This window comes from Pinus tabuliformis, chromosome 2_2 (assembly GCF_031772625.1).
Source record: "Pinus tabuliformis cultivar Carrire ecotype Pingquan chromosome 2_2, CPIR1, whole genome shotgun sequence".
NCBI classification, from domain to species: Eukaryota; Viridiplantae; Streptophyta; class Pinopsida; order Pinales; family Pinaceae; genus Pinus; species Pinus tabuliformis.
The window spans coordinates 1,292,242,079-1,292,314,167 of NC_142300.1; the positions used below are offsets into that span (position 1 = coordinate 1,292,242,079).

The window sequence follows — 72,089 nt, forward strand, 5'->3', positions numbered from 1 at the left end:
AGATATTGCACGATGCTTATAGACACTGAGAAAAACACAAGTTGTGCTCATAGTATGAGACTCACTACATCAACTATGGATCTTTAGGCATGTTGGAATTGCCTTTGTTCTAACTCACATCATGCAATCCCACACCATACACGTTGAAACTTAAACTTTGAAGCTTGCAGGTTGAAACTCATGCTCTCACCCATGGGCCATTTGTATCCTAGATAAAGCACTAACCTATGCAGATAGAGTAACTAGATTGAAGGGTTTTTTAGCTGTTCAATAGAAATAATAAATGTGACATAACAATGTTTTGTTTGATTTTGAGAGTATTTATGCAATTTGTTTAGTTAGTACGCTCATGATAGATCCCATTTTTCGTAAAATGGATCTATTTCATGGTTGGAAATACAAATATCAAATGTGAAGTTATCATGGATCATATGCATTCAATAAATTCATAATTGAATTTGAGCACGACTAGGTTTGGGTCTTTGGCAAATCTTGAGATGCTGGCTAGAGAGATTTGTCCTTAATTGTTAAACAATGATGAATTTCTTTAGAACACATAGGTTGTATATTATTATTTCTTTAAATATTAGAATCCTCTCAAATCCCTATTGAAAGTAAAAGTTAGTTCAAATTTGTTTTATTATTTCTTGTTCTTTCAATCCAAATCATCACATTGAAAGTTGAGGTCAATTGCTCCTCTTCAAAATACATTACAAATAATGGACGGTATGTTGATTGAGAACTTCTGTAGAAGAATTCAATAAATTGCAAAAGCTGCAGAATTACATAAACAACTACTATACATAATTTTCCTAAAACATTGACTAGTTTTACAGTTACCAACATGATTCAATATGTAAACAACGACTATACATAATTTCCCTAAATATTGGCTAGTTTCGCAAAAAATGAACATGATTCAATATGATTTTTATTTAACACATATATCTATGAGTTTACTTGGTTTCATTTTTCTTTATAGTCAAGGTAGAATTGATAAGATAAACCACAAAATTTATATCAACATAACTTTTTCTCTATAAAAAACTAATAAAACAAATATAATAATAACATTTGAATGATGGGCATCAATAAATATAAAATTTCATGTGAAGTGCACATTTAAAAAAAGACCTGTCATAAAAAAATTACTTGACCAGTAGGAGTGCCCATCAGATTTATACAATGTAGGCTTGAAGATTTGGACTGTTTCTTCTCTTTTTTTGGTTAGAGGACATCTTAGTAAATAAGGGAATTTAATACAACATCTCCCTTAGCCATCAAACATGTGATTCTTTGATATTTCATCATTGCATTCCTCTAAGCTCTAAGGATTTTTTCCTTCTCTAGTACTTGGGGAAAATTGTGTAGAGTTTGGTCATTAGTTTATGTCTCCCCTTGGTTTGGATGTTTCACTGTTTTCAATTTAGTGTTAGTGCGAACAATTGTTAGAGACACAAGGGAGGATCCTCATTATGTAAATGGTAATTCAATGGAATTGAGAGGTATGAAGACCATCCTAACAACATTAATTGAGAAAAGAGAGATCCAAAGATCCTAATTCAAGTCTATGCATGGTGACATCCATATAGGTAATGACCTCTGTTATGTTGAAGTTTTTAAATACATTCTAACTCTTCATGAATGGTAATTAACTCTAACAATTCTCTCACCATATTAGGAGGGAATGTGAATGAATTAAATGTCTCTCTTTAGACTATTGTTTGGGCCCTGCTCACCTGCCTTGCAAATCATGTGAAGCTCCCTCCACTGGAAGCACTCCTTAAAGACTCTACTGACCTTGGGTTATATATCATATATTAGGAGGAGGTTGAAACCACCAATGAGGAGACCATAGTCATTAAGTCAAAATCATGTAAGTTTCTAGTCAATTTATATTTATATCTTTTTTCCCTTACAAAGATTTTTATAAGAAGTTAAACTTGAAAATTTTGGAGTAAAAGAACTGCAATATTTCTAGCTTACACTATTTTGAAAATGTTATGATTCTTATTCTCTATACTTATAGCTCTATAAGAAAATGGAATTTATCAACACTACATAACAATATCACAATTATTTTTCTGATTCATACAAATACTCCTCTATAGATATATAAATAGATAGATAGATAGCCCCAAGGTTTAGTTCATGTTGTTTCTCTTGTCACGTCAAAGTTGTCATTGTCAAAGGTCAAATCTACCTGAGTCCCTTAGGGTGAGTACATATTATATGATGATGATATTTACCCTATGCGCATTCACATAATGTGAGAAAGTGCATAAATGGTTTCACTTAATAATTTTTTTAATTTTGGCCATTGAGATTCTATCCATTGAGAATAAGGTTATCGTTAGTGTTTATTTTACAAGTACAAGTTAATCAACATGAATAATGAGATGCTTCCTAGCATTTCTTGAAATACTAGTAATAATAATCTAATCCATATCAAAATGTCAACTAGAAAAATTTTGGTTTTTGGCTTAAACATTAAAGTTAGATAAATGAAGAGGTCTCCCTTAAAATTATTGATATACCATTAAAAGCATTATCATAAAGTAAATTTAAATTGAAATAATAAATTAAGACTAAGAGATAGATAAAATGTTATAAGAAAACCGTAAATAATTGATCTAGATCTTCGGGGCTAAGATACAAGAGGCTTGAATGCCGAGAGAGAGGAGAGAAATCACAAAATATAAAAACAATGGCAATGTGTGTATTGTTCCATGTACTATTGTCAATAATAATAATTTTGTTTCCCATTGTTGCGATTTAATATCTATAGTCCCATCATGAGTTTATCTTCACATCAAGAGGGTTATTTTTGTATATCCATAAGTATGCGTCACTCTTGTCATTAAAGATAACCCTTTCACCGTGGGTACCCCTAACAACAAGACTAATAAAGGGAGATGAATATGCCTTTGATGTCACCTAGGTGCAGTGCCTGACATATCTCGTAAGTAAGTAAGGTACACCTAAGAATATGGTTCTTGTACCCTTTCTCTATATTGACAATCCTTGATTTGTAGAAACCTTCGCAGGTGCCTTTAAATTACTTGAGCCTTTATGGGTAGTCGTAGATGCAGAATTAAGCTTACTGTGAACCAAAGTGGCCAAGTGTTTCCTCCGTTTTTCATAGGTGAAAATATTACTATAGCATTAATAAGACACATAAATGTAGCTACAACAAGGATTAGATGAACCATCAATCCTACAAAATATAAACTAGTAAGACCATATAGTACAACAAAAATAGCATCATCTGTCAATATTCTGAAACAAAAGTAGAGCCTTGTTGGGAAGAAGAAAAGCAAGATGTCAAACTCAAACATAAATGATGATCAAGCTATTGGGTAATGCTCTTAGACAGAGGAAATGATTGGTATATAATATTTTACATATGTTGGATCAATAAGGGAGTCGAAAGACCCAATCCAAGGAGATATATGATGTCATTCCAAGTCCAAGTGTTAAGTGCCCTACTCCTACTGTGTTACTCAGAGTTATCTTCAAAAAGGCTTGAAAGAGTTTTGGGTCATCTAGGTGATGTTTAACCTAGTATACAAAGTAAAATACTTACAACAAGAAGAATAATCCCATGGCATCCATGTGTTCGCCATACTAAACATGTTTATTAAATCCTACAAATTAGATCTTCATCGCACAAAGCATTCCCGAGATGTACATGCAATTATATGCGATGTATAATCGTAATGAATATCTCTTGGTCGTGAGAAGAGCCACAACATAGATAGGAATTAATTGATGATGAAAATATAACCTCCCCACATAGATCATATAAAATTAAGTGAAATATGAGACTACTGACTAGGCCAGGGATCTACTGTTGACAACCTTCACAAACAAGTAGAAAGTTAAAAGTAGGGAAAATATCACCACCCCTTCATTATCATACATCCAAAAAAAGACTAAGAAATATATTAGGGACTAATGGAAATCAAAGTTGCTGCTGCTGAAAGTTTGGTACCAGAATCCAAAATCTCCTTACCGAAAAAAAAAACAAACCAGAGTGGTATTTGACGAAAAAAAGGGTGCCATCAACACAAAAACTTTTCTTATGTTCATTGCAAAGCAAAGAAATATGAGAGTCCAATAAATAAGAGGAAGTCACCATAATATCAGGGTAAAGGGTTCATCCAATGATTCCACCCAAGGGATACCATCTCTCAAATCAAACCAATTCTAGATTTCATAGAAACCTTTTTCCATCAAGTACAAAGTGGTTATGTAGTTGAAATAGGAATCGAACTCGTGGATCATTCTTTTGTAGAGAAGCACACTGAATAATATCATTATAAATGTGATGAAATTTACCAAATAAAGAATCCCCATCTACAATAATAACTCCTTGTTTTTTGTTTTGAGCCTAAAATTCCTCAAGAAGAGTTACAGGGTTTCAATCTTTAGGCTTTGAGGTGCCATTACAGAGTTCAATTCTATTGTAAATTTCCTAGTCATTACATTACTACATTAATCACAACTATTCTTGAGTTTGCTAGGGTTTTTACTAAATGAATCTCGTGTGCATGGTTTCATATGTGAAACTTTGGTTCTGTAAGTTTGGAGGCAAGCCATGTGATGGCAAGAAGCAACTGAGAGTATTCTTGACAAAGGGTATCCAAAAAGCTATAGATGGGACAATTTATGGCAAGAAGCTAGCAGGTGCACCCTAGAAACCCTTATAAAACCCCAATTTCCATAGAGTCGTGATCTACTCTAAAACCAATCATCCTGAGCTTAGTGTTTAAGTTTTGGGAAGCTAGAAACCCTTATTAAACCCGAACTACCACAAAGTCGTAACCTGCTCTGAAACCACTCATCTAGATCTCGGGGTTTAATTTTTGGGATGCTTGAATGATGAGAGAGAGGAGAGATCACAAAATATTTCTTGAAACGATTATTCAAAACCATTAATAAAAAAATACAGACATTGAATTCATCACAACCCATGAAAAGAAATATATTCTTTTATTAATTGAGAAAAATCGTTACAACTACATCATGGTGGATGAATCCATCTTTTTTAAAGGTGAAGGCCATTATTTATTGTATTTTTGGTGTCTTTTTGAGCTACATCATTCAATATAATTGGTGATTACCACTTTCCATTTGGATCAACAATAAGCTAACACATTAAAATGACCTATCTACTATATGAAATAGAAGAAATTTGATAGTGCTAAAAAAAGAGAAAATTGTCATGAGATTCATATTGAAATTGGATGGAAGACTAGGCATACTAACTATAAACAAAGAAGAATGAATGAAACAATCTTGAAGAAGATATTCAATATTAGCTCAAGTTCGCTTAATACAATAGTGTGTCTTTCCTTAATAGATATTGGAGTTTGTTGTAAGATATAACTACTACTTATTCATTCAAGAGGAAGTGGTTGAAGGATTATCTCAACAATTATCCAACAATTAAAAAATGCCTAACGATTTGATATCATTACTTAGCTTGGTATTATTGCATATTTAAGCCATAAATCTATGACAAACTCTTAAGGCCTACACCATTGAAAGAAACACACATTGACACAACTAGACATTCTTCGAATGATTTGCCTTTGAAAACCATGTTTGGACCAATGAGACTCCTTCACGCTATTCCCTATTCCACCAAAAGGTAGCCTTCTAGGTGTGATAGAAGTTTCCTAACATCATTGGAGGTCGATAGCACTTGAAATGACTTGTAAACCTTGTAAAGGTATGATGATGAACTTCCAAATCATAGATACAATGTGCACATGTATGTCTCATAACCTCAATAAAATATAGTTTCTTTGTCCCATCAATAAAACTCTAATTTTTTGTATTATCGAATGTTAACAACTAATTATAAATTTATTATAAAATCAAATAACTTCACATCTTTTATAATATAAAATAAAATAATTACTCTTCCATTAAGAAAATATTTATAAATGATAATTCTTTTTCATCCATTAAATTAAAATAACATCTTTATTGCGTTATATAGCCAAGTATGGGGTGGATGTCAATGTAAATGTTTAACATTTAACAAATTTAATCTAATGTCAATGTCACCTAAATTATTAAAAAATTAAAATTAATTAAAAAAAGTAATATAAAACCAAAGCATGTAAATATTTAAAAGTTGGCTCAATTAAAATAAAAAGTCAAAGTCAAAGTCAATTTGTTATATTTTTATTTTGTTATTAACTTGTGAATGACTTTTGTTACCATACCATGACTTATTAATACCACATGCCCAAAAACCATAACTTATTTCACAATCAAAATATTTTATAACAATATGACACGATTTTTAACCACGAATGTTCCCCCAACTTTACCATGGATATTGTTAACATGTAAATGGGATTTTTTAAAATACCATAGGCCAATACCATGACTTATAAAAAACACACAACTTATTTCACAATCAAAATATTTTATAAAAAAAAACTAATTAAATCTAAAGGAAAAGGGTTATCATTACTTTTGAGATATATCTAAACCCTCTATCCTCACAACTACTAAAAATATTCCCATAAAAATTAAATCAATGTTTTAGTAAAATTAAAATGAGAATATTTTTATATATAAAGATATGAAATATATATAATATAAATAATATTACTAAGAACTAACATAGATCCATCTTAACTAAAGACCCAAGTTGAGGAGAGAAAACAAAATGACTAGAGGAAAGGTAGTGCATGATTGTTTTAAGTTTGTCACTATTGTATTTTATTTGACATGATTGATCCAAAATATTATTTGACATGGTCGAGTGTCAAGTGTGACCAATGTGACCTATGTGACCTTGCCACTTGTTGGTCGCAAGGTCGCAAGGGTCACTTGGTCTTAACGGGAATTGCTTCCGACCCTTGCGACCTTTGCGACTTAGTGACTTGTGGGTTGCACGGGTCGCAATAGTCGCAAGGTTCGTAAATGTTTGACAGAGTCACATTTTGAAGATGCAACTGACTTGCTTAAACATGTTTTTGCAACTTAGCTTCACTTAGCAGGAAAAATTAGGTTCTTGTGAGGCTCTTCTGGTCTGGCGAGATTTTGAACAGATCCCAAAGGTGTAGGAAATATTGCATGATACAGGGGCTCCGAAAAATTTAAGGATTTAGGAATTTTTGGAGGGGTTGTGTTGACTGATAAAAGGTGCCTTTTAGAACCCCTAATTATCCCACATTAATCATCAACCCAGGCAAGTCCTTTTATTTCAAGAGTGTACACAGTATGTGGCTGCTATTAATTCATAGAGTAATGTTTCCTATATTGCAGTATAGATCTTTAAATACAAGAGTTAACGGATGCATATAATAAACTCCAATTGCAATTAAAGAAAAACTCAATCCTCTAACAAAATCAAATCTTATAGCAATTCAGGTAACAACAGCATCAGTTGAGAGCACAGTAGTAATAACTCATCTCTTCTTAACTGATTTAATCTAAGTCAAACTCAATCTTCATTAAATAATCCAAATAGAAATGATATCAATCTGAGAGTCCAATAACAATAATTAAACTCTTTACAGTTGATTAAATCAATTCGCAAGGAACTCAATCTGCAATGGAGGTAAACTGAATCAAACGACAGCGTTGTAAATCATATAAAGCAAAGAAGTACTGTCAATACAATAAAACAATAACCAGCAAAGGAGATAAAATCACATAAAGCAATAAAACTATCAAACCATCGCACTTGCGTGAATCAGAAATGTATGGCACAAAGAAAGTAGTAAATCCATCAGAGGTTGGGCCCTTAGCCACCAGCAAACACTGCTAAGTTACTTCAAATAACGTGAGGGAATAGCAACTTCAATTATGTATTAATCATCGAATGTAAGTAACATTACAATATAACTGTGTTCTCTCAATAGCGAGAGTCTGTAATTAAAATTACAATTTCAATAACAACAGAGATTCCCCTTCTTCTTACAATCGTCTCCTTTTATAATCAGAAAGGGTAAAAGATAAATGGTAAATGCGATCCCTCAAGATCTCCCGATCTTGAGGGATTCGCAACTGATTTCTAACTTCAAACATCCTTTCCTTTCTCGCGCTGATCCTTCTGATTTGCCTTTAGCCTTGTCCGCAACCGCCGCATTCCTTCCTTTGCTTGTTGGTTTTTGCTGTTCCTTTGTTAGGGAACAACAATTGTCCCTTTTGTTGTTTTCATGCATAAAGAAGGGTAAAAGTTAGCTAAATTGTAATTGCAAATAATTCCTTCATTTCTTACCATAATTCCTCAATAGATTAATGCATTAATATATAGAAAAGATAATAATAAAGGAAAAAGGATGATGAGATTAATAGTAACTGCATACCCCTTTCGTGACTCAACAGGTTGTTGCAACAGCTAAAACACAGTGATAATTCCTTCAAGCTCAGCATCTCATCGTTCCTTGGTCTACACCCAATGTTCAATGTAGATTGCCTTTGGCCATACTTTCCACCATTGTTGGACACATCTAACATTGCAGAACAACTAACACCAACAGAGCTCAAATCGAACTACATGGAATAGGCCACAACTGATTAGATCATGGACACACAGATCAAGAACACTCGCCAACAGAGGATACATCTATATCGAGTTGTCAAAGCAGGCCAACTCCTTCACCAGGGAAAATGGTTCACGAGGGACCAGGTTTAACAAAAATTTCCTCACCTCATGGAGATTCTGCACGCAATGGGGACCATTTCTTCCTAAGGGGGAAGGAATGATCTAGGTGGATATTGGTGGCTACCTTCCTATTCCACCTAGACCCCCGAGTCAGTTTCATATGTTTCCTTGTTCATTTCAAGATTTACTATTTTTAGTAGTTTTTCGGGTCCTGAACTTCCAGAGAATTTTTGACTTGACAAATGCATAACAAGATCTTAAATTCCTTATGTCAAGATATTAATTTTATCTTATTTTATTTATGCCTATTTCATGATTTTTCTTGTAATGATTTGCTTTATTTTAGTTTGGTTTGCATTTCTCTTTGCTCTTTCTTTTCGATTTGATTCCACGACATCACATTTTGTTTCCTTTTGAAAATCCCCTTGTGTGTGATTTTGGCGATATTACCAACCTTTTAGTTGGATGGAATTTTCCACCCATCTTCGGTTTGATACATGGGAAATATTTACTCGTATTTAATGAAATTCATTGGTAAAAGGAAGAACATCAAAATAATGATCAAAATTCTATTTTTTAAGATTCATATTTGAAACTCTTATTATGTTGTTTTTCTTTATCATTTTGATGATCTCTAACTTTATTATATAATAGATAATTATGTTTTTGCAACAAATTAGATTATAAACATCTTGTTGGGTTGTGTTATGCTCTTTCCACGACTAGCCCACGTAGTTAACTAGGGGGGTAGAAGGGGGGCGGAGCCCCCCCTTCGTTGCGCCGATTGCGTAGCGAAGGGGATCACAGGGGGTTTGAGGGGTGCAGGTAACCCCACTCTATGGGGTCCGGGGCAGCGCCTTGGAAAATTTTGATTTTGGACGCTATATTAGGTTGGGTGGACCTACCTATGGTTTTATGCATGATTTCGCACATGGTTTTGGACGTGATGGTTTTCGGTCCATGGTATTGGATGCTTCGGCATGTATAAATATGTATTGTAACATTGAAAGGATCATAATGAAAAATCAATCTGGTAGTCCCGGTTTCGGGATCCAGGGGAAAATCTCTGTGTATATGTGTTTTATGTGTTATGCTCTTGCATTGTTTATTTTCTGTGTTTTAGAATTCGTATACAGGTAATTTCTGTACGGGGTTAAAACCTACATTTGGTATCAAAGCTATTTTGGCTTCAAGGGGATGCCTTTGTTGCTGAGGGGTTTCACTCGGGCCTGTGGTAGACCCTGTTCAGTGGGAGATCTGTGGGATCGATTCTGGTGGTGAAAGAAGATGGTGAGCAGTGGAAAGATAGAGATTGAGAAATTTAATGGTCAGAGTTTTGAGTTATGGAAACTCAAGATGGAGGATCTGTTGGTGGATAAATATCAGTGGGTCACAGTAGATCCAGGTACTAAACCAACGGGAGTGTCCGATGAAGAATGGAAGAAGTTGGATCGGAAGGCTAAGAGCACAATACAATTGTGTGTCTCAAATTTAGTATTGTTGAATGTATCAGGGGAAGCTATGGCGAAGGCTTTGTGGGACAAGTTAGGGACTTTGTACCAATCTAAGTCTTTGGTGAATAAATTGTTCCTACAGAAAAAGTTGTATAACCTGAGGATGAAAGATGGAGACTCGGTGACAAAACATCTGAACGCATTTAACATTGTGGTAAGTCAGTTATTATCTGTTGACATTATCTAGTCAATTTAACGTCTTAAATTGCTCTACATAAATTAACAATCCATGTATCATAAACTGATGAAGTGTGGTGCACCATATGTGCTTAGTTAACCCTTTTTCTTACTTCGTTGTTTTATAGTTTATGTTGTTTTTGGGGGTTTTGTTTCTTATGCTTAAGGAAATTAATCTAAGAAAGAAAAGATATGCTTCTAGGTGAAATCTCTAAATGTTAATGGACAATTAAATCTAATGACTTCTAATGTTAGAATCTAATTTCTAAAGAAAGGAGAAAATGAAACAAATCAAAACTTTGAACAATTAGATTAATCTAAGCCGGCAAAATGTCTATGAAATGAAAGCAAAAATGATAACAGCTAAATGAAGTCCAAGAAAGCAAAAATAAAACTACTGCAATTAATCTAAAGGCAAAAATAAAACTGAAACTGACTTTAAACTAATGATCAACAAGTAATCTCATCTATAAACATAACACTTCGCCAATTAGCTTGAAGATCAGTCATCAACTAAAGGCTCCGGAAATATTAGCTTATAACACGAGAAAATGACATTAAACTATCTAACTCTAAACTAATGAACAACAAGTAAACTCATTTATAAACATAACACTTCGCCAATTAGCTTGAAGATCAGTCATCAACTAAAGGCTCCAGAAATATTTGCTTATAACATGAGTGACTATATTAAGAAAGAAAAGGTACTAAACAGCAAGAAAATCTCATTCATAAACTCAATATTTCGCCAATTAGCTTGAAGATCAGTCATCAACTAAAGGCTCCGGAAATATTTGTTTATGTAATGAGTGACTATTCTAATGAAATTGAAATGGAAAGCAAATACAAAACATGTAAAGGAAAACTAATCTACTGTGTGCTCTAATGCTCCAATCACCAATTGGGAAATACTTCCTTGGACTATTTTCTTAAGCATAGATTACACAGTTAGATAAATCTACAATCAACCAGTTGAACACACTTGCATGAATGGAAAATCTAAACTATTAAACTTGAAAACAATAAAATGACATACTTGAATGAAATCAAATCAAAACTACAAAATAAAATCTACTCTACCTTACATTCTAATATGTTCCATGACATCTACTTCACATCTCCTTCCATGTTGAGAACATCAAAGCTGTATTCAAATTCTTCAAAATTACAAAGTACAACAAAGCTCTCCAAAGATTTCCAAAACTTCCAAGACTAAAAAGCTACCAAATGAAGGAGAGAGATCTCCTATTTATACAAAAAGATGAGAAGTCATCTCATTAATGAGAGTCCATGAATCTCTCCCTCTACCTCTAGAGTCCTAATCAAAATAGGAAATGATAAGACACATGTCTTCTTAGAGTTTCAATACAAATAGGAAATGTCACACATATCCTCATGATCCCATTATCCTCTCCACTCAAATTCGAATTTGGTCATAGGGTGCCACATAAAGGTCTTCTAGAAGCCTCCTTTTGACCTACACATGTCAACAATCTCAACCCACTTGTTAGGTATAAGCATGTGCACATTATTTTCTAATTTTTAAACGCAAATTCACTTTAAAAGGCTAAGAATTAATAAAGTTTGGAAAAACATAAATGTGACCCAATGATAATGAAAGTGAGATGAATGTAGTGACATGGTAGTGAAATGGAGGTGATATAATGGACATAATAGTGAAAGTGTAATGGAAATGAATGACAATTTCAAGACCCAACAGATCTTAAAATTTCAGATGAAGATAAAGTGCATCAGTTTGTTGTGTTCTCTACCATATTCGTGGGATAGTCTAGTTATTGCAATAGGTAGCAATGCAACTGCCTTGCAGTTTGATGAAATAGTCTCATCCTTGCTGATGAAGGAGATGAGACGGAAAAATATGGAGAGCCAGAATGGTGATGCCTTGTATATACGAGGACAGTCCCAGAACAGAAACAAAAATAAGTCATCGAGTGGGAGATCTAAATCTCCAGGAAAACTTCTAAAAGGTGGTGCGTTGGAAATGCGGAAAGGAAGGGAACTACAAAAGGGATTGTAAATCTAAAGCTCCTGACAAAGGAAAGGGATCTGATGATGCTCCTTCTGCAGAGGCGAAAACCACCTCAGATGAAGGTGGGGATGTGTACTTGGCTTCTTCAACTACACATGTAGATCGTGAGGCATGGTTGATTGACTCAGGTGCATCCTTTCACTTCACTCCCCATAAAGAGTGGTTCTGCGAGTATGAGAAATTTGATGGTGGTGATGTCTTCTTGGGGGATAACAGGAAGGCTAGAATCATTGGTCACAAAAAAGTAAAGTTGAAGTTGCAAGGTGGAAGGGTTAAAATACTTCCGGATGTTTTGCATATTCCTACATTGGCCAGAAATCTAATTTCCGTAAGCAAGTTGGATGATGTAGGTGTAAAAACAGTGTTCGAGAAAGATACCCGCAAAATGGTTCAGGGAGCACTGGTATTGATGCGGGGAGTTAGGATTGGAACTCTGTACAAGCTACAAGGTAACACTGTTATTGATGGGTGTAATAGTTCTGTGGTTCCTGAAAGTGGAGCAGAAAATCTAGTGGTCTCTGGAGAGAAGACCATGCTATGGCATCAAAGGCTTGGACATATTGGAGAGAAGGGCCTTCGAATACTTCATGGTAAAGGTATGGTAGAAGGTATGAGTAATAGCTCTCTGGATTTTGATTTCTGTGAAAATTGTGTATATGGGAAGCAGAATCGAGTGAGTTTCCCCTCTGGTAGTAAGAGGGCGAAACAGATATTAGAACTTGTGCACAGTGATGTGTTTGGACCTGTGAAGGTTCCATCACTGGGTAAGTCTGTGTACTATGTATCATTTATAGATGGCTTCTCAAGGAATACATGGATATATTTACTTAAGAATAAATCTGAAGTCTTTGACAGGTTTAGAGAATTTAAGGCTGTGGCAGAAAACCAGACAGAGAAGAAGATAAAGGTGTTGAGGAAAGATAACGATGGAGAGTTTTATAGTAAGGAATTTGAAGAATTCTATAAGAAGTGTGGTATAGCACGGCAGAAGACTACTCCATACACACGTGAGCAAAATAGAGTTGCAGAAAGAATGAAAAAGACGTTGATGGAAAGGGCAAGAAGCATGCTCAGTGGTGTTGGGTTAGGACAGGAATTCTGGGCAGAGGCAGTGGAGACAACATGTTACCTAGTCAACAAATCACCTTCATCAGCGTTGGAAGATAAGACTCGACAAGAGGTATGGACTGGTAAGAAACCTTCTCTTTCACATCTGAGGGTATTTGGATATGATGCATATGTACATGTTCCAAAGGAGAAAAGAACCAAGTTGGATAGTAAATCTAAAAAGTGCATCTTTATTGGGTATAAGGATGGTTTAAAGGGCTATAAGATTTGGAACCCAATAACAAGGAAGGTTGTGTATAGCTGAGATGTGGTGTTTAGAGAGGTGAAAGATGTTATTAAACATGAAGTCTAACCAAAGGAACCTCAGAAGATAGAGTTGGAGCTGAAGGAGGAAGAATCAGACTCTACAGCAGAGGAGGAATCAGAAGATGAAGAGCCACAAACTCCGGGTGTGAGAAGATCAGTTCGAGAAAGAAGGCAGCCAGAAAATTATATTCCATCTGCTTTCTATTCAAATTTTGCTTTATCTATTACTGATGATGATCCCAGAACTGTGAAGGAAGTAGTAGATTTATAGGATGGAAAACTCTGGAAAGAGGCCATGGTTGATGAAATGGCATCTTTGCACAAAAATGAGGCTTAGGATCAGGTGGAGTTTTCGGCTGGAAGAAAACCCATTGGCAGCAAATGGGTGTTCAAGAAGAAGACAAATGGAGAAGGAAAAGTGGAGAAATACAAAGCTCAGTTGGTAGCAAAATGTTATTCCTAGGTGCCGGGAATTGATTTTGGTGATATTTTTGTTGGCAGTGTGATTCAAGTGTTGTCCTTGATGGCAACTCACTCAGAGGTTGGTACAGGTGCTCAGAGGTTGGTACAGGTGATGGCAACTTAATCAGAGGACAGATCTTAGTACAGCATGCCAAGAAAGTTCATACACGCAGGTTTGTTAAGCCCAAGTCGCGTATACAAGCAGGTTCACTATATACCAAGTCGCGTATATGCAGGTTCTCTATATATCATGTCGCGTGTACACGCAGGTTGGCTTCAGTAAAAGAGCGTGTATGTGGAAAAGTACCTTTGGTCCGTGGTAGTTAGTCCTTGGAAGTTGTGCCTATGGTTTCGGACCATGGTGTCTCGACGGGCGTGTCGATCCCTCGTTTTGAGGTTGATGGTATTGTGTTACTATGGTTTTGGCTCGTGGTATTGTGAAGGGCCTAAGGCTATATAAGGAGAAGATCATTAGGCAAGAAGTTGTGAAAGAGTGTGTGAGTAATGAAGATCTGAGGAAGTGTAAGATCCAAGCGCTGGTTATGGGTTGGTGATCTGAACCAAGGTTTCACTCATGTGGAGGATGATGAATGATGGAACGAGATCTCAAGGCTTGGAATGATTATCTTCATGTGGTATGACTGTGGATAGATCAGATCTATTGACGCATGTTTATTGTTATGATCTGGGTATGTTTAGATGTCTGATATAGCTGCGGAGTTATAAGTTAGAGTTTGCAGATCTGTACGCGGGTTGGTTTTGGTAAAAGGGCGTATACACGCAGGTTGGGTTCATCCAAGTAGCGTATACAATGTGAAGTATGATATTTGAAGATGGAGCTGGATCTGGTTGTTGTTATGTTGTCTGGTTGTTGTTGACAGGGTTACAGTGATTCAGTATTGGGTGATTCAGAGATTGATGATGCAGGTTGTACTACAATGGTGATAGTTACATGGATCCAGTATGAAAATGTATGAAACGTGGTCCCGGGAAGATCGTAGGCCGGCACCTACATACTGGTAAACATATCAGCCAGTACAAGAGCTAGGGGGTTGTAGCTCCCTTCCAGGAGCAGCTGGAAAACGAGTGAAAGTTGTAGCCTTCTGTAGGGTTGGCACCTACGTACTAGTAAATGGATCAGCTAGTACAAGAGCTATGAGGGTTGTAGCCCTCTGCAGGTTGTAGCCTGCGTGCTGGTAAATGACTGCACTAGTACATTGTAAAAGAAGTTTCTTATTAAAGAAGAAAGAGACGAATTGCAGCAGGTGGTTTTCACCCACATTGGGTTTCCACCTTATATCATGGTGTTCATGTGTGTGGCTTTTGTGTGATGATCTGTTCTGTTATACTGCACCTGTTTACTGTTAATATGGTTAATAATGTTCTGATGCATTTACTGAAGACAAGCTAACTAAATCATAAGATCTCTGGATATACGCTAGTTGCTTTAGACACAGTAGCGTGTACACGCGGGTTCACTTAACTGAAGTAGCGTATATGTTTTTTTGAAAAGTATTACTGATCTGATAATACTGATTCACCCCCCCCCTCTCAGTATTATTTCCAACAATTGGTATCAGAGCCAGGTTCTTCAGAGAAGCTTGATCGCTTGAAGGTAGATCGTTCATCATGAGCAACTATGAGAGAGAAGCATCAATCAGGCCACCGGTTTTTGATGGGACAAACTTCAATTATTGGAAGGTAAGAGTTACTGCCTATCTTCAATCTCTTGGTACAGAAGTTTGGGACATTGTAGAGACAAGCTACGCTTTTCCTTCAGCTACTCCTACAGATGCGGCCGAGAAAAAGAAGTATGAAACAAATGTAAAAGCAGTCAGTACCCTTCTAGGGTGTATATCCCAATCGGAATTCATGAAGGTAATGCACTATAAATCCGCAAAAGAAATATGGGACAAAATTGTCACGAGCTATGAAGGAGACGAACAGGTAAAGCGTGCTAAACTTCAAATTCTCAGGATTAAGTATGAGACTCTCAGAATATATAATGATGAAAGTGTGGCTAACTATTTCCTTAGGGTAGATGAGATTGTTAATTGCATGAAAAACTTGGGTGAAGAAATAAAAGAGGCTATTGTGGTTGAAAAGGTTCTAAGATCATTGTCCCCCAAATTTGAATCTAAAGTGTCTGCAATAGAAGAAAAGGAAAATCTACGAATTCTTACTATGTCTCAGCTTCACGGAATTCTAACTGCTTATGAAATGAGAAAAGGAGGTCCATCAGACAGAAGAGAAGCTGCTTTCAAGGCTTCGGGCAAAGAAGATTATTATGAAGCAAGTCACGTGCCAGAAGATGAAGAAGAAGAATCAAATTTTGTCAGAAATCTTCAAAGGGGTTCTGGAAGGTTCAGAGGTAAGTTACCTTTTAAATGCTTTGCTTGTGGAAGAGTAGGTCATTATGCTGCCAAATGTCCTCACAAAGATAAGAATGACAAGGGAAAGGAACCTGTTAAATGGAACAAGAAACAGAATGAAAAGAAGAAAATCTATTACACTCATGAAGATAGTGATGGTCTTTCAAATAGTGACGAAGATGAACAAGGTTATAGATATAAACTTCTAATGGCTTTTGAAGATGATGATTACATGGATGCTATAGATGTAGAAGGTTTTTATGAAGAAATGAATGATCTCAAGGTTTGCTTAGAAGAGAAGAGTGCTATTATTGATTCTCTACAATGTCAACTAGCTGAAAAGGAAAAACATCTTGAAAAATTGGAATGTGAGATTGTTTGTCTTAGAAAGGAGATTGAGAAAATAAAAGCGATTAATCTCAAATTTGTCAAAGGATCTGAAACCTTGGATGAGATTATCAATGTGCAGTGATCTCCTCTGATCAAGACAGGTCTGGGATATAATGGAGAAACATCTCAAGCCTCTACCTCTAAAAGTTATCTTGATGCAGCAAGGAGAAGCGAGCAAAGGCCAAATAAAAGTCATCAGGTGAATCAGGGACAGTTTACCTCAAGAACAAATAAAGACCATCAAGAAATTCGGGGACAAACTACCTTAAGGACAAATAGAAGCTACAATCAGCCACAGGTAAAATCTTCCCAGCTTGCTCCAAGAATGAATGTGAATAGAAGCTACAATCGGTTGGATGATAGATCTGATTATCGCAGAAGTTTCTTTAATGGCCAATGCTTTTCTTGCCATAACTTTGGTCACAAAGCAGCTCAATGTGTTGCCTACAAGACAATCATGACTAGAGAAGCTCAAAAGCAAGGGAGAATGACTGGAACCATAAAAAGGACTTATAACAACTTTTCGGTTCTTGAAAATGAAGTTGAATGCTCTATTTGTAATAACTTTGGTCATGAAGATTCTGAATGCAGGAGCAGGTTTTGGAAGACAACTCAGAAGGAACAAACCTCAAATGTCAGAACATGGAGAATAAAGGAACCGCAACCAGAAAGATGTGGGATAGCCTTTTATGCAGAAGGTCAAGAAAGTCTATGGTACATTGACAGCGGATGTTCGAAGCATATGACAGGGGACAAAGAAAAGCTTGAGTCATATACCGCATTAGAAAAGGGGAAGAAAGTTTCTTTTGGAAACGATATCTCTGCAGCCATAAAAGGAAAAGGTGTTGCTCCATTGAAAGAGAAGGTCAAAGCAGGAAATGTTTTGTATGTTGATGGATTGAAGCATAATCTTCTGAGTGTCAGTCAGATGTGCGATCAAGGAACAGAGGTAATATTTAGATCAAATGGATGTTGTGTTCGTGATCTTGATACAGGTAAAACAGTGATCAAAGGAAGAAGGACTCCAAATAATCTATACATATTTGAAGAAAGACCACAACAATGCTATTTGGCCAAGGATGATGAACACTGGCTATGGCATAGGAGGTTGGGGCATCTAAGCTTTTCACAAATAAGGAAAGCATGCAAATATCAGGCAGTTCGCAGTCTTCCAGATATCAAAATTCCAGACAACACTATATGCAAATCTTGTCAGTTTGGAAAGCAAACCAGAACTAACTTTCCAGAGAAGGAAGGATCAGCCATCATACCTCTTGAGCTAGTCCATACAGATGTATGTGGTCCATTTAGGAAAAGGACACCTCTAGGAGAAGAATATTTGATATTATTCATTGACGATTTCTCCAGGTTTGTCTGGTTAGGGCTTATGAAGCACAAAGATGAAGCATTCGAAAAATTCAAATCCTTCAAAGCCTTGGCAGAAAATGAATCAGGACACAAAATTAAGTGCCTCAGATCTGACAGAGGTGGGGAGTTTACCTCAAATGAATTCTTCAATTTCTGTGAAGAACATGGGATAAGAAGAGAATTCTCTACAGCTAGAACTCCTCAGCAAAATGGAGTTGTGGAAAGAATGAACAGAACAATCCAACAAATGGCTCGTGCTATGCTTGATGAGTCAGGTACTCCTGCAACTTTCTGGGGTGAAGCTGCACATGCTACGGTTATTATTCTCAACAAAACAAATGTCCGAGTAAATAGCACTCAAACTCCTCATGAGCTCTGGTGTGGTAAGACTCCTTCGGTGAACCACTTCAAAATATTTGGGAGCAAATGTTATATTAAGAATACTGATGAGCAACTTGGCAAGCTTGAACCAAGAGCAGATGAAGGCATTCTTCTTGGTTATTCTCCACATAGCAAAGCATACAAGTGCTACAATAAAAGACTTGGCAGAATTGTTGACAGCATTGATGTAGTGGTTGATGAGAAGGGATATATTCCTAGGCAAGTTCATCATGAAGACATTGAAGAAGATGAAGGCTATTCTCAAAGGCAGAATGATGAAGAAGAAGAACCTCAAGAAGAAGAAGAACCTCAAGAAGAACCAGAGGAGCAGACAAGAATAGAAGACAAGACTCCATCCAGATATGTTCAAAAGAATCATCCAGAATCTCAGATTGTGGGGTAGAAAGAAGCAGGAATACAAACAAGAAGAAGAATTGCAGAAGCTTCAAGCTATTTGGCATTACTCTCTTCCACTGAACCACAAAGTGTGAAAGAGGCATGCAAAGATGAATGCTGGGTCAAAGCAATGGATGAAGAACTTGAGCAGATCAAAAAGAACAACACTTGGGAATTGGTTCCTAGACCAAAAGATAAAAATGTCATAGGGACTAAATGGGTCTTCAAAAATAAATTGAATGAAAATGGAGAAGTAATTAGAAACAAGGCCAGACTTGTTTGTAAAGGGTATGCGCAGCAAGAAGGAATAGATTTTGAAGAGACCTTTGCTCCTGTTGCAAGACTTGAGGCCATCCGAATGTTCCTTGCTCTCTCAAGCTTTCAAAACTTCAAGGTATTTCAAATGGACGTGAAATCAGCCTTTCTAAATGGAGACTTAGAAGAAGAAGTATATATTGAGCAGCCAGATGGTTTCATTCTTGGGAATGATCCAAACCTTGTATGCAAATTGAAAAAGGCTCTCTATGGTCTCAAACAAGCTCCAAGGGCTTGGTACTATCGATTGGACAAATATCTTCACCAACAAGGCTTTTCAAAAGGATCAGCAGATAGCAATCTCTATATAAAAGTTGAAAATAACAAATTGCTAATACTTGTTGTTTATGTAGATGATATTATCTTTGGCAGCAATGAAGAGACTATGAGTCAAAACTTTGCCTTGGTTATGCAGAAAGAATTCGAAATGTCACTACTTGGAGAATTGACATACTTTCTTGGATTGCAAATCCAACAAAATGAAGGAGGCATCTTCTTGTCTCAAACCAAGTACCTCAAGCAGATCTTGAAGAAGTATGGCATGGAAGAATCAAAGCCAGTGTGTACACCCATGGTTACAGGATGCAGTCTCAGTGCAAATGATGAATCAGCAGCAGTTCATCAACCAACTTATAGATCCATGATTGGGAGTTTGCTTTATTTGACAGGTACCCGACCAGACATCATGCATGCAGTCGGAATAGTTGGGAGATTTCAGGCAAATCCAAAGGAGACTCATCTTCAGGCAGTGAAGAGAATTTTCAAATATCTTCAAGGGACACAAAACTATGGCTTATGGTATCCTAGAGATACAGATCTCACTCTTCATGCTTACACAGATGCAGATTGGGCCGGAAGTGTGGATGATAGGAAAAGCACAAGTGGTGGTGCTTTCTTCATGGGTTCCAGATTAGTATCTTGGTTCAGCAAGAAACAGAGTTCAATTGCCTTATCTACAGCTGAAGCAGAATATGTGGCTGCGGCATCTTGTTGCACACAACTTCATTGGACGATGCAGACCTTGCAGGATTTTCAAATCACTTGCACTCCACCAGTCTCTATCTTATGTGATAATACAAGTGCAATCAACATTTCAAAGAATCCAGTTATGCACTCAAAGACCAAGCACATACCAATCAAGTACCATTTTCTTCGGGAACAAGTGCTTGAGCAGAAGGTCAAGCTGGAGTATGTTCCTTCTAAAGAACAAGTTGTTGATATTCTCACAAAACCATTGCCCAGGGAAACTTTTGAATATCTCAGACAAAAGCTGGGAGTAGTTGATGCTTCATCCTGCTGTTGAAGCTTGTCTGTTCTACAGAAAAGTTGGTATACACAAGTTACGTAAGGGATATTCGCGTATATACGCTGATTTATGCTGGGAAAGTCGCATGTATGTTGTACGCGTGTTGCAGAAAGCATATCCGCGTGCATACGTTGTTTTCTACAGGAGAAGTTGCGTATATGGAGTTCTGATCAGCAAGGGCAGACTCCGGTTGGAGAAGGTCTGAGATGGGTATGCCAGAATTCTTCAGGCACAGTTTCAGGGGGTGCAACAGGCACAGGTTCAGGGGGAGCAGTAGGCACAGGTTCAGGGGGAGCAGCTTAAAGTCTCATAAAGCATTGTTGGCATTTAGATGCTTTTTGGTTCTAGTACACAACTGTTGTTGGTTTCAGGAGAAGGATCTCAGAAGGAAATCTTGGTTGCTGATCTAAAAAGATGTGTATCAGATGCTGCTTGTGACTTTCATAAGTCTTGGTCTAGATTTGTTGTCTCTATGTCATGTATCTCTTCTGTGATATCTCTTTTATAGTGTCAAGGTCATGTAACAGCCTATGTTGGTTTCCCCACTATGCCTGGGATGAATGATGTAATGTTCATGTCTTATCATGAGTAAACTCTTAATGTATCTCCACATGGTTAGGTGGATAAGTCAATATTGGTATATCCCCACTAGGTTGGGTGATGAATGTATGTATTGAGTCTTTTGGTGATAGGAAGGTCTTCTATGATGTATAAGTCTTTGTTCTTCTTGAAGAACATCTTTTGCAGATCTTGCCTACAGTCAAGGGGAGCATGAACAGCACAATTCAGCAAGAGCAGGATGGATAGATTCGTGCACTTTGGCATACACAAAGGGGGAGCACATTTTTGAGATTTCAGCAAGTACTCAGGGGGAGTATGGACAGCAAAAGGTATACCAAAGAACAAAATATCTTGGTCCACCCTTTGCCCTTGATGTCAAAGGGGGAGAGTGACTTGGTGTGGTGGTTGCCATCAAGTCCAAAGGGGGAGATTGTTGGCATTATGATTCAAGTGTTGTCCTTGATGGCAACTCACTCAGAGGTTGGTACAGGTGCTCAAAGGTTGGTACAGGTGATGGCAACTTAATCAGAGGACAGATCTTAGTACAACATGCCAAGAAAGTTCATACACGCAGGTTCATTAAGCCCAAGTCATATATACAAGCAGGTTCACTATATACCAAGTCGCGTATACGCAGGTTCTCTATATATCATGTCGCGTGTACACGCAGGTTGGCTTCAGTAAAAGAGCGTGTATGTGGAAAAGTACCTTTGGTCCGTGGTAGTTAGTCCTTGGAAGTTGTGCCTATGGTTTCGGACCATGGTGTCTCGACGGGCGTGTCGATCCCTCGTTTTGAGGTTGATGGTATTGTGTTACTATGGTTTTGGCTCGTGGTATTGTGAAGGGCCTAAGGCTATATAAGGAGAAGATCATTAGGCCAGAAGTTGTGAAAGAGTGTGTGAGTAATGAAGATCTGAGGAAGTGTAAGATCCAAGTGCTGGTTATGGGTTGGTGATCTGAACCAAGGTTTCACTCATGTGGAGGATGACGAATGATGGAACGAGATCTCAAGGCTTGGAATGATTATCTTCATGTGGTATGACTGTGGATAGATCAGATCTATTGACGCATGTTTATTGTTATGATCTGGGTATGTTTAGATGTCTGATATAGCTGCGGAGTTATAAGTTAGAGTTTGCAAATCTGTACGCGGGTTGGTTTTGGTAAAAGGGCATATACACGCAGGTTGGGTTCATCCAAGTAGCGTATACAATGTGAAGTATGATATTTGAAGATGGAGCTGGATCTGGTTGTTGTTGACAGGGTTACAGTGATTCAGTATTGAGTGATTCAGAGATTGATGATGCAGGTTGTACTACAATGGTGATAGTTACATGGATCCAGTATGAAAATGTATGAAACGTGGTCCCGGGAAGATCGTAGCCCGGCACCTACGTACTGGTAAACATATCAGCCAGTACAAGAGCCAGGGGGTTGTAGCTCCCTTCCAGGAGCAGCTGGAAAACGAGTGAAAGTTGTAGCCTTCTATAGGGTTGGCACCTACGTACTAGTAAATGGATCAGCTAGTACAAGAGCTATGAGGGTTGTAGCCCTATGCAGGTTGTAGCCTGCGTGCTGGTAAATGACTGCACTAGTACATTGTAAAAGAAGTTTCTTATTAAAGAAGAAAGAGACGAATTGCAGCAGGTGGTTTTCACCCACATTGGGTTTCCACCTTATATCATGGTGTTCATGTGTGTGGCTTTTGTGTGATGATCTGTTCTGTTATACTGCACCTGTTTACTGTTAATATGGTTAATAATGTTCTGATGCATTTACTAAAGACAAGCTAACTAAATCATAAGATCTCTGGATATACGCTAGTTGCTTTAGACACAGTAGCGTGTACACGCGGGTTCACTTAACTGAAGTAGCGTATATGTTTTTTTGAAAAGTATTACTGATTTGATAATACTGATTCACCCCCCCCCCTCTCAGTATTATTTCCAACAATTTTTTCTCCTGTTGCTAAGGTAACTTCTATTATATTACTTTTATCTGTTGCTGCTACTTTTGTTTTGAGGTAGAACAGATGGATGTGAAGACATCATTTCTTCGAGGGGATCTAGAAGAGGAGATCTACATGAAGCAACCTGAAGATTTTGCGGTGAAGAGTAAGGAAGAACTAGTATGCAAGTTAAAGAAGTCTTTGTATGGGTTAAAACAATCACCAAGGATGTGGTATCAGAAATTTGATACATTTATACAAGGACTTGGCTTCACCAGAAGCAATGCAGATCACTCTGTGTATTTTAAATTAATTGGTGACCCTGTTATTTATCTGGTCTTGTATGTGGATGATATGTTTCTGGTTGGAAATGACAAAGAAATTATCTAGGATTTGAAGGCCCATTTGACCTCCAAATTTGACATGAAAGATCTTGGTGCTACAAACTATATCTTGGGCATGGAAATTAAAAGAAATCGAACAAAGAGGAAGCTCTGGTTAAACCAAAGGAAGTATGTCGAGACAATATTGCAGAGGTTTAATATGCAGGATAGTAAACTGGTGAAGGTTCCTATTACTGTAGGTGTAAAGTTATCTGTTGAACAGTGTCCCAAGACACAAGAAGAGGAAGAGGACATGTCCCGTGTTCCATATGCAAGTGCAGTCGGTAACCTGATGTATGCGATGGTATATACTAGACCAGACATTGCACATGCAGTGGGAGTATTGAGCAGGTTTATGTCAAAACCAGGGAAGGAGCACTAGACAACAGTGAAGCGGGTTTTTAGGTATTTGCATGGCACTACTGATTATGGTTTGTGCTACCAAGGAAGACTAGGATTGGACAAAGTGTTGGATATTCGTGGCTTTGTGGATGTAGACTAAGCTGGAGATCTGGATCAGAGAAGATCTACAAGTGGGTATGTGTTTAACCTATTTGGAGGTGCAGTCAGTTGGATGAGTAAGAAACAATCTGTAGTGGCACTATCAACTACAGAGGCAGAATACATGGCAGCCACTCATGCAAGCGAGGAAGCAATTTGGTTGCAGATATTGTGTTCAAGTATGGGTTTAGTACAGGGAGCTATAAGGATAGACTGTGACAGCCAAAGTGAAATTTTCTTGGCAAAGAACCTTGCATATCATTTAAAGACAAAGCACATTGATGTTCAGTATCACTTTGTGAGGGATATGATAGAAGACAAAAAGGTGTTGCTGGTAAAGGTGGACACTTTGAAGAATACTGCAGATGCATTGACAAAATATGTGATCTCTGAGAGGTTCTCTTTGTGTAGAGAAACAATGGGCGTTGCAGGGCTAGATAAATGACTAAGCTCTCTAGTGGCCCCCTGTGGAAATAAAACAACAAGTGGGAGAATGTTGGGTTTCATTATATTCCTTCCATGACTAGCCCACGTAGTTAACCGGGGGTTAGAAGGGGGGAAGAGCCCCCCCTTTGTTGCGTTGATTGCATAGCAAGGGGGATCACAGGGGGTTTGGGCGGACCTACCTATGGTTTTGTGCATGATTTCTCACATGGTTTTGGACGCGATGGTTTTTGGTCCATGGTATTGGATGCTTCGGCATGTATAAATATGTATTGTAACATTGAAAGGATCATAATGAAAAATCAATCTGGTAGTCCCAGTTTTGGGATCCAGGGGAAAATCTCTGTGTATATGTGTTTTATGTGTTATGCTCTCGCATTACTTATTTTCTGTGTTTTAGAATTCATATGCAGGTAATTTCAATAAGGGGTTAAAACCTACACAGCTCTTGCTAAAGAAACAAAAAACAACAAACAAGTTTAGTATTTTTATAATTCTTCTAAGTCATCCCAATCTCTTAAGGAGAAGATTTGTCTCCCCATTTATGATAAAATTAATGGAGTCTAAATTAAAAGTTGTGCAAAATACCTGAAAAATAGGGGTTCTTAGTAATGAGTAAGCCTACCATGATCATGGAACTTGATGTTTATGAAATTATCGTATCTGGTCACCAAACTAGGATAATGTATTATCGTAATTTTTTGTAAGGCAGGAGATATCATCATGAGCCGACTTGATCATGACTATCAACACTTGTGAATGGCATTGTCAATATCTAGTTACCAAGCTAGGACAATGGCTTTCAGAGTTATTAATGAATTATGTCTCCTCTGAAATATTTAAACATAGATGGGATACTGACATTTCCTTTGGGCTAAGAGGTAACCCTGTCGAGGCTATGGATGCCTGCTGGCAGCAGTGGCTCTACCTATGACAATGAGAGTTCATCTTTCTTACTAAACACAATGATAAGATTTTGTTCTTTAAGTTTAAGTTGTTATCAATTAAATAATTGTTGCCAAAAATGACTCTTAAAAACAATTTTAGAAATACAAAATATGATAAAATCCTATTATTCATTATTAGGATTTCACTGAAAATTCGAATCCTAGCACTTTGATTGATTTAACCTTAATACTTTTTCTTAGAATTTCATCATTTTTCTATAGATAATTGTTTCTTCCCAGTGTGTCACCATTGTTGTGGTAAAAACACAACCCCTCCACCCCCGCCAACACTATTCACTTAATTCTCACTAGGGAACCCTTTGATTGAATGGTTGGTCATATTACTATTTGATTTTGAGTATTTGGATTGCTTCAATCGGTTCAATCTATTCATATCTTCCTATTATTACTTTTTTTATCTCATTTAGTTTTTTGGTTTGTAAATGATGCCTAATTGAATATTAGATACTTTTCACTGCTTTGGCCTTATATAATGTATTTTACCTTTTATTTTATAAATTTGTTTCTTTCTAAATAATTAATTTTCAATTATAAATATTTTATTTGTATTTTATACATAGCCCCCGAGACAAAGAATCATTCATGAGCTTTACATGGTGCACATATTAATATATCAAAGCTTTGATATCAGATTAATTCATTTGAAATCACCGATATTTAAATTCCAATCCAGAAAGCGGTTGTCGGAGGACCCACCTACCACATCTTTAATCTCGCTCCTATCAAGGTCAACACTTATAAGATATTTTCAACTGAGCAAGCTTTTAAAAACTTTGATATCCATGTCGCTCCGCCCTTTGATATATCACTTCATTGATACTACGATAAACATCCATCATCGATATTCCAACATCTTTGACCTCCGATATATGACTTCGTTGATACTCTGATATGATTCCGCTCTGATATGCCTATACACATTGCCTCTCTGACTTTTGATAATCATATCCCTCCGATCTCCGATCTTTGAGAGTGATATAACCTCTCGCTCCAACCTCCAATAATCTCTTCGTCGTCGATATCCCAATGCGCTTCCCCCTATGACTTTTGATATCTATCAAGCTTCGATATGTCAGACCTGTTATGGTATAAATGTTGGTCTATAAAGATATCGTGTCCGCTCTATATAAGATCCTCCCAATATTAGCGTATTGGCATTTTTTGTTTGTGCGCTTTATTAAAAGTTTCGATGGGCTTACCTCTGATACCACTGAGCGCTTGCCACAAGTATCATCCTACGTCCATTGTTATAGCCATTGAATTTTAAAAAAGCCATTTAGCTATAAATTCTTGGGCATAAGTCTAGTTTTAACACATTTTATAGTTTAATCTATATTTCCACCATTTTAATAAAATCTCACTATAATAAGATTAACTATGTTTTCTGTTATGACAGAAGGCGCATAGGGCCGCTGATAATTAATACATCTAGTCAAGATTTCCAAAGTGGAAAAAGGATTTTTTAATAAACAGAAGTTGTTCAAGCAGTTGAATTCCACCTATCAGTTTGAAACAAGCTGGACAAACTTATGAGAAAGCAAACTAAATTGGGCATTTTTCTCAACTATGGCCATATACATTTGGTCGAAACTCCAACCGAAGGAATCATTTTGTTTCCTTTTGTTTTAATTAACTCAGTTGTTGAGAAATAGAGGGGGACTGTTAATATTTCCACTATGCTTAAATACCAATCTCGGAATGTGAGAGAGGGGTTGGAATCCACGAGAAGAGGAAGAATAATTTAGGAGCTTTCAGTCTGTTTGTAGAGGCGTTTCAACGCTCATTCGCACTATCGTAGTGGGATTGAAGTCTTCTTCAGAGACAGAGATCGATTTGCTCGCAGCGAGGGATTTTCACTACTATAATCTTTTGAGGTTTTGTAACTCTATTCATATTCATAATAAAGTTTATTTTTGTAATTGTTGTATGGCAATATTGTTTGCATCGATTATTGAAATAAATATTTTTAGTTTTCAATTACATTTCTATTGTATGAGTTATTTATTGGCTTGAGAACTATTGCTAAATGTTAATTGTTAGCCCATTTAAAATTATGATCAAGCTACCTTGCAGAATTAATTAGAAATGCATCTTGAAAACTGGAAATTGTATAAGAACAAACATTTATTTCTTTAGGCTACCTAGCTATCTAACAGTTTAGAGATATATGTTTTTCTTTACTACATGGCATTTTATTTTAAGTACTTCAGTACTATGACATAAATTTCTCGTTATTATACATATTTTTATTAGGAATTTGAGCTATTTACAGTTAAGTGTTTGTTAACTATTTATTAGGCATTTAGTTGTTTGTATTTGTTTTAAAAAGGATTAGATCTCATGAACTATTTCTTTGGTCTATTTCATTCATTCCAATTCCAATTCCTACATGCTTCTTTTCCCATTCTTTTAGCTTGCTCTTGATTGAGAGAAAGACTATTATTTTCTTCAATCGACATAGGTCTATAATAAGAGCATCATAGGTTAAGTTTTGCATTTTAATTCTTGTTTACGCATCTTAGAAGTCCTCTTCCCAAAGAGGAAAAGTTTAGAGTGGTTTGGTTGAGCCACAAAGTCAGCTTAAGGATCATTCTCTTGACTGGTTATTAAGGATAATCGATCTGATGTCTCTTATATGTTGTTAATTAAAAGAGATACCTTAAGCCAATAGAGAAAGAGAAAAGGTAATTAGACCTAGTCTAACCAGTGAAAACCACCATTTCAACAGAAAAGGAATTGCTTTAAGTTTTCAACCGGGTGGTCTCCCTTAATTTTGATGGACATTTTTTTATTATCAACAAGACACTATAAACTTCAACTCAATTCGCACAAGTATGTGTTTTGTGTTAGCTTCGATTGGCTTCTTGTCTTCATTGCATCGAAACATTGAATTTATATTGACCCATTGAAAGTATAGGCAATCCTAGATCTCCTGCTCCTTCTTCCCTCCTTCAGCTTCAATGACTCCAAGGGAAGGCTAACTTTCTACGAAGATTCGTCCCCACATATGCCAAATTGACCAAAGGATTTACACGCCTATTAAAGAAACGGGTTCCTTTCCATTGGGATGACACTGCTCAAAAGGTGTTTGTTGCCTTGAAAGATGTTCTGATACAGGCATCATTGTTGTATCCCCCAGATTACTAATGCATTTACTTATTGTATGTCATCGCTACAGTTACTACCATCTCTATGGTATTGGTCCAGGAGGACAATGTAGGGAATGAGAATCCTAGTCAAAACCTCAATGATACTGAGATCAAGTATACTCACGTCAATAAATTAGCTTTGGTAGTTGTCCAAGCTGTCCAAAGGTTCTGCCACTATATCCTTCTCTATAAACTAGGGTCATTTTTTATTGGAACCCCACAACATAAATTATGTTACGCCAAATGTTGGGGGGAAAGGACTCCAAATGGATTGTCATCCTGCAAGAGTTCGATTGATTTCATCAAATACAAGCCGAAGAAATCCTTAGTTTTTACTAAGCTGATCTGCGATCTTCCCACTGTTGAAATTAAAACAACGTCTGATATTTCTACTCCAGATGAGTCATTTCTCCTGATCTCATCATCTGACCCATGGTATGGAGACATTATCATATATCTCCAGACCCAGACTTTTCGATATGATACCTCTCGCTCTGAACAATGACGTATCCGATATTAAGCCAAGAATTACATTATCATCAACGACACCCTTTATCGTTGTGGTATCGATACAATTTTTCGAAGGTGCATCACTCATGAGGAGGCCGCTGATGTCTTGAATGAATGCCATGTTGGGGCATGTGGTGGTCATATGTCTGGTTATGCCACCGCGTATAAAATCCTACGTGTTGGTTACTTTTTGCCTATCATGTTTCACAATTGCATCCTCGTCATCCAAAAGTGTCGTGCATGCCAAATATATGACTATAAGACTCCTGGTCCACCCGCTCCTTTGCATATTATTATTGCCTTTAGTCCTTTTGAGAAATGGAGCATTGATTTCATGACATGTAACCCTCACTCGGTTGGGGGGGCATGACTATATCATCGTAGTGGTAGATTAATTTACCAAGTGGGCCAAGGCGATGCCTACATACAATAACATTGATGAGACAACTTCCTTATTTTTCTTCAACCATGTCATTACATGGTTTGGTGTTCCATGGGTTATAGTTACATACCATGGAAAACATTTTTGTAATCACATGATGTTCGAACTAACTGCCAAGTTGAGCATATCTCATGGGAGCTTGACTCCTTATTACCCTCAATTGAATGGACAAGTTGTGACAATCAATAAAGTTCTCAAAATGATGCTTCAGTGTATGATAGGGGTCCACAAATCATACTGGCATCTGATCCTTTATGGGGCCTTGTTGGCATATCGAACTTCCGTTAGGACCATTAACAGGTTTACACCATTCCAATTGGTTTATGGTCTAGAAGAAATCCTTCCAATTGAATGTGAAATTCCATCTCTCAAACTTGTTGTCGAACTCCTCCCTACCACTTCCGTAGAAGAGGATGTCTCTTACATCTGATGCGCTTAGATGAAACCTGACCTCATGTCGTGATGGCTAATGAATCCCATAAGAAATGTATCAATGCACACTATGAAAAAAGTTTCAAGCCTCGTGTCTTCTCGAAAGGAGACCTTGTCCTGCTATACGATCAAGAGTTTGATAAACTAGGATCAGGGAAGTTTGAGCTAATATGGCTAGGTACATATATTGTTACACTTGTTCTTTCTAAAGGGGCCTATGGGCTTGTTGATTTCGATGGATTTCCATTGGTGCAATCTATAAATTGGTTGTAACTTAAGTAATACTATGCTTGAGTTTTTGTGTATTTCACTATGTACATGTTGTATATAGGCGTGTTGAGTGTGTTTACTGTGTGTTCACTTCGTAGTTTCCTACTGTTTCTTTCCATTCTGTTTACATTTGGTTTGAAAATGTTGGCATCCCCTGAACCATATGTTGGCTATGATGATGGTGCTATTCGTAGTAATGGGAACCGGGCCTGGAAATTGACGTCCTACAAGACGTATTTTAAGTTTCAGCACGTATTTTACGGTTGGTGAAAATTTTTGCACGTCAAATCTGACGTCTAAAATATATTGGGGTCCCGTCATTCTGACGTTTAATTAAAAATCCAAACCATAAAAATCTATTGTACCAGAATTTACTAATCCCCAAAATTATTTATTATAACTAAGGTTGAATTTATTACCGGAATTTACTAATCCCCAAAATTATTTATTTATTTATTATTTATGACATAATTTAATGACCTATTTACTAGCATTGGATTTCACTCTCTTGCGAAACAACTTTAGAATTTACCAGGGTCCAAATACCACTTTCGCCTTTAGAATTTACCAGGGTCCAATTACCACTTTCGCCTTTAGAATTTACCATGGTCCAGTTACCACTTTCGCCTTTCGCATCTAACCATATGTGGTTTGATGAATTATGTGTTTTATGGTCTTACATTTTCCTCTGTGATTGCTCTTTCTTTCTAATTGGGAAAAGCAATAACATCCCTGCAATCTTTTAATTTACCCTACTTCACTGTTGAATTTGTTTTTACCCTATTGCAGTGTTGAGTGTTGAATTTGTTAGCCTGTGAATATGGCATGCTTAAAAATTGCTAGACTGGTGGTATCAGCCTATGAGGTATGTACTCTTTATTTACTTATGCCATTAGTTTATTGTAAAACCTGAAAAATACTTACAAGTTATGTAAAATTTGATATGGTATACAGCCCTGGGGAAATTTTGAAGTAAATTAAGGCGTGGTTGCTTTTGATTTTGTTTTTATCCTACTGCAGTGTTGAATTTGTTAGCCTCTGAATATGGCATGCTTTCTGGTTCAAAACTGCTAGATTGGTGGTATCAGCCTATGAGGTATGTACTCTTTATTTACTTATGTCATTAGTTTATTGTAAAACCTGAAAAATACTTAAAAGTTATGTAAAATTTGATATGGTATACAACCCCTCACGAAATTTTGAAGTAAATTAAGACATGGTTGCTTTTGAATTCGTTTTTACCCAAAGTAAATTAAGGGGTGGTTGCTTTTGAATTTGTTTTTACTCTACTGCAGTGTTGAATTTGTTAGCCTCTGAATATGGCATGCTTTCTCGTTCAAAACTGCTAGACTGAATATGGCATGCTTTCTCATTCAAAACTGCTAGACTGGTGGCATCAGCCTATGAGGTATGTACTCTTTATTTATTGTAAAACCTAAAAAATACTTACAAGTTATGTCAAATTTGATATGGTATACAGTCCCTGAGGAAATTTTGAAGTAAATTAAGGCGTGGTTGCTTTATTTACTTATGTAGTTAGTTATTGTAAAACCTGAAAAATACTTACAAGTTATATGTACATTTTGATATGGTATACAGCCCTTCACGAAATTTTGAAGTAAATTAAGGCATGATTTCTTCCAACTAGCTTAGGGAGCCCCTAAAGAAATTTTGAATTAAATTAAGGCGTGATTTCTTCCAACCAGCTTGGGGAGTAGCTCAAACTCAGGTTGGTAGAGATAAACCCTCAAATTCAAGAAAAAAAAGTGTGTATTTTATTTTTTGTATTCTAATATATTATGTGTTTTATGGTTTTATGTTATTTGGTATTTTGAATTTTTAAAATTGCACTGCATAAGAGGTTTAATGTTATTTGGTAGTTTTGTGGAATGGGAAGTTGAAGATTTGAATTTATAGGGGCTGAAATTTACAGGGGCGTGACTTCAAAATTGAAATTTGAAACCATTCATTATCATTCATCATCTTATAATGTGTGTTTTCGGGAAAACTAGTGTCTATTCAGATCTTCTAGTCCCACTAAGACGAGTAGCTATCTTAGAAACAAATAATTCAAAATAACTTGTGTTTTCCTTTATGGGAGATAGAGGAGAGAGGAGCAGAGAGCACCAACCTTAGTCTTTCGCTTGGCTCCTTGCTTGTTTCCTCTCTCCTTTGATAGAGCTTCGCCACTTCTTTCTCACTTGTCCCGCTTCAAAGAACACCTGTAGAGTCAAAGCAGCAAAATACCATCAAAGCATAGAGATCTATGATACCATAAACAATGTAGAATCAGATGTACATTAACCATACAAATGCATACACAAATACAAGATTCAGAAATATACAAGTATATGGAGGAAAACTCAAGTAGCTTTATTGATAGTAGAAGTAGAAGAGAGGACTACAATCCAGCAATCTGATCCAGCATCATCCTCCCAGCATGAAAGCCCTCTTCACCTCATGAAAAGCTAGATCACCCAACAATAGAATGTCTCATAGAGAAACCAACAACACTTCCTTACAAAATACAAAATTCCAGCCTCTGGATCTCTAGGATGAGGGATCCATATATAGATGTTTGTAGATGGGTGAGTCAGCTTCTCGGTTTTTTATTAGTGTCATTTCATTGATAGTTCTTGGTTCCACTTGGAGATTTCATGATCTCTTACTCATCCATGGCGAATTCAGAGAGGAAAGTGTCATATGAGCAGTTTCTAGAAGATTCTTTGAGTTTCCACCTAGCAAACTACCTCTGCCATTTGTCTACTCTCGCTCATCACACCCTACAGAAGGGATTTTCAGTATGCATCACACCCCTTGTGTGTAACAGGTGAGATGCATCGCACCCTCAGCATGGAGCAGTCTGTATGGTCCAGTTTTGACCAATTCTGAGTAGTTTTTTAGGGAGAACTTCTGGGAAATGATGTAATCAGTTGACCTTGATCCTTTAGGGTTTGAAACAACACTTTTAGGGGTTTGAGAGCCCTTGGTTTATCGACATATGTGATTGGGGTTGCAATGCCCAAATATGTCTATAACAGTTGCCCCCTAAAGCATGAGGTCATAAATCTTCTGATGTTGGGTGAAATGCTTTATCATGAGGATCCAAGGTTTTTCGAACTGGAAGGTGACCTGTAATAAGATACAATACAATACATTATCTTCATAATATTTTCATGATCTAGCTGAGGCAGGCATTCCCATGCTCAGCTTTATAAATTCATTTTCATGTACATAGGACAGACAACCGTCTGTGTGGCAGACTGATGATTCTGGTAGAGCCATCATCCCTTAGCTTGGATGATTATCTGTGCAGCTATGGAGTACATTTGATGTCTTTATTTTCCTGAATATATCGCAGCCTGGATGGATGAAACTAGATCTAGGGTCTTCAAACTCGTTCAATCTTCGCCCGATGTACAAGTCGATCCATGTGAAAAAATGTTCTGAAGTCGAACATGGAAAGACATCACCTGATTACCAGCCAATGATGTAAGTTGTTAACAGGCATGAGAGGAATCACCGATAATGATGATGACCCTCAAGGTACTACAGTACAATTCACGTGGTGTGAATATATGAGTCGATGTTGAACACCACGCAAAATCTTTCGGTCGAAGGCCATTGATGTAAACCTGTCGCCGGAAGTGAGAAACTTGCCATTGAGGCATGCAAGCTTCAAAGTACTGAAAGGGTTGTTCCTAAGTCAACTTCTTGGATAATGAGCTGATGTCGACAAGAAGTGACCCGTCGTAGGAGGGCCTTAATGAATCCCACATCTACGACACAAAATGAAGCAAATGATTTTCTGGAGGTGAAAACGATCTGATGATATGAGGTTCAAGGTGGCGATCATGAAAAATGGAGCGTGAAGGTATTGCAGTGGATGAGGCGTTAGCTGGGTTGGTGAATTCTCTGAGCGACTTCTCTTGAACATATCGGCGACACTTTGATGGATCGGTAGCGTTAACCCAAAAAAATGGATGGTACGGAGGACCAATGGTAATATGACCAGTGAACGGAATAACCCAACCCGACTCAATCATGGCGATGGAGTGAAAGTGTCATGTTCAAGAGCGACCTCCTACCAATGAAGTTCTTCAAGTTTTCTTCCGTTTTTTTCCCCAGTCATTGCTGACTAGTACCTCTTTATTTTTGTCAAGCTTGAGGAGGATAACATATGCTTGTTCTATAATTTGCCCTTCGAGCAAACCTGTCGCTATGTTTTAGCGAGCCTAACGACAGTGAAACTCACTCTTATCTGGGTAGACAAGTTTTTCGCTATTGCTTTAACGAGTTTAACGACAAAGACAACTCAGTCCTTTTCATATTTAGAGAGTTTGAAAAGAGACAGAAAGGAAACTCCAGTGTTCCTTTTTCGTGGTATAATCCCTTAAGTCCAAAAAGTATAAAATAATACGAAAGGGATGACTTTTCGATAGTTTTAGCGAGCCGAACAAGACAAGCGCTCGATATTTTTGTGTAATGATCCCTCAGGTCCAAAAAGATTAAAATATAGAGGAGGGATGACACTTCCCTTTACTTTAATGAGCTGGAAAGGCCAATAGCTCGGCAATCTTTTCATATTTTAAGAGTCAAAAAGAGCTTAAAAGAGACTCATTTTTTAGGAACAAGTGATATATCTGGGTAGCAAGGTTTCCAGGTAAGTTTGGAACTCCTCAAATACGGTAGTGTAACGAGGGTGGCTAATAGATTCACTCGTCGCAGCTGTTCCTCAAAAGGGTAAACAATCAAGTGGAGACATATGATCGGCAAGTGGAGGTGATGGTAAGAACACGACCAAGGCTCAAAAGGCTGATAGTAATGCGATCACAAAGGTTATTTACAGAAAGGCAAGTTTATTTTTTAATGAGCTTGAACCTTGTGCCAACATGTGCTCAGTGCTAGGTTTATTTTTTTAACGAGTTTGAACTCTGCGGAAACATTGCTCGTGATAATAGTCAGAGATGTTCAATTCACCATTAACATTATGTTCTTTTGACAGTCGTACTACCTGTTCAATTTCTCCATCAAATTGATTAGAAATGTAAATACATGCTTGAAAAATGAGTTAAAAACCAACATCTTACTTGAATTACGTGAACAGTAACATAAAAGTAGTTTTACCTCTCATTTTTACCATTTCATTCAAATTTGGGATTTTTGGAGCTCTGGAGGTGTTTTCCCCCTCAATTTTCATCAGCTGATTCCGGGAGATTCAGTGGACTATTTTCAGTGCCGTTTGGACCAAGTAGGAGCTAACCCTAAGCTCTTCAATTGCATTCTTTCCTTTTCTGATTCTGAGCAGCTTTTCCTATTTTTTTGGGCCTCAGGGGTTTGAAAAATTCATTCTCTCCCCATCGCACCTAGTATACATCGAAAGGTGCGATGCATACTGAGCTGGCCATTGGCCAGTCAGTATGCATCCCACCCTGTACACAACTAGGGTGCGATGGGTGCAGGGAGGAAAGTTTATGCACTATTTTTTCATGGAAATTTTGCCTGTTTTTGCCCAAATCAAGATCCTAATTCTTCTCTTGTTTGTTTTTCAGAGATTCATCGGATCAAGATGGTCGTTACATGGTGTGAACATGAGCATGAAGAAGAGGATATGATTGCCTTACATGATCCGGGTATGGTTACTGCATTACGAAACTGTGGCTTGCTCAAATTCTTCCGCATATCCAACATGAGGCAACAAATCAATTTGTTGCAATATCTTCTCAATGCATGGGATCCTACCAACCAAGTGTTCCAGATTAGAGGTAAATCCATCCCTTTGACAGTTGAGGATGTCTACTTTTTGACTGGGTTATCAAGGCATGGCGCCCCTCTCTCACTATCAGGATCCGCCCGTGGGGGTGAATCCGTGAGGGATTATATTCGTCAGTTCTATAGAGATGGATCTCAGCCGAGCAGGGATGGCAAGATTAGTATTCGAGATGTCACTAACTGGCCCTTTAGGACTATTTTATTCACCTTTGCTAGATTGGCTAGTAATGCGGCTCTTCATTTGGCCATATGCAGTATGCCCTGGAATGCCTTGAACCAAAGGTATTCAACTGGTGTGATGCAGTACTTCCAGTTATAAAAGAACAACTTTCCAAGGTGAAGAATGGAAGATCCAAGAACTTTGGTTATGGTTCTATTTTGACCGCTTTTGCCTTGGAGAGGATTCCACTGATGCAGCCACAGTACATTTCACTCGGACTGCCAGCACCGAGGGAACCACAGATGTAGAGATGGGTCGATCTCATGGCCAGACATGCTGGTCAGTCGTAGATTTCATTCTCTGATGCCTTCTTTGAGTGGTTCAACTATCAAGAGATGGTCTTCACTGAGTATTCGTATGTTGGGATGGATTTTTGGGGCGACCTAGATTTGGTGCTACCGGCTGGCGAGCAATGGGGTGTTATAGGTAAAAATATCTGACCATATCTTTGTTTATTGCTTTTATAATGTTCTTGTGTTTTAAATGTTATCAAGACTAATCAAACCCATATATTTGTGCAGACATTGGACCAGTGCGACCAGCAACACGCCCGAGGTAGCAGCTACCATTCCAGCTGGAGAGGCTATAGGGAGGGTTGTCCTTCATGATCTGGAAATAGCAGAGACCCTTGCAGTATTGCAGGATCAGATCGAGGGTCTCACCCTTGGTATTCAGGATGTGAGGACCGACGAGTTACATCTGAGACTACAGCGCCATACCACTGGCGTGCCGAGTCGATGGACTAGTCTCCTACGTATGATCGCATAGGCAGTGACTTGTTATCACCAGCACCATTAGTCTAGGGTGCTTTCCTGTATCTTTGAGTTTTTGGGTCGTATGACCGATTTTGTCCTGGACACAGAACATTTTGTAAAAACTATAAATAGTTATATGTATTTTTTATTTTCGGAGTTTTATTTTGGTTAAGTTATATGATACTGATGCAAATGTTGATTGAAATGCTTTTTCCTTTATAAATGCTATAAATGTCTATCTAACACATAATTTGCTAATGAATCAGTTAATGTGTTTAAGTTTTTGGAAATGTGTTGATATTGAATAGAATCAAACTGTCTTTCCAAAATCCTGACCCTTAGGAACATATGATAGATAGCTGGATTCCGAATGGAATATACGCCAGTAAGTTGTAGGATGATGAGTTGTGAATCTAGCCTGACAACAAGTCGGTGTATGCCATGTGCGATGGCATCAGAGAGAAGCTCCATCAACATGCTATACTCAGCGATGTTGTTCATTGACTGACCAATACATACCCCTTTGAAACTCACTAACTCACCACTTGGATCAAAAATGGCCCAAGCTGTAGAAGATAGGTTTCGCGTACTACGACTAGCTCCGTCGGCGTATCCAACGAATGATTCCAACAGGTCTGACATCTGCAACAAATGAAAAGTGGATTACCTAACCAAAACGATCACTCTTGACGAAAACAAAAACGTAACAAAAGCATATAAAGAGATTACTACACTTAATCAAGCATAGTAATGCTTAAGGTACAACCCGTTTCGGGGTTGCGACAGTGGAATCCCATCATAATCTACTAGCTCGTAGGCTCCTTTTGCTAATACTCGCTTAACAATGTAGGGACCCATCCATAATGGTTGGAACTTACCTGCTCCCAATTTATCGGATTCCTGATCGTAAAGCAAGACCAGGTCACCTTCCAAGAAGACACGGGGTTTGACATTTTTGTCAAATTGCGCCTTGACTCATTTCTTATGAGCTTCGTTAGCCAAGGCGGCATCACGACGGGTTTCATCCAATTGGATTAGTTCCAAGAAACGAGCCTCTTCCTCTGAAGTTCCGGGGAGAAGGTCAACTGCGAGCTTGAGAGATGAAATCTCACACTAAATCGGTAAGACCGCTTCCAGGCCATACACCAGCTGAAAGGGTGTAAATCCGGTTGCATTTCTCACCGATGTCCTATATGCCCACAAGGCCGAGTACAGGATTAGGTGCCAACTCTGTTTGTGGACTCCAATCATCCTTTGCAGCATGTGCTTCAGGACTTTGTTGATGGCCTCAACTTGTCCGTTAGCTTGCGGATAATATGGAGTAGAACTGTTGTGGGACAATCCTAATTTGGTAGCCAATTCAACCATCATGTGATTGCGAAAATGTGATCCATGATCTGTGACTATAGCTTGTGGAACACCAAATCTAGAGACTACATGATTGAAAAAGAAAAGAGCAGTCGTTTCGCTGCTGTTGTTTAATGTAGGCATCGCCTCGGCCCATTTTGTAAAATAGTCGACTGCGACTATGATATACCCATGCCCCCCAGCCGAGGTGGGGTTACATGTCATGAAATCTATGCCCCATTTGGCGAATGGCCCAACAGCAACTACTAGATGCAGCGGTGTGGGTGGTAGTCTGGTTTTGCGGTCAAAGATCTAACAAGCATGGCAACTTCTAACTGCGATTATGCAATCTTTGAATATAGTAGGCCAGAAGTAACCTGCTCGTAAGATATTTTGTGTCGTAGTGTAACCAGATTGATGCCCCCCACACGCACCTGAATGACAATCATTCAGGACTTTTTTGGCCTCCTCATGGGTGAGGCACCTTCGCAGAACTGTATCGACACCATGACTGTAAAGGGTATCACCGACGATCATGTAGTATTTTGCTTAGTATTGAGTACGCCATTGTTCGAAGCGAGAGGTATTAGGCTTGTGTGTTTGGGTCTGGAGATATATTATTATGTCTCCATACCACGGATCACTTGACGATATCAGAAACAAGGATTCATCCACGATCGATGCTTTGGATGTTGAATCGTTGGACGACGATGGGAAGTCGCATAGTAACTCCGCGAAAACTAGAGATTTCTTTGATTTGGATTTTATGAATTCTAGATCAAACTCTTGCAAAATGGCTATCCATTTCGAATATTTGCCCCCTAGTAACTGACGCGACAGAATGTAAGTCATAGGGTTGCAATCTAACAAAATGGTAGTTTTGCGAAAGAGGATATAGTGTCGAAATCTCTGTACTGCTTGAACAGCTGCAAGAGCCAGCTTTTCAACATAGGAGTACTTGCTTTCTGTATCATTTAAGTTTCAACTTAAATAATAGACAGGATGTTCGATTCCATTTTCTTCTTGTACTAAAACCATTGCGATGGTTGTATCTGTTGCAGCTAGATACAGGTTAAAGTATTTTTGATAGTCAGGAGCATACATTAATGATGCTTTTATTAGGGATTCCTTTAGAGCATCAAAGGAATCTTGCGCAACCTGATCCCAGTTGAAGGGCACTTCTTTTTTCAAAAGACGCGTATAACCTTTAGCAAGTTCGGCGTAATTTGGAATGAACCTCCTTAGAAAGTTTGCTTTCCCTTGGAGTTTCTGAATCTGAAGCAAATTTTAAGGTGGAGGCATATCGATGATTGCCTGAACCTTACACGGGTTGAGTCAAATCCCATCCTTAGAAACTACGAAACCAAGTAAACGACCAGAACCAACACAAAACACACACTTGTGCGGATTGAGTCGTATCTTGTAGTGTCGGCAACGTAGAAATATAGCTCTCAAATGCTGTGGATGATCAGTCTGCTTTCACAAATGAGCTGGTAGATCGTCGAGATACGGTTGAATGATGTTCTTGATGTCGTGGAAGGCGTAGTTCGTAGCCCTCTGAAAAGTTTCCCCTGCGTTCTTTAAACCGAAAGGTAGTTTGAGGTACGCGAACGTGCCCCACGGACATATAAATGCAGTCTTTGACTGGTCCTATGGGCAGATGTTTATTTGATTATACCCGGAAAATCCATCCATGAATGAAAAGATTTCGCATCCAGCGCATTCATCAATTATCTGGTCGATGAAGGGTGTATGGTAGTTGTCCTTTGGACAAGCTTGATTTACATCCCTGTAATCAATGCACACTCTAATCGTTCCTCGTAACAATATTCGATACCCAATCAGTTAGAGGAACCGGGTAAATGAAACCGGCATGTAAAAGTTTTTCAACTTCTGCCTTGATGGTAGCGGCTTTCTTCGGGTGAACCTACCGAAGCCGTTGTCATACCGGTTTGACATCTGGATACATCTTGATTTCGTGTTCAACTATGCTCAAGTCAATTCCTAGCATTTCTTCATATGACCATGCAAATACATCTTTGAATTCGCGAAAGAGAGCGCAATATATTTCCAATTCTGAAGAAGAGAAAGATTTGCCAACATGAATATTCTCTACAACATTAGGTTTAGTCGAGATATTTATGGCGATAGTTTCTTCAATATTGGACAGATTGTTGGCATTATGGCTAAAGTGTTGTCCTTGATGGCAACCCATTCAGGTGACAGGTCACTGTACTTCAAGTCAGCAGCAGAAGTTGATGATCAGCTACCAAATATTGAAGGAAATAAGGAGGACGCAGGTATACCTTACAGAAAATGCGTACCCGCAGGTACACCATGCAGAAGCCGCGTCCAGGGACGCAGTCCAGCCGTTCAGAAGGTGCGTCCACCCAGTGCACACTTTTTAAGGCAGAGAAAAGCACACGTGGGGGTTTCTTGTGATTTACTCCTGGTATCTAGCCGACGGTATTGTGTTTTTAAGGTGTCGGCTCGTGGTATTGTTCCTTGATTTGAGGAGGAGCTTGCCTATATAAAGCAAAGGAGATCATTTGGTTTGAGTATGTCTTTGGTTGAATATCTTATTGGGTGAGATCTAGTCTAAATCTAAAGAAGGCGAATCTACTGAAGGACTAAGATCTCTTTGGCGCATGATCAGATCTGTAGATCTGTGTGTTTGGGTTTCTCTTAAAGTCTTGAAATCATTCATACCCGAAGGCACGCAGGTACAGTGAAGGGAAAGTGCGTCGGGACGCAGCGCAGCAGAGAGAGACCTGCGTGGGGACGCAGGGTAGACGTGGCTCAGGTGCGTCCAGGACGCAGTTCAGTAACGGGAGATCTGCATGGGGATGCAGGACAGACCAGGTTCAGGTGCGTCCCTGAGGTAAAAAGACGCGGCGCGATAGTATCTCTGGGTGCGTCTTTTGAGCAACTGGACGCGGCGCGATAGTGTTTTTGGGTGCGTCCCTACAGCAAAAGGACGCAGAGCAGTTGAAGGAACGGTGCGTGGGCACGCAGTGCAACAGAAGGATCTCTGCGGGTGGTCGCAGGAAAGCAGAAGGTGAACTGCGTCTATACGCAGGCCACAGAAGGGAAAACTGCGTCTCTGTTCTGTTGATTGTATTTCTCTGTTGATAAGGTGTTCTGGGTTAATTCTGTTATTGCTGATCTGATAACTGTAGTAGACAGTAACTGCTATGTACTTGATGATCATTTGATGCTTTATGAAAAGAAGTAGAGAGTTGTAGCTCTCTGCAGGTTGCAGCCTGCGTACTGGTAAATGACTGCACCAGTACAAAATCATTGTAAAAGGAGTTTCTAATTTGAAAGAAGATAGAGACATATTGCAGCAGGTGGTTTTCACCCACATTGGGTTTCCACCTTACATCTTGTGTTCTTTGGTGTGACTATCTGTTTTCTTTGTTCATGCTCATTATTTTATGGTACTGATATGCAAGAATAATTCAAAGATCAAATAAAGAAGATTTGTTAAATTGCTAGATAATACTGATTCACCCCCCCTCTCAGTATTATTTCCAACACAGATTTTGCTCGGAATCCACCGTATTTATAGTATTTGATAGAAAATAAAAAACTGAAGGATGATTAAGGTCGTTGGAATAATCTTCATTGTTATCCTGAAGATGGGAACGATGGTGGTAATATTCCCATGGTGCCTCTCCTATCATCATTGACTGAATGATTCCTTCGTCTGTAGAATGTACATGCGACAAAGGATCTAAAGAGGTGTCATATTCTTGAGACCTATCTATCCAAACACTCAATGAGCGTTGATTTGGGTTTGCCGCCCAGGCCAAGAAAATTGATTGCTACAAAATTTCTATTAGGCTTGGAGGCAATACCTAGCGATGATCCATGCTAACAAAATGTTTGGAAATCTTCTGAATCTTTGTAGATATAGAAGATACCATATTGCAGGTTTCCACCGTGGCCACTTCCACCAAATTACTCGGAGGCGGTAGGGTAAAAGTACCCATTAAGGCAGGGTCTTTTAGGAGGCCTACTCCGACATTTTGAAGCGATTGAGAGCTTCCATGGATCATTGGAATGCTTCCCGTAACTTGTGAACTGTTGGGGAGAAAGGTTTGTTGGTCAATGATTGTAATTCCTCCTTTGAAGGGAAATGCAATCTTTCTAAAATATGTTGACACAACAGCAGCCATAGCGTAAATCCAGGGCCTTCCCAGTAGGATATTGTAATCGAGGTTTCCATCAAAAACTTTGACGTCAATTTCTACTGTCTTGCCCCCCAATTCAACTTGAAAATTACTTAAAATCCTGTACGGGGTGTATGTTCGTCCATCGAATGCTCTTAATGTTGTTGATGATCTTGACAAGGATGGTGAACCTAAAGTTTTCCAACAACTCATTGACATAATGCAGGTAGATGCCCCCTCATCAATGATTGTTCGATGAACAGTTTTCTTGAGGGCTTTTACCTGTACAAGGAAAGCGAGTTTAGACGGTAACTGAGGTTCATATCCTTTATGACTAAAGGCCACAAGATTGGAATCCATTGGGTCAATCCCACCTATTGCTGATAATAGAGCCTGCTTTTGGGAGGGGCAATTTTGCAGTACTTCAAGTGTCGACATAGCATATGGCGATTGGGCCAGATCCTCTACTATATTATAATTCTGTGCTGCTCGATCATGAGGATTAAATGTCGATTTGTGTACTACTCCATTTGGTGGCTTTATTGTTAGCTCAAGAATGATGGGTGGCACAACTTCGGACGAAGTCATTGTCGAACTACTAGGTTGATCTGTAGCCTTTTTTTTCGGCATCTATGGATTTCCATAATCTTTATTCCTTGTTGATATCAAAGCATCATTTTGCTGTTTCGAAATGGACAACATAAGCACTTGGGATTGGGAAGCATTATCAATAGCAACCAGATTGGTTTTTGGGTTTGGAAATGGATCAGTCAATACCGCTAAGGTATTTGAATTCTTAAAGAACTTCTTGACCTCAGCTTTATGCGGACATTCTTTTGTCCAATGGTCTCCATCGCATATGAGACATGGCTAACTAGGTTTCTTTCGCCTAGTAGGGTTTTTAGAAGATTTTAAAGGAGTCGAATCTTCTTGTTTCTTCCTTTTGTTTTTCCCTTTCTTCTTGCCCCCTGGTTGCTTCAGTTCTTTGCCTTTGTCGGATGACACGGCATTAACCTCTGAGCAAGAAGTTTGTCATTTAATTTTTTACTGGAAAGTGCAAGGGCTTTACCAGATGGGGCCTTTGCGGTTTGTGTACTTGAGGTGCCAATCACGTTGTCGCCGGCATGAGAGTCCCTGTTTGATTTAGGAGGAGGAGGAACGAAAAATTCTGGTCTAGGAGCATCAGGAATTTTGTCATAGAGCGTGTTAGACTGAGTATAGATCAAGTCTATATACTGGGCACGAGCAATGACTTGCTCTTCAGTGACAACTCCTCCCTTGGCCACATCTTCTGTAATAGAAGGTAGCAATGATTTAATAAACCATTCATCTAGAAGCTAATCAGGAACATATGTCTTTACCATTCGATGATGATGTCGCCACTCATGAATATGATCAGATATGTGAGTGGATGTTGTCTGTTTAAAATTTGTAAGGAGCTCCATTCCTGTTTCGTACCTTATGGGTAACTGAAAATGGGTTGAAAAGGTGGTGGCAAGGGCACTGAAGTTGGCAAATGAAGCTCTAGGCAATTCGATGTACCATTTCGCTGCCAGACTAGTTAGCGTTCCCTGAAAAAAGTGAAGCCTAATCGAATCATCATTGAGGGTGTTGGACAAACACCACAAATGAAAGGTAATTACATGATTCGATGGATCTTCACCTAGATTTCCATTGAATTTAGGAATATCTGACGGAAGTTTATGAGGAATCGCTGGCCACCAAGGGGCATAAGCAATTGGATCATTTATTAGCCGATTCAGATCTGGTAATTCTAAAGTTGCTACGAAAGGCAATTGTTGATTCAGGTTTGGCGAAGCATACCCAGGATAAGATGGAATCACCTGAGCAGTGGGTCTTTTCATACCAGCATAATGTATCTGATGCTGATAACTTTGATAAGGTTGATGGGTATAACCATTATAATATGATTGTTGGTAACCGTTTTGAATATACAGCTGCCCATTACCCGCAAAGCTTTGTTGCTTGGGTCCTCGGTAAGCTTGCTGGAATTGGGGTTGTTGATATTGCACCAGCCATGGTTATTGAACCATTTGTTGTTGCCCAATACTGGATGATAGAACAAGATGCGGGGTCATAACACCTATTTTAGCCTGAGTCATTCTGGTTAAGGAAACACTAATCTGAGATTGTGGCGGAGCCGTAGAGACAAGAGGTTGTTGTACTGCAACCTGAGAAATTTGAGGTTGACATACAACAGGCTGTGCTTGTACTTGCGACACAGTCACAATAGCAGGTGTAGTGGTAATATTCGACACAGGTTGGGTTGGTTGCATTGAATATACAACCCTTGGTTGTTGAGGCAGTATTGGTATCCAACCGTCGGATGTAATTCTAGTTTGACCTGAATTTTGTTGTGAGCTCTCATATGGTTGCTCTCCCGGCGGGAATAATGAAAAGTCATATTGCCCCCCATATGGTGGCAATCCAGTGTTCAAAGGATAAATTGGTCTTTGGAGACTGGATTGCCCAAATTGATACTGATGTGAAGGATTAATTTGTTGAGACTCAACATAAGAAATTCCAGATAAGATTCTAGATGAACAAATAGGAACAGACCATGCCGTCGAAACAGTCCCTGGGTGGACTCCATCTAGCGGTTGAGAACTAGTTGGGATAGATGGTATACCAGCGAACATTTTCGGAGTAGTGGCAGGAGGTTCTGCTGCTGTTGTATCAGATGACACAGTCCTAGATGTCGATGGTTTTTCAGACATATTGAGTCTATCCAAAAGATTTCCTAGCGATTCGACAGGAACTTGTGATGAGGGGTGATAAAATGAACTAACTTATGTGGTAGAAGGATATAGGTGGATCCCAGTTCCAAAATGTAATGGGGTACTAGATGGAAGATCCTCTACAATCTCTTCTATAGCAATCAGTCCAGGTGGAATAGGTAGACCGTCAATATTTCCGGTGCCGAAGAAGGTATAGACTCTGCAGCGACAGATACTAGAGGGGTGACACCTTCCGAATCAGCCCTAGATGGAGCTAGTTCAGGAATAGAAGTGTTTACCGTTACACTACGATCAGTTCTAATGTCCTCTTGTAGCTGCGGAACTTCTTCTGTAGAGGCAGTGGTACCAGAAATAATCACAGTAACTGGAGTCTCTGATGATGTTGAAACACAAGTTTCAAATAAACCAGGAGATTTCGACCCAGTTAAACGAGATCGTTTGGCCCGAAATGGTTTTGTTTCCGTAGTCAAAGATGGTTGACTCGTTAGTCTCCACGAACAACGGGGTTTTGATTGACTTTCTTCCACGATTGCGGATTACTTGATCAACTCGAAATTAAAAGGGGAAAATGTTATTCCAAATTAAATGAATTTTATGACGCTTTGACACAACTTTCTTTTTCAATTTTCAAGAGTCGAGAAAAATCTAAAGATGACTCTAGTCGCCTTCGATTTTTAATGAGCCTGAAGTGACAAGTGCTCAAATGGACCTTTTCTTTTAAGGAGTCGAAAAGGAACGAAAGTGACTACTCTGGAAGTCTAGACAGAGGGATTACCAAACCAATCGCAAAACTACAATATACACCTCGGTGGTAAATTATAGAGAAATTACCGAGGACTTTACGTATGGCAGTAAATCTTCTCAAATGTTGTGTTCAGTGCATTTCAATCGATAGGGAGGCAGACACGGCTTCCTAAGGATAAAGGATATCAGTCTATTGTGGTCTCCCAATATATACTCGACGGTACGTGGGAGCACAAGTCTATACTGGCACTTGTCGTATCAAAGAGGAGGAATCACCCAACCTACGATGAAAACGATAGTTACCAGGCTTTACAACACTGGAATACGTCTCTAGCCTATACTTCTAGATGTTGTGCGTTAGGTTCCAAAGCGTTTTTATGTTCATTGAGGTTTATTTTATATTTGATCTTTCTTAAGAAGTTTGCCTTTCAAGGTTCACCACGTGATGTAGATGTACAATTCCTAAATATGCAATCTAAAATGATAAGCAATCGTTTATTTTCTTTTAGCAATGAAAATCCTAGCTACTAAAGAAAGAAGAGTAAGATTTTTTCAACGTAGAGCAAAGAGCACACACTAAATGCACTTTTCCTAAATCAATTTCCGCATGCAGTCTGAATGCAAATGCACATGCATGTATTTGTTTTTCAGTTTCCTTAATGTGAGAATGTGAAAAAGAAAACTAAGTACAGATCTGAACTAATTTTCTTCAAAGTGACACTTTAACAATTTCTTTTCAAAAAACGAAAGGAAGAATAAGACGACACTTTCACTTTCAAATGGAAAAATGCTTTCGACACTTCAAAGAATTGACAATTCAAACCAAATACAATGGAAAAAGTATAATCGACTATCTAAAAGAGGAAGACTTTACGACACTCTTTTTCTTGACTGAAAACGACAGTTGTGACACTTTTGAATCAAAAGACGACAGTTCGATTAAGCTACTTTTTGCAAAGGAGGACTGTAAATGACGAAAAATACATAAAAAACATTTACAATTCCTTATCAATGGAGGCTGAATAATGTGAAGGAAGAAGGCTTCGACAATGATATACTGATCATAAGCGGCAAAACTATTGAATAGAGTTGAAAACAATGAAGAAAAAACCAAAATCTGGAGAGATAAACAGTCTCATTCAATCGTCACACATGTCCTTAAGGGAAACAGGGATGCATCTCACCTGCAGCACATGGGAGGTGCGATGCATCCAGACTGCCAATGAGAGACAGTGTGATGGTCCAGGGACGAGACTGAGCTTGGTTTTCACCCACAGTTTGTAGCTAAGTTCAAGGATTTATGCCAATCTTATGATAAACAGTAAACACAAGGTATAGAGGTATGATCTAATGAGGTTATTGAGCTACCACCAGGGCACTTAGGATGTTTGCAAGTTAGATGTTCAGTTCATAAACCAACCCGAAGATTGACTGAAGCAGTGTTGATCTACTTTGCAGTTGCATAACAAAAGCAGTTCGAAGGCTAGTTGGCTTAACTTCAGGCTCCGTCTGTAGTTTATAAATCAAACAACAGTAACAAACAAACAAACTATTCACTCCCGAGTGGAGTCGCCATTTTGTTTCCGGGAAAACTAGTGTCTATTCAAATCTGTTAGTCCCACTAAGACGGGTAGCTATCTTAGAAACAAATAATTCAAAGTAACTTGTGTTTTCCTTTATGGGAGATAGATGAGAGAGAAGCAGAGAGCACCAACCTTAGTCTTTCACTTGGCTCCTTTCTTGTTTCCTCTCTCCTTTGATAGAGCTTCGCCACTCCTTTCTCACTTGTCCCGCTACAAAGAACACCTGTAGAGTCAAAGCAGCAAAATACCATCAAAGCATAGAGATCTATGATACCATAAACAATGTAGAATCGGATGTACATTAACCATGCAAATGCATACACAAATACAAGATTCAGAAATATACAAGTATATGGAGGAAAAATCAAGTAACTTTATTGATAGTAGAAGTAGAAGAGAGGATTACAACCCAGCTGTCTGATCCAGCATCATCCTCCCAACATGAAAGCCCTCTTCACCTCATGAAAAGCTAGATCACCCAACAATACAATGTCTCACAGAGAAACCAACAGCACTTCCTTACAAAATACAAAATTCAAGCCTCTGGATCTCTAGGATGAGGGATCCATATATAGATGTTTGTAGATGGGTGAGTCAACTTCTGGGTTTTTTATTAGTGTCATTTCACTGATAGTTCTTGGTTTCACTTAGAGATTTCATGATCTCTTACTCATCCCTGGGTGAATTCAGAGAGGCAAGTGTCATATGAGCAGTTTCTAGAAGATTCTCTGAGTTTCCACCTAGCAAATTGCCTCTGCCATTTTTCTGCTCTCGCTCATCACACCCTACAGAAGGGCTTTTCAGTATGCATCGCACCCCTTGTGTGTAACAGGTGAGATGCATCGCACCCTCAGCATGGAGCAGTGTGTATGGTCCAGTTTTGACCAGTTCTGAGTAGTTTTTCATGGAGAACTTCTGGGAAATGATGTAATCAATTGACCTTGATCCTTTAGGGTTTGAAACAACACTTTTAGGGTTTTGAGAGCCCTTGGTTTATCGACATATGTGATTGGGGTTGTAGTGCCCAAATATGTCTATAACAATGTGATATGAAATTTCTATCTGAAAGCTTATCCTTTGTATATTTACAGGGACGTGACTTCAAAATTGAAACCATTCATTATCATTCATCATCTTATAACGTAATATTAAATTCCTATCTGAAAGCTTATCATTTCTGTGATTTTAAGATTCTGAAAACATTCTGCAAGAATATTAATTTATTTATTAACTCATAAAATTATATTAGTAAAATTTAGAACCGTGATCTTATAAGGGAGCTGAAAAAATTCTATCCTAAAGCTTATCATTTCTATGACTTTAAGATTTTGAAAACATTCGCCATGAATATTAATTTTATTTATTAACTCATAAAATTGTATTAATAAAATTTAGAACTGCGAAAGTGTCATTTCAAATAATCATGTCCGGTTTTAAATAGTTTGAAATGAATATAAATTTATTTTATAATTAGATGTGATGGTATAACTTTACGTGATTATGGATTTGCATGTGAAGGCCATTGAGGTTGTTGAATTGAGTTATATATAATAGTTAAATTTTATTTAACAATTTCTTTTGTTTTAAATGCAATTGTTAATACCTTGTTTTTTAACATTTAATATTTTTTTAACAAATATTTTTTTGGGTAATGGGTTTAACAATGTTTATGCTTTTTTAGGTAATAAATAAATATCCATTATTAGAAAGTATTAACTTGGCCAATTTGTATGATTTAATGAACTTTAATTTTCATATGTATTTTTTATATAGGTGATTACAAATCTACAAATGTCTCAAAAGAGAAAACTACAAGCTACAATTGGGGAAATGTATGGATGGACAAAAGGGAAAACTTCCAAGACTCAAAACAATTTAGAAACATGTGAAGAAACCCATAATGCTGATGTGGAACAACAATTACATGAAATTTTTGGAAGTTCTTCTGATCGTGATCTAGATGAAGAAACAAATGAAGTTGAAGAAGAAGTTGCTAATAATTCAAAAATGAAAGTGCAAACAAAAAGACACTTTCGTATGGAATGGTTAGATAAGTTTCTTTGGTTGAATTATGTGAGGTTTGATGATAAAATAGCTATGAAGTGTAGTTATTGTGAGAAGTATAAGATGAATGGACCATGGGGTTTAGGTAATGGTTGCACAACATTACAACATGATGCTCTTGTTACTCATGAAAAATCATTGGTGCATAAAGATGCGCAGGCAAGATGGATAAATTCTCTAGAGGGAAAGATGAAACCAATTCCAGATCATATTAGACAGCTTGAAGATGTCAATAAGGAAAGAGTGATTTCTACAATAAAAATAGCATATCTCATCTATCAAGAAGATTTATCTCTTTCAAGATATGAGAAACTTTGCAAATTTCTAATGGATGCAAAAACTCCATACATGCCAAAGTCTCAAGAGTACTCTTCATACACAAATCGTAAGTCTGCAATTGCATATCAAAACATCTTGAACAGATTCAGATAAAAAATATGATGGAAAGCCCTTTCTTCTCATTAATGGTTGATGAAAGCACTGATCGAACCTTAGAGCAACACCTTGTTGTTTATGCAACATATTTAGACTCAAAGGGTCTTGGTCCACCTATCTCACAGTTTATGAAGCTCAATGATGTAGTGGATGGAAAAGAGAAAACAATATATGATAGTGTCAATCAATTAATAAATGTTAGAGGCCTTCAATATAAAGATTTGATAACTGTTTCTATAGATGGAGCTTCAGCAATGATTGGACATGAAAATGGTCTTGTTTCATTTTTGAAAAAGAACAATCCAAACCTTATTACAGTTCATTGTGTGGCTCATCGTGAGTCTTTAGTAGCAGCAGATGCTTCTAAGAAAATACCTGAGTTATTATATGTTGAAAAAATTGCAAACAAAGTGTATTCATGGGTTCAAAACTCCCCAAAAAGAAATAATGAACTTAATGATTTGCTTAGAGTCATGCAAATTGATGTTCTTGATGTTCTACAAATACATTCAGTGAGATGGTTATCGAGAGGGGAAGTTATTATAAGGCTTGTGAAGCTTATGCCAGCAATTTTAACTTTGTGGAAAAATGAAAAAAAAAACTTCATCATGGTATGATAAGGCACAGATATATTCTATCCAATATTTTCTACATATGATTGCCGATGTTCTAGGGGAATTGAACAAGTTGAATATGACTTTTCAAGAAGAAAATGTAGACATTACAACTATTGGGTTGGCTCTTGAAGTAACTATAAGTACATTATCTAGATGGTTTTTGAGAAAAGAGACATTTGCAGAAGACACAATTTATCTTTCAAAATTTTTAAGTGATTCTCAAAATGGATACATTGATATTAAAGATGAAGGGACATTGGTAGATAGACATGAATTACGATACATCTCTATCTCAGCCATGGATATTGAATGCAATGAAGCAAGGAAACAATCTATGAAACCTTGTATTGAAGGTACACAAGAGAGTTGTCAACAACTCACAAAAGGTTATATAGAGACTCTCATAGACTCTTTAAATGAAAGATTTCCAGACCTTCATCTTTTTAATGCAACAAAATTGTTCAGCCCTTGCTATTATCCAGAAGAGCATCGTAATCGTGAGAAAAATTCAAAACGTTGGCTTTTAAAGCTTTTTCAACATTTGCAACATACCATATCAAGTGATGTTGGATTTGTAGCTTTATTTGATGTTAAAGCTTGTAAAAGAGAGTTGCACCCTTTTGTTGATTCATTAAATCTGGCTTGTGAGGGTTTTTCTATGAAAGAAGCATGGAAAGTCTTTCGTAACACAAAACAATGGCACAAAACTTATCCTAATATGATGAAATTATGGCAAGTCGTGCTCACTATTCTTGCAAGTACAATAGTTTGTGAAAGCGGATTTTAAAAGCAAAACATCATCAAGGACATCAGAAAATTAAGGTTATGGTTGGATACACTGGATGTTTTAATGAGAATATCTTTGAATGGACCTGAATCATCTAATGTTGATTGGCATGCAGTATATGAGGTATGGACTGATACAAAGTCAAGAAGGATTCTTGAGCTTTGAAATTTCTTCTAGGTTATGTTAAGATATCCCTATTGAAAAGTTTTTTGTAGTTTCTCTAGAAAGATTGACTTTAAATGAAGTATAATTACGATCTATTATTAAAAACTTTTTTGTATTTTCTCTAACAAGTTTGAATTTCAATGAAATACACTATAGTTTGGAAAAATTCCACTAAATGTTTTATTTATACTACATTTGCATGGTTTTCATTGTTTAAATAGTCTCACTATAAATTTGGACTATAAATATGATAGACTACAATTCCACTATTTTTACCCACGTACAATGATGCATGGTGTCGTTAAATTTCTTTATTTTGTTTGTTGACTTCTATAATGCTAGATTTGTTTGAGTATGGTAGTGAGGTGCACAACAATAAATGACTTCTGAAAACTAACTGTTGTGTTGTATTTTTATTTTTATTTAATTAAGTTAAAAAAATGAAAACCAAATATTTGTTTTCTATTTTTAGTGAGACATCTTATTTTTTTGGATCTGGAAATTATAATAAAACTAGTTTGAAAACTAACTAGTGTCAGTTGTATTTTTATTTTTATTTACTTAAGTTAAAAAAATGAAAAACAAATATTTCTTTTTAATTTTAGTCAAACTAATCCTATTTTTTTGGATCTGGAAATTGTAATAAAACTAGAATTCGAGTCTGTTAGTGAGGGGAGATTGAAAATTTTCATATATAATATACGTATAGACCAGAATATGTTAAAAATAATGTTTCCGGGTTGACAAATGTTTGAACATTTTGTCCTCTGTACATTGTTTCAGATGTGTTGTTAATGGTAAAACTACATAAAATATTATAGAAGAATGAAAAATGTGTGTGATTATATAAAATATTACAGAAGAATGAAAAATGTGCGTGATTTGAATGAATTTTGTGAGCCTTTTTAGAAGAATGAAAAAGGCCTGTGATTAGAATTTTCTGAGCCCTTTTAGAAATATGAAAAAAGTTGGTGATTATAGTTTTCCCTTCCTTATTTCGGAGTTTATGAGGAAAATCGCTTCAATCTAGTTTGTACACGCATGAGAAGAATTTATGAATTGAATCGTTTATAAATTGAACTCTAGTCTTGATTTGTGTAAAAAAATCCTAAATTAATGTTCTAGCATCATTTGGGATAATCCAATTGTCAACCCAAAGATTAATTTACGAGAACGATTTGTAATTGTTCAATCCTCTTGCTTTAATGGTGAAAAATTATAGTTGAATGGTTAACTAAAAGTCCACACTGTCCATATTTGCCTTCAAGTTTTCTGTTGCTTGAAGATTGTCCAGATTGGGGATCACCTGTTGATATAATTGTCCAGATTGGGGATCACGTGTTGATATTTCAGCCATTTGTTTTTGTTAGAGATGGATATATCTATGTGAAGTCTAAAAGTTTGCAATTATAAGCACAACTTTGGTAATTTGGTTTAAAGAATGTTGTGTTAAGCATGAATAAATGCTAGTAGCTGTTACTTTTAGTAAATTACCATAATTTCACTATATTTTCAACATCATACAGTGTAAGATGATTAGTATTATACTCACATTGGAGGCTTGGATGACCATGCTCACACTGCGGATGTTGTACACTGCTCACTAGCATCTATGTGAAAACTATATGATTCTACTTTGAAGCTTTATGAACAAACATAGAATTATTTATTGATTATTACATAGAAGAGTTCAATGCGGGAAGATCCAATGCTACTATTTTAGTTTATTAGTATGAAAGGTGGTTTATTGGTGTAAAACGTAAAGTGAAGGGCATGTAAAATGTAAAAACGTCATGAAATTTTCATTTGACGGGCAGAGGGAATTTGAAATTCCAGGCCTACTACTGCCTTCCAATGTATGACTTTCACAGTACTTGAAGCAACAGCGTTCAAAAGGCAAGAAAGGTAAGTGCCCATCCTCAATATTCCTTCTTTGTTTTTCTGTCTATTGTGATCGGAAGGTAAAGGAAGTGTAAGTGTATGCAGGCAAATTTTACTCCTCTGTTCTCTAATTGTAGCGATCGGGAGGGAAAGAAGTGTATGGAGGGATGAGGGGGCCAAGTCATTTATAAAGGTGTTGCTTTTAGTTTTATTTTTTGGAGTTACCCGTGTTGGAATCCGGCGGAAAAAATTGTGGTGAAATCTTGATTTGTGTTATTTAAACTAGTTTTTTGACTGTATATATGGATTCAGCACCTTGAAAAATCCCTAGGACACTTCTATTGTGTAGGTTTACCCATCAAACTTGTGATTTCAATGAATTCCTGCAAGATTTTAGAGAAATTAGACCAGAAAATCTTCCAAAAAATCGCACTAAAAACAACTCTATTTATAAATAAGGATGTATCACATTCATTCGCAACATCTCAAATGTGGTGTTAAATGGTGAGAGAAGAAACAAAGAAACATCATTCATTTGTTACGAGGGGGAGATCCAGTTGGGCCGAAGATGAGTGACGCAATGGGTGCAATACCTGGTGTGTTCCAACTTCCAAGAGTATAGCACGTTGCCAACAAACTACATAACGGACCTTTGACCTAGGGATATTGGAAGTTGAGAAACGCACTTTCCTTGGTCGGTGACATGGTCATTTTTTCTTTGGATTGGTGGGAATGTGAGAGATAAGGAAAAATTTATATTTGGCTTGTGATTGGATAAATGTAGTTCATCGGACTCCCTTTGTAACGTCCCGAGGTCTCCCCCCGATGTGCGACACGTTCGGGCGACGGGCGACCGTGGGTGAGCGCGCGTTTTAGACGAAGAGCAAACGTTCGGTCGAAGCGCACGAGCTGCGGTTATGTGAAATGCGAGTTCCTTGATTGTGCGATGGAGTAATGTGCATAAGAGAAAGGAGCTGGGCATGTTTATATGCGTGATGGCATGAGAGAAGATTGTGGAGGCCGACCTACACTTATGAAGGAGCCGACATGTATAATGGAGTATTTGCGATGGCGTTGGGGCGTTGGGTGAGTCGGCTGGGCAGCCAGACTTCACCCACGCTTGTGTATATATTATGGAGCGGTTGCTCTCATTTGCAACCAACTCAACGCTCATACATCTTCGCTCACAAGGAGAGGCGCAGATCTGCAGTGCGCAAGTCTAAGGGGGAAAGGCGCAGGTTTAAGGATGCGCCCGTTCTTGGGCGGTCGTGCACGGTGAAGCGCGGTTGTGGGTGAAGGTGCGGGCAGGAGCGCCCGGTGGTTGGGTGAGGGCGTGCACGGGTGTGTGGCGCCCGCATTGTGCGACGACTTGGCGTGGGTGTCTTGGTGACTCGGGTGAGCGCCCGCCCATCGTGCAAGTGTGCACGGAGACTTGTTGGTGTGTTGGGTTGTGAACGGAAGCGTGTCTCGGGTTGAGGCGCCCATGTGTGGTGACTTGGAGGCGCGCCCAAGTTGGGCAAATGACACGATCGTGAGACGAAGGTTGGAACCGGAGGTCGTAGAGTTGGGCAGGCGGTACTACGTGCTATTCATACGATTTGGGTGTTTGTCAAGAGTTGGCAAGCGGGACTGCGTGTGGGCAGGGATACACGGTTTGGGCATTTGTGACCAAACGAAGAGCGAACCGGCGAAGACGTGCGACGAGGTGAACGACAGGTTGGTGAGTCATGCGGCAACCGTGCGGAGGTGCCGACGAGCTGGGCAACCGAGTTTTCCGAAGTTGGAAATTTGGCTAAGTATAAATTTGGGGTTTCCCAAGGACTTAGCCTATACTTTGTAAAAGTGGAAAATTATACATATATTAATATTCGTGCAGACTCATATTGCAGGGAGTTGCCCCTCCCTTTATACTGTTGTGCATTTCTCTTGTTTAATGTTGTTGATAATGAATGTGTATGGGTGTTCATTGGTATAAAGGCACATTAACAATACTTGGTAACGTAAATAAAACTAAGTATGGAATGTTAAGGCGTAGTCCATGAACATAAGTATTGGTGAAAAGAAAGTGTTCGGTGGTGCCGCACCTCGCTATAAGCGGTTGAAAGACTACCACAGGTGTAGGGGCATGACAGTTGGTATCAGAGCTCGGTTGGAGCTAGTGAGCAAGGTTGCTTGTGACAAAGTGACAGTGGAAGCAGGTACTTGCAGGGGAAGGAAGCTGGTTTCACATACAAGTGGAACAAGGGCTGGTTCATGGTTGCAGGGAACTTGGTGAAGCTGGTGAATGATGAAACAGGTTTAGCAGAGGTGAAGCATCGTGCTTGGACCAAGCTGAACGACAAGGCATGGCAAGTTTGGAAGAATGCGAAGGGAAGCTCTTGCTTACCTTATATAGGTTGAAGCGGTTGAAAGAAGAGAATCCCCGGATTCGAAAGGAACTTGAAGTCTTGGAAAAGAATGTTGAAGATGAACTTCTTCAACTTGGTTGGACAATGGAGCAAGATGAAGCTGCAGATTGTGCTATCAAGGAAGAGGAAGCCGTGATGATTGAGAATGTTGCAGATGTGACAACGATGGAGGATGAACTTGAGATTGATCAAGTTGGACCAAGATCGTGCAGTTTGCAGACATGGATGAATGAGGATACTCATTTGGAGGAACCTCATGATGATGATGAAGAGCAAGGATTGTTGATTGTTGCAGGACTTGTTGGGGTTGTTTGTGGCCTTATGATGAAAGGTGCAAAGGCCCGTGACAAGGGAGGAACACGATGATCATTGTGGAGGATTGGGTCATGTTTTAGCCACTTTGGCTAAGTGCCCAGCATGACTCATGGACAGATTGAAGGGCACACACTTGAGTTGCTTGGGTGGACTTCTCATGGCCGAGACCAAGAGATAGTCTTGGTGGAACCTTCAGTGGAGGAGCTATGATGGAGAGACTCATGTGATGATGATATGGTTGGGTGACCGAGTTCACTAGACCGAAAATTGTAGACTTGGGTGAGGATGACCGATTGTTGTGATGGGTCTACTTGGTTGGACTACATGGGAAACTTAGTCATGGACATCAGGTTAGAGACATGGAGCATGGCAGTCTTATGCAGGGACATTATGTGGAGCACTTGTAGAGGTGTCACTTATGGGCATCCAATGAGGAGTGCCAAAGCAGGGATGTTGTGCAGGTAGATTTGCTAGTGTGACATGGAGATGTTCTACTTATGAGCCGATGGAAAGGTTGTGCACTCTTGTACAACAAGACCATGGACTTGGATGGAGTTGTGAGCAGACTATGGAACATTCCTACTACATGGAGAGCTGAGGCATCTTGCAGAGACCTTTGGGCCGAGACTTGTATGCTTGCTGAGATGTTGGTTGGAAATCACTCATGGAGCTCATGATGACATGAAGTTGTGAATTTTAGGAACTTCATATATGGTGGACTTAGAGGATCTGATGCATTGAGGAGCTGAGGTCAGAGACTTTGATGCAGGATGGGGTGCATACTTTCAAGTACATGTATGGGAATGGCTTGAAAGAGTGACTTGATGTGGAGGATCGATATGAGACACTTTGGAGTGATGGAGTTACAATGATGATGATGCCTTGGTGGCAACACTTGGGCATGGGTTGAGCCGAGACTCAACTACTTTTGACACATGGGAGCTGATTGATCTATGATCATGGGCAGCACATGGATAGATGAGACAAGTAGATACTTGTTTCTATGGCAGACTTGAGGGATGACACATTGCAGATATGATGGAGGTTGCTTCATGGACCTGGATGTGGCACACTGAGAGTTGGAGATTGATGAGATGGTCTCTTCATATGGAGGAGATACACATATGGATGATGTTGGGATAGATGTGGCTGATTTCATGCAGCACATTGACACTAAACATCATGGACAGCATGTTGCAGATGAGATGAGGGCTACTTCATGGACCTGAGCATGGCTTATACTTATATGGGGATGGATTCTTGATCGAGTTGAGGATGTGACGGGATGTTTTGAGAAACAACTGATGGTGGCATGAGGATGTTCACTCTCATGATTTGAGTGTGACAGTTGGACTGATCACCCGACTAGTTCAAACATGGGGTTCGGAAGTGTACAGAGATGTGTTAGCATTGTGTTGGAGTATCATGGCAGCAGTTCACATGATGACACATGATGAGGTCGACACGGGATGTTGAAGTGGGCATGTAGCTTGGATGGAGGGTCCAGCCTTCCACGATGGGGAGCAGCATGTGGAGATTGTGACAGGATGATCGATGATCATGGATTGAGATGATCTCGGATGTATGACATACCAATGAGGTGTATACCTTGGTATGGTGATCTTGATGACAGATGGTTGCCGAGGCGAGACATGGTGGAGACGGTGGCTCTACATATGTTGCAGAGGTATTTGCAGTATGTGGAGGAGTTGACATCATGGATATTGATGATCTTGGTGGATGGCTACCAGGATGATATGTTGTCGAGGACGACAACGATTTCAGGTGGAGGAGGATGTAACGTCCCGAGGTCTCCACCCGATGTGCGACGCGTTCGGGCGACGGGCGACCGTGGGTGAGCGCGCGTTTTAGACGAAGTGCGAACGTTCGGTCGAAGTGCACGAGCTGCGGTTATGTGAAATGCGAGTTCCTTGATTGTGCGATGGAGTAATGCACATAAGAGAAAGGAGTTGGGCATGTTTATATGCGTGATGGCATGAGAGAAGATTGTGGAGGCCGACCTACACTTATGAAGGAGTCAACATGTATAATGGAGTATTTGTGATCGCATTGGGGCATTGGGTGAGTCGGCTGGGCAGCCAGACTTCACCCACACTTTTGTATATATTATGGAGCGGTTGCTCTCATTTGCAACAAACTCAACGCTCATACATCTTCGCTCACAAGGAGAGGCACAGATCTGCAGTGCGCAAGTCTAAGGGGGAAAAGGCGCAGGTTTAAGGATGCGCCCGTTCTTGGGCGATCGTGCATGGTGAAGCGCGGTTGTGGGTGAAGGTGCGGGCAGGAGTGCCCGGTGGTTGGGTGAGGGCATGCACAGGGGTGTGGCGCCCGCATTGTGCGACGACTTGGCGTGGGTATCCTGGCGACTTGGATGAGCACCCGCCCATCGTGCAAGTGTGCACGGAGACTTGTTGGTGTGTTGGGTTGTGAACGGAAGCGTGTCTCAGGTTGAGGCGCCCGTGTGTGGCGACTTGGAGGCGCGCCCAAGTTGGGAAAACGACACGATCGTGAGACGAAGGTTGGAACCGGAGGTCGTAGAGTTGGGCAGGCGGTACTACGTGTTGTTCATACGATTTGGGTGTTTGTCAAGAGTTGGCAAGCGGGACTGCGTGTGGGTACGGATACACAGTTTGGGCGTTTGCGACCAAACGAAGAGCGAACCGGCGAAGACGTGCGACGAGGTGAACGACGGGTTGGTGAGTCGTGTGGCAACCATCTGGAGGTGCCGACGAGCTGGGCAACCGAGTTTGCCGAAGTTGGAAATTTAGCTAAGTATAAATTTGGGGTTTCCCAAGGACTTAGCCTATACTTTGTAAAAGTGGAAAATTATACATATATTGATATTCGGGCAGACTCATATTGCAGGGAGTTTCCCCTCCCTTTACACTGTTGTGCATTTCTCTTGTTTAATGTTGTTGATAATGAATGTGTATGGGTGTTCATTGGTATAAAGGCACATTAATAATACTTGGTAACGTAAATAAAACTGAGTATGGAATGTTAAGACGTAGTCCACGAACATAAGTATTGGTGAAAAGAAAGTGTTCGGTGGTGCCGCACCTCGCTATAAGCGGTTGAAATACTACCGCAGGTGTAGGGGCGTGACACCCTTCGTCTTGGGATTTTGATGTCTGCATCACCGACATTGATGTCTTACTAGATACCTTGTGATATGTCAACGAGATGACGGTGAAGTTTGCAAGATAATTTGACATATGGTGGCTTTTATAAAACAAAGTTAAATTAGATATAGAGATATTTCTAGGTTGAAAAAAAAATAGGAGTTGTCTAACGAGGCAGAGGAATTGCCCAGACGGCTAAAAGTGGTCAGAATCCGGGTAAAAAAAATTCAAAAAAACTTGCAGATGCAGTGTTTGAATCGTGTTTTTGATGGTGGAAATGGATTTATCACCATCAAAATCGTCTAAGACACCTAAAATTTTGAAGTTTAACAACTATAACTTGGATTTACAAAAATCCTTGCCAGATTTTCTCTAAATATGACCGAAATTTCCATAACTTTCCAGACAACTCCTCTGCCTCATTAGACTACGCAAAAAAAATATAAGTAAAATATAAGTAGTAATTGTATTACATGTTGCAAAGGGAAAATCGTGTAGGGAAGAGTGGTATAGAAGATAGAAGTAAAAAAATTATGGAATTTTATATATTTATAAGTGTTTTTTTGAAAGAAACTTTGAAATTTAAATTTTGAAGATTTGATTAATATCATAAATTCAAATTTACATTCTCAATTTTAAACTTTTTTAAAAAGAGAAAGAGGAAAAGAAATCTTTAAAACTATCTAGCTTGCATTTTGTAGTTCTTTTATATTCTCTCCTACTAGCGAGAGATCTGCCAACACAAACCCTAGATTAAGAAGTTATGGCGAGAGATCTACGAGTAAAAACCCTAGATTAAGAAGTTATGGCAAGAGATCTACGAGTACAAACCCCAGATTAAGAACTTCAAAATTTTCCGAGTTAATTATTCAAAAGCCAACCAAAAAGATTAATACCTTTTACCAATTATGTCTTCATTTGCAAACAACTCAATCCTTGAAAAAATTTCACCTCCTTTCAAATCCCAACCTATTTGTCTTCTTAATGTCAAATGTTGTTAAGGAAAACAATGAAAAATTAGTCCAAAAATTATTTTGTAAGGAGTTACCAAATCTTTGAGTTGGATAATTATGATTCCCAGGAAGATGTAACCATTTTAGTTTGACTTGAAATGCATTCTTACTTTTCCCCTGAAAGATGAAGGGGTGTAGTGAAAGTGGACAAGATAGGATCCAATACAATATGGAAATTCATTGTAAGAAACAAATAATACCCACAAAGCAACAAAAAGAAACATTGCAAATGTTAAAAATTTCATTTAAATTGCTCAACAAAATCACTTAAACAAAACACTTGAACATTTCAATGATGTAAGCAAAATTTGTCCCAGTAAACCCTAGAAATGCCAACAAGTAGTACAAGTAGTACTCTAATATTTCTTGGCATTCCAATGTGGCATCATCCAAGGAAGATCCTTCCACTAAATGAGATATTTAGATGGTATATTACCTCTAAGTTCTTCTCCCAAATTGCCAAAATGTGTTATGGAGTCAAGATCACATGATTATCATGTAAAGAGTTTTTGAAGTTTTAGCACTTTGTCCCGTCAACTTTTAAGCATGAAATGTGGAAGGTATTATCTAATTGGACACCTACTGGAAGCTCCAAGGTCTAAGAGACATGTCTTATTTTTGTTGGAAGTTTATATGGTCCATATTTTTGTTGGAAGTTTATATGGTCCATAGTACTATAGCGGTGTGTTTATTTCCTCTCACTATTATGATTCATGTGTGATTTACTATTACTGTTACAATCTTGTTCATGCATTGAGTAGTTATGAAATTCTAATCTTTGTTATTGTATAACAACATAGGTCTTAGACCTATCCCTTCATTAGTGTGATGTTTATTTAATTTATGTTATAGCTTCCTAGTTTTTTTACTTAATAGAATGGGTGTTTCAGCAATTACTTGAGTATTCATGGTTTCCAGAAGTGTTGTTTCTTTGAATTAGAGTGATTGTGTGACAAAGAGAGTTTTATTCTATGATGTAGGAGCATCCTGCTCAGAATATTATTGTTCATTTGGTTGATTTAGGAGGTGATGTTTTTAATTATTTTTAGGAATTTTGTATAGATTGAGTGAGAAATCTATGTGTGAGGGTTCAGTTGTGAAATATTTTCAACTATGTGAGAATATCATGGATAATTAATATGTGTACATCTCATAGAGATCTTAGGGATTACGAGATCCTCAAATAGGAATTAGTTGAGTGAATTATGGAGAAAATCATGGATATAGTATAATCCATAATTATGTAATTAATCTATAAATGTAAGCCTGCGAGAAGAAGTGGGACAGAGTGTTAGATATAGCTAAGTGGTAGTGAGAATAAATCAGAGCATGAGGTGTTCTGTATATTTATGTAAATATTGTTATGATTAAAAGAAGTTTGTGTTCAAAACGTGTTTCTGCATGATCTTTTATCATGTGATTTGCTTTTGTTGATCCTTTAATTATAGGTTGGATCTCTATTAAGTTCAGGGAATTGTGTGTGGAGTTTGATGTTTGAAGATACCCTGAACAAAGGCGTCAAGTTGTTGATCGCTGATTGAAAGCGGAAAAAGACTAGATAACTTGGCGGAAGTGTTGAGTCTGGCGAAAACCTGACAAATTCACGAGAAACCCAGAAAGAGATCAAAATCGTCCGATCAACAGATCCATTAGATCTAATGGTGATCGCGTGCTAACAAGCGCAGCTGATAATTCTAAAAACGGACGCGATATATTATAAAACTGAGTTAATAGCTCAGTTAATTGTGACTATCGGTTTGAAAGGGGTAGATCTAACAGTAATCACGTCAAGAGATGCACGAGGTTTAATAAAAAATGGATGTGATATTTTATGAAATACGATTTGATCTAGTTGAATTCTGGATCGATCACAATCGTTCATTATGATGGACGAGATCCGATGGATATCGCTTCCGAAAGTGTGCGCAGGTTAATTTAGAATTTAGATGCGATAAAGGTTTAAACGGGAATTTAATTTGTTTTGAGTTCCGCTAAAGCAATCGGGGTCCGATAGTTTGGTAAACACGTAATTTAATTAATTAAATTACGAATTTGTGTATCGGTGTGGTCAACAGAGGTTTTAATTTCCCGTGAATTTATTTAAAATTTCCAGATTTATCAGAATTATGCAGCTTCACCCCATCAAAGTGGTATTAGAGCAGAAGAAGATTCTGCGTGAAGTATGATTATTTGTCAGTGTTAGTCTTTATAATTTTTTTGAAGAGTAACAGCAGAGGCCTAGAGCAAGGAGTGCTCATATGGTTCCAGAGGAGAGAACTAGAGAGATGCCAAAAGACTAAGCTCAGAGGAGGAAAGCTTAGTGAGGTATCATGTAGCAGAGAGACTTGTTACTGCAGAGGCTGATTGCAGCTCACAAGTTAAAGCTGTTAGAAAGAAAAGAAAGCATATGACAAGGAAAATCAGAGGCGCAGCGGAAGCAAAAGGGAAAAACAGAGGAGTCAGTTTTAGAATTTGATTGAGGTAAATATTTTATTTTATTGATTTGAATTTGAAGAATTAGTGAAAACGAACGTGGAGAAACTTAGGAAAGGTTCAAATAAATGTTAGATGAGTCATGAAGAGCGTAGGATAAGTATTGCAATGATGAAAGCAAAGTTGAATATACTACAAGAATGGTTTCAAGAGAAAGAGAATGAAGACCAAAGACATGGATGGAGAATAAGGAAACGGGTCAAGTGGAATCTATTGCAACAGAAATGGAATGCTATGTTGATGAACAAACTTGAACAAATACATATTTCTTTGTTGGAGAAGGAGAGACTCATAGGAATTGAGTCACAGCAAAGAGGATTTGCTGAAACCCAGAAATTCCATGGTGGGAATTTGGTGCTTGAAGCATCAAAAGAGACCGAAAGGTCTGATATTTTTAAAATTGATAGTTTGTCTATGAATGCAGGTATGGTACTAAATAAAGAATTTGTTTCTATAGAGACAACTAATGACCATTGTTATGATCAAGAAGTCTTTTGTGAGCCTGAAGGAAATTGGGATGATTGTTTTTCATTCCATGAAGTTGAGTTTGCAGCTCAATTGGAGAAAGAAGCAACATACAAAGAGCCAAAGGCCGAAGAAGTTGAAACCAAAGAAATTGTAACAAAAAGAGGAAAGGACACCATAGAGAACATCAACTGTGTTGATGTGATTAACAAAGAGGAATTACTCCTAGAGCATGGTGGAGAAAATTGCTTTACAGATATACAGAATTTGGTTAACAGTTTGAGTGATGATGATGGTGAACTTTCAGAGTTAGTTCTTACTAATCTCAGCATGACAGAGTTACCTGGAAAAGCTATAGGTGCAGACGGTGAACCAGTTCAAGACTCGTTCAAAATTTGGAAACCAGGAAAATGGTTATTCAAGTTTCCACATGCAATTCACGAGTCTATATTTCCATAACAGAGGATCATGTTTAATAATTCTATGAAGATATTATTTTGTGAATGTATTGAAGTTATTCGTTTGAAGGACCATCAGCAAAACAAAGTTTGGAATCCTGGAGGGAACAAGTCATTCAAACTTGTAGCTGTCACATTACTACAGAAAAGTGATAGACCTAATAGACAGGAGTCTATGAATTTTTTCTGCATCGGGAGTCTGATGCAGGAGCATCCTGCTCAAAATATTATTGTTCACTTGGTTGATTTATGGGGTGATGTTTTTAGTTATTTTTAGGAATTTTGTATAGATTGAGTGAGAAATCTATGTGTGAGGGTTCAGTTGTGAAATATTCTCAACTATGTGAGAATATCATGGATAATTAATATGTTTAGATCTCGTAGAGATCTTAGGGATTATGAGATCCTCGAATAGGAATTAGTTGAGTGAATTATGGAGAAAATCATGGATTTAGTATAATCCATAATTATGTAATTAATCTATAAATGTAAGCTTGCGAGAAGAAGTGGGACAAAGTGTTACAGAGTGTTAGAGATAGCTAAGTGGTAGTGAGAATAAATCAGAGCACGAGGTGTTCTGTATATTTATGTAAATATTGTTATGATTGAAAGAAGTTTGTGTTCAAAACATGTTTCTGCGTGATCTTTTATCATGTGATTTGCTTTCGTTGATCCTTTAATTATAGGCTGAATCTTTGTTAAATTCATGGAATTGTGTGTGGAGTTTGATGTTTGAAGATCGCCTGAACAAAGGCGTTAAGTTGTTGATCATCGATTGAAAGCGGAAAAAGACTAAATAACTTGGCGGAAGTGCTAAGTCTGGTGGAAACTTGACGAATTCACGAGAAACCTAGAAAGAGATCAAAATCGTCCGATCAACAGATCCGTTAGTTCTAATGGTGATCGCGTGCTAACAAGCGCAACCGATAATTCTAAAAACGGACGCGATATATTATAAAACTGAGTTAATAGCTAAGTTAATCATGACCGTCAGTTTGAAAGGGGCAGATCTAACGGTAATCTCGTCAAGAGATGCATGAGGTTTAATAAAAAGACGGATGCGATATTTTATGAAATACGATTTGGTCCAGTTGAATTCCATATCAATCACAGTTGTTCATTATGATGGACGAGATCCGACGGATATCGCTTCCGAAAGTGCGCGCAGCTTAATTTAGAATTCAGACATGATAAAGGTTTAAACAAGAATTTAATTTGTTTTGAGTTCCGCTAAAGCGATCGGGGTCCAATAGTTTGGTAAACACGTAATTTAATTAATTAAATTACGAATTTGTGTATCGGTGTGGTCAACAGAGGTTTTAATTGCCCGTGAATTTATTTAAAAATTCCGGATTTATTAGAATTGTGCAGCTTCACCCCATCATTCTAGAATGTGTGTTTTTTTCTTTCTGAAAGTGTGAGTGAGAATTGGAGTGTAACAACAAATGTGTTCTGATTGTTAAGAGTGACATTACAAGGATTGATTTTAAGGTTTTATTAGTACCAGGTTACATCTATTCCTGCATATACTTTGTGTGATAACCTTGAAACAAAAAGCCTACCCAGATTGACAATTAACTTGAGAGTTGGATCAATTGTTCTAAATTAAAAGGGTAAATAATATGCCCAACACTTTGTCTTCTCAAATAAGATTTTGGTTTATAAAGATTCCTAATCCTTTTAGGCTTGGATATTTACTAATTATATTTAATTTATGGTCATTACAACTTAACACTGATCAGTTTATGTTTATGCTCAAGTATCTTTCCCACCCTTCATGCTTCTGTGAGATAAGTTGTTTGAATTTGTGACTTAGTTTTCAATTGTTCTTTTACTATTTTTAATGTGTCCTCATTGTTTTTCTCTTTTATATCAAGAATTATAAGGTTAAGGGATATTTTGTGGTGCTCATGGTCTAGTTCAATTAATTTGTTCATTTCCTCTTTTATGTGTTTGATATCTAATTTATTATATTTTCTACTTAGGGTTGAATTATTATTTAGTTGTTCTTTTAATTCTTTAATCTCTTCTCTCAGGGTATAATTTTCTTCAACTATTGATTGCTTTTTTTGTTCTATTTCTTGCATCCTATCTTTCATTCCTTGGAGTTCAGTCTCGAGTGTTATAGTTTTATTCTCTAACAATTTTTAGTTGTTGTCAAGCATTGTAGATAGTTCTAGTTTAAATTGACTTTCTCTTTATTCTCTTTGCTTTTCTAAAGATTCAATATTGCTTGGCCTCCATTTGCTAGAGGGAGGCTTAGAAATATGGGGAGAAGTACTCATAGTTTTAACAAATAAAACTTAGCATGAAAAAGAAGGAATGTATGCACCTAGGATATATGAACCCCCAAAGATGGTAGAATTATATATCCAAATATCGCAAAAGTAGATTCAAAATAGTCAAAAAACAATGCAAATGTATATTCAACGAGGGTTGCGGAATTTTTTATTGAACCTTGAATTGCAAAAGTATACTTAACAAAAGTTGGCCTTCATTTTGTGATACTATGTGATGCTTGTTTTACCATAGGATTGTATTAGATCACTCGTGTATATTTAAAATAATCAACAAAGACCGCAGATCAACTATGGTTGCAGAAGTTTTATCAAGAAAGGTCGCAAAAGTCTTTTATCAACAAAGACCATAGAGGAACCTCACCAAATAATACTAAGACCACAGGTTTCACACAAAGTTCATGTGTCGCAGACCATTCAATTGATATTGCAGGGCAAAGTGTACTTCGATGCAAATTGGTATAGATGTTGACCTGAACTGCATGGTATATTTACCCGCATATCTGTATAGATGTTGACCCGAGCCGCAAAGTAAAGATTAACTTAAATATTGAATAGTTGAGTCCAAGAGTGAATAAACATGGTTACAAGTTACAATACTTGAAGAGAAGAAACTCTATGTAATTCAATGACCTTTTCACATATTTGGCAGGGGCCCAAATATGTTTAGACGGGTAAATGTCTAGCATGATCTTGATTATGTTCAAATTATCTTGGCACATAACTCATAATTGCAAAGGATGTAGAAGGACATGTGTGTTTTAGGAGATTAAAATACATGATTCATCCATGTTCTCCAAGGAACATCAGATCCAATGTGATCAATAATTTTGTTTAATAAACTAGAACATATAGGCTACCAAAATTCCTCAATATTTGTCTGCACGAGATCTTGCAACTTTGGCCAGAATTTGTCAATGGTCTCCAAGTTTGGCTTCCATGATTTTCCCGTGTTCAATCTTAGTTGTGCAAGCATTGTTAATAGCTCTGGATCATCTTCCAAATTCATCTTTGGCACTACAACCTGCTTCTTTTGCGCCCCAATAATTTTTTTTCCTCCAATAAGAATGCATCATTTTTTATTGTTGGTGAAAGGGGATAGAGGAAGTAATCAAATGGGGGAGTACTTTAGCACTAGAGCACTGCCTATTCACAGCTTTCATGGTGGAATTGGTCGTCAATGCCATAAATACTAAAGCTAAAATAAAAAAATGATTTATCTATCATAAGAAACTTAAAAATAAAATTGATACGTTAAAATAGGAATAAAATCTTGTGATCTTTGTATCCGAATTTATTGTAAGGTTGACCTAAAACACATGGAAGGATAGTACATGTAATTTTTAGAAAGATGCAGAATGTGTTGACTATGTGTTAATATAATTTGCACATGGTGTAGTGGGATGGGAGGTCAGAAAGGGGGTTGCATGAGGGATGTGGTAGCCCTCATGTGGAGGCCCAAAGGACCTTGTGTGGGGCTCCAAGAAAAAATCATCTATATTTTGATCAAGCACATGACTTAGAATGTTTTGTAATGAAAAATGGACTCATCATACTAACCTATTTTTTTTGGGGCCTTTGGGCCAATGGAATGCTACAACATCTACGCTATTTGTATTTTATTTGACTATAAATAGAATACATGTTTTTTTTAATTTGGAAAAAAAATATGAAAAATTACTAAAGAGAAATATGCACTTTGTTTCAAGGAATCACTTTGGCTATTCATCCAAGCCTCTCAAAGTTAAATATCAAAGTGACTCTAATATTATATCAAGCATATGAAGCATATGATTAGCGGACATCCCCAAAGAAAAATAAGTTGGCAAGCATTTCATCTCATATTAAGATATCCAAAAGTCATTTTGATTCAGTGTCATGGTTCTAGGATCTTTGTCTTAACAATGAGAAAGAGGATCTATAATAAAACATAGATGTAATAAAAAATTGAGGTTATTAATTGTTGGTAAGCAAGAGTTTCATTAGGATATTGCATAATTATGAGGGTAGAGATGTAATTAATGTCTATATGGAGACTTGCATGCCTTCAATCTCCCATTTAGCACAGAAAACACAGTAAGTATCCTCGCTCATGTCATTCCATGTTTCAACATTGTGCTACGATTGTTTATTTATGTGCATGAAGGAATTCTAGTTATGCTAATGAAATTGTGTTGGCAGATTAAATGATGTCGCATTCAATCATCTTTGCATTCCCTTCCCACCATGTTATGTTTCTAAGGGGTTTCCCATAGTTAGATAGTAAACATCGACTAGATCTGCTTCTCTGAAACAATCCTTCTAATTTTTTCTATGTCTCGCTTGGGAATTTATGATTTTCCATGGTTAACTAGGCATCTCTAAAATGCTTGGTAGTCACTTGAGGTTTATCTCTAGGGGTTTGTCCATGTAAGTGTTACTTCTTAATGAACAAAGATAATTTGCCTCCTATGGTTTGGAGCTCTGGTTCACTGAGATTATGAAGATGATGGACTATTATGAGTTGTTAGTTATGTGCAACTAGTTAAAGACACATGAAGGGGTTATTAGCGTCTTGGTGCAAAATTGGACTCTTTTCATTGGGAACTCAATAAAATGGAGAACTTGAAGACAACAACAGGATCTATTATTATCATAAATAATGGTCGATAGTAACTCCTTGTAAGTTTGTTTATTTACATCCTATTCATATCCATTGTTCTATGCAAAGACTTTCTTAAATTACGGTGGGAAACTAGTGATACGTTAACAAAGTATGATCTATTTTCAAGAGTTTTAATTTCAAGTGGTCTTCTTGCAAAGCTTAACAACAAAAAATCACTGCATAAATGTCTAAAAGTCATGGCATGAATATTGTAATTGTATCCAACATTATTACAGAAACTTTGTGAGATAGTTATCCACATAGAATTGTATTGCAAGGACTGTAATAAGACCTTCAAATTATGATCCAATCAGATGTTTAAAAAATTAGCTTTTAAATAATATTTAAAAATATTAAATACGTATTTTTCAAAGTTAAATATTTTAACTTGTATTAGTTAATGCTAAACTAATAGCAATCCATAGACAAATAAATCGTTAGATATCAGACTGTAATAACAAAAAAATATTAAAACCCTCACCACGACTACCTTAATCACTTAATAACAATAATAACATCTTCATACATCTACTTAATTAAATTCTTAATTGCTTCTTCATATAAATGGATAGGCTCCTCATACTTCATTATTAATTTTGCACCATATCTTTTCACTTTGATAAATTATATATATTTTTAAATACTACTAAATAAAAAAAATAAAAGAATAGATTTAGATTTTTATATATTATCAGATATCAAGGGACGGCAGGAGGGGGAGGGATTCTCCTACATCCCAAAGAGTAACATGAAAATAAGTTCACCTAGGGCCTTGGTAAAGAAACCAGCAACATGGTTGAGATGTACAAGCTCTTGTTAGGCCTTCAATTAGCTAAGGAAAGAGGTATTCCAAGGTCGCAATTATAAGGGACTCTCTCCTAATTATTCAACTTTTGCACACTGGATCAAATCCAAAGGCCAATAATTTAAACCTCCTCCTTCTCACAATCAGGAGTATCTTGGACAACTTCTTGAATAAAGGCTTCTTCCACATCCTAAGGAACCAAAATGCTAAGGAAGATAAGTAGGCCAACCATGTTTTCTATTGGAGAAGCGACAAACTGAAATTAATCGACAAAAGGGATGGATATTTATAACTTGACATCAGCGATGAGAAAGGCATGCTCCCTACCTCCTAAAGTTAAAGCCAAAATTAGAGCTAAGTCAGGAAGCATTGGATTAAATATCCATACCAATGGTTTAATTTCACCCATTAACCAAATGAATGCACACTAATCAATCTGGATGTACAAAAGAGGTATCTCCAATGGGGTGGCAGGCAGCAAGCATGCAATCCATGTGCCCCCTCGCCCCTCCCCTTAGGTAGATTTGATCAGATAGATATGGTTTTATTTCCCTTCTTGCGAGCAAGGCCCAACCATGAAATTTGACTTGGGTGATTTAATGTCCATCCTTGAAGATATGAAAAATGTTATGCGGGATGTAGCAGGAATAAATTATTCATTCATGGAGGTTGGTAGCACTTTTAGTTATGGAAATCTTGTTGCTTTGGGAGTGAGGAGCTATTTTGGTCAATTTGTGCTTTCGATATTTCCTTCTCCTTGTTCTTTGGTCCCCTACAAGGCTAAAGAATTCAAGCAACAAAATGTTGCTTTGTAGGGGCTCGATCTTTCATGGCTTGTAGCTTTGTCCTTTTGGAAATTTGATGTTGTTTTAGCCCGCCACCCCGTCCCCCATCTCTTTAAGTCAACTATTCAAGCACCCCATTCCATTGTATGGTTTCTTATTGATGTTAGGGTTTGTACTTGGCCTCTGACTTTGTAGAAGAAGTTGCCTCCGAATGAATTGAATTTCTGTGCCTCTCTTGATGCATGTAATTGGGAGAGTGGTAGTCTAGGTGAAAGGCCTCAATAACAGTCGTTGGTTCAATTAACTCTAGGATTTCATGCACATTGCAAGTATAACTATGGAATTACTCCTGCCACTCTATATTCATTCTCCAGGGCGCTAGCCTGAGCTCTTTTGTTGACAATTCCTCTGTCTTCACCTTTGATGCAATCCCACTTATTGTCTTGCAATTTTTTATTTAGAATTGGAGTTTCTTTTGGTTTTAGGGGTCTAGATTCGCTGCTTATCGGATATTAGTTTCAAATGGAAAATTGCAACCATAAAGAGGAAAGAGGGGATGCCCCAAAGAGCTTGGATTCATGCCCTCTTTGTCCGCATCCCCCTATCAACGCACACTTTGATTATCCCTCTCTTCAACAACTTTTTCTCTAGCATTCCCAGATGATTCTATATATGTTCAAAGGAATGTAGAGGCTGCAGGCTCAGAGGCTTAGATTAATAGTCAGAATGATGAAATCGATTCTCTCTGTAGCCAATTGAATGACCTCTTCTCCTCACGACATGCAACAAGTCAACAAAGCTCTCGAAAAAAATTAGGTGCAAATCAACCTGAAGCAATGTTCGCAGACTCCCCTGTTGAATGACAATGTTTTGCAAAATTATTCTGCTTTTGGCCAATTTTGATGGCTATATAGTTGCAAGTATGTGTTTAATAATTTTTATGTAGAAAACTATGGTTCTCTTATTTTTTGTACTTCCCAAAAAACTGTTGAATGACAATGTTTTGCAAAATTATTCTGCTTTTGGCCAATTTTGACGGCTATATAATTGCAAGTATGTTAGTAGCATGTATGTGTTTAATAATTTTTATGTAGAAAACCATGATTCTCTTATTTTATGTACTTCCCAAAAAAAATCAGCTCTCAAAACTCATTGTAAATCTCTCGAGGTTTTAATTGTGTTCTAAATGTAAATTTAATAAAATACTAATATATATATAGATAATTAATAAAAATAAAAATTAAATATAAAATAATATATATATATAGAGATAGATATTAGTTTGCGACTTGTGGTGACTAATTTAAAATTCCATAAACCCAAATCCGGCTATAAATAAAATTGGTATTACGTAAACAAAATGCAATCCTAAATAATTTGGACTATTCAAATATCCATAAATGGAACCGGATTAGTGCCACCTACTTACATTCATATTAACTTACCAAAATACACAGAATTCAAAACTTCCAATTTGATTTTGTCAATTGTATGCAAGTTGCCGTGAATGTGTTCCTGCAACTTTGGAAAGACCCCCTCCTCGTAAACAAATATTGAATTGCGTGTTGGAAATGACTTCAGCGAATGATCTCTATGAGTAATTGTAGA

General features: G+C 37.8%; 1 pseudogene; it reads right to left on the minus strand.

The window, feature by feature from the left end:
- Positions 1 to 2,607: 2,607 nt before the first annotated feature.
- On the minus strand, positions 2,608 to 26,824 carry LOC149198222 (dolichyl-diphosphooligosaccharide--protein glycosyltransferase subunit STT3B pseudogene; annotated as a pseudogene).
- Between the last annotated feature and the right edge of the window lie 45,265 nt (positions 26,825 to 72,089).